Here is a 72,089-nt window from a genome sequence, read left to right on the forward strand (position 1 = left end):
CATTGTATAAACAGTTGTTTATTCATAGGAGGGTACAGTGATTTCTTCTTTGTCAGGTTCCAGTTGTTCTCCATCACCACTGAGTAAACAGTGTTGGGTACTTTATGCATTGACACATGGAGACATCTTCTAGATCACCAGATTCTCACATCATCCATGTACAGATTTCTCAGGTCACCTTGCTAAGCTTGGTCTCAGTGTGACCACATAAAATGTCTACACATCCTCATGGATCTGACATCTCGGATTGCCATGTAACATTCTTCATGTTGGTTACACATTAATAAGATCTAAGCTCATAAAATTATCTATATCTTACTCCTCATGAAATAAAACATTTCTGCATCATCTGATTGTCAAGGGGTTTAGCTCACCCATATACAGTGGGGAGCAACCCAAAAACAACAATGGTTTTCAGCTTTCCCATGGAACTATTTTCTCATTTTCTGATATACAGAAGCTTGAGAACAATTGCAAAATACTAGACTCTTGTTTTTATATTCATCTTAAGCCATGGTCTCACTCTAAACCAGGCTGACCATGCACTCACAGCAGTCCTCTAACCCCAGTGTTCCACGCACTGAGACTAAAGGCATGCACAACCATGGCTGGATGTGGTGTCAAAAGATAATGACATCATTGCTTCTCCTATTTCTGAGGCAAATGATGATCTCCATTTACTCTGTTCACACTGGGAATAGTGCTCTTAAGTATTAATGATCACCACAAAGATCACAGATTATTCATAGTGACTGTGATTTCCGCTGACCAAGGTAAAGATGCTTCCCTATTCTACAGGAAAGAATCCTGCAGAAGGAAAATAAGAAAGAGAAGGCCCCCACACAGCTGATTTTGCCTCTCAACTAATGAAGAAAACTGTGGCATCAGCATCCGGGGGTGACAATGATATCATGGAACTAAAATTTATTCTTTCATATTTGCTGAGAGCATCATTTCTATATATCATTAAAGTTGTGGTCATTGATGTCACTCATTATAAAGTAGTCAACTCATGAAGTTAACAGAGATCATAGAACTTCCATGTGAAAATGATATGAGTCTGTGATAAGCACCTTCACATATCAACATCCTAACTGGCACCTCATCTTTCCCAGGGTATTCTGTGCACATCCTCAGGTAAAGATTTTCTTGTACAAGGAAGGACACATTCGTCCCAATGTATCCAAGTGAAAGAGGTCTCCATTCCTTACATGTATGTGGGGAGTGTGATCTGCAATGAATTCTGTCCTGGGGTATGTCCAAAAATTGGTCCCACAAAAACCTCATAAAAACTGTTACTCTGCCCTGACAGAAAAATCCTGGTCAAGGATAGAAAGTGAGCAAACAGTCAATTGAACAAGGGATCAGTAGACTCCCTCTAATCAGCAAACATGGTATCAAGTGTTAGTGAGATAGTGTTAATTAGTGTTCATGGAATCAATTGTTAGTGAGTTAAGTGTTAGTATGGATATCCATATAACGATGATGATCAGCTTACCTTACAAATGTTGGAATCAATACAATCAGATCACAGGAAGAGCAAGGATCAGGCATGCATGATTTCAGCTCAACAACAACATGATCTTCCTTATACAAAAACACAAATTATCCAGAGCGTGTGAACTAAACAGGCACTCTAGAACCAAAGCTTAAAAGACTGCCAAACTCATACAGGTGATAGTGGAACAAGAGTCCCGGGGACAGTGTTCTCATTGTATGAACAGTTGTTTACTCACAGCAGGGTACAGTGATGTCTTCTTTGTCAGGTTCCAGTTGTTCTCCATCACCACTGAGTAAACAGTGTTGGGCACTTCATGCAATGACACATGGAGACACCTTCGAGATCAACAGGATCTCACACCATCCAAGTACAGATTTCTCAGGTCACCTTACTAAGCTTGGTCTCAGTGTGACCACATAAAATGGTTCCACATCCTCATGGATCTGACATCTCGGATTGCCATGTAACATTCTTCATGTTGGTTACACATTAATAAGATCTGAGCTCATAAAATTATCAATATCTCTCTCCTCTTGAAAGAAAACATTTCTGCATCATCTGATTGTCAAGGGGCTTATCTCACCCATATACAGTAGGGAACAGCCCAAAACAACAATGGTTTTCTGCTCTCCCATGGAATTATTTTCTCATTTTCTGATCTACAGAAGCTCGAGAACAATTGCAAATACGAGACTTTTGTATTTATATTCTTCTTAAGCCACGGTCTCACTCTAAACCAGGCTGACCATGCACTCACAGCAGTCCTCCAACCCCAGCCTTCCACACACTGAGACTAAAGGCATGCGTGACCATGGCTGGATGTGGTGTCAAAAGATACTGACATCATTGCTTCTCCTATTATTGAGGCAAATGATTATCTCCATTTACTCAGTTCACACTGGGAATAGTGCTCTTAAGTATTAATGATCACCACAAAGGTCACAAAGTATTCATATTAACTGTGATTTCTGCTGACCAAGGTAAAGATGCTTCACTATTCTACAGGAAAGAATCCTACAGAAGGAAAATAAGAAGTAGAAGATCCCCACACGGCTGAGTTTCCTTCTCAACTAAAGGAGAAAATAGTGGCTTTATTATCCAGGGATGACACTGATATCATAAAACCTAAATGTATTCTTTCATATTTGCTGAGAGCATCAATTCCTCCACATCATTAAAGTTGTGGTCAGTAATATCACTCATTATAAAGTACTCAACTCATGAAATTAACAGTGATCACAGAACATCAATATGAAAATGATATGAGTCTGTGATAAGCACCTTCACATATCAACACCCTAACTGGCACATCATCTTTCCCAGGTTATTTGGTGCTCATCCTTGGGTAAAGTATTTCTTGTATGTGCAAGGACACATTGGTCCCAATATATCCAAGTGAAAGAGGTCTCCATTCTTACAGATATGTGGGCAGTGTGATCTGAAATGAATTCTGTCCTGGGGTATTTCCAGAAATTGGTCCCACAAAAACTTAATAAAAAATGTTACTCTACCTTAAGAGAAAAATCCTAATCAAGGATAGAAGGTGAGCAAACATTCAATCAACCAGGGAGCAGTAGACTCCCTCTACTCAGCGAACATTTTATCAAGTGTTAGTGTTAATTAGTGTTTATGGAATTAATTGTTAGTGAGTTAGTGTTAGTACAAATATCCATATAAGGATGATTATTTGCTTACCTGTCAAATGTTGGAATCAATACTATCAGATCACAGGAAGCAAAAGGATCAGTCATGCATGATTTCAGCTTATCAACAGCATAATCCTCTTCATACAAAACCACAAATTATCCAGAGGGTGGGAACTAAACAGGCACTCTAGAACCACAGCTTACATGACTGCCAAACTCATATAGGTAATAGTGGCCTCAAGAGTCCAGTTGACAGTGACCTCATTGTATGAACTGTTGTTTACTCATAGCAGGGTAAAGTGATCTCCTCTTTGGCAGGTTCCAGTTGTTCTCTTATGCAATAACACATGGCGATATCTTCCAGATCACCAGGCCCTCACATCATCCATGTACAGATTTCTCAGGTCACCTTACTAAGCTTGGTCTCATTGTGACCTCAAAAAACTGCCTTCACATCCTCATGGATCTGACATTTCAGATTTCCATTTAACATTCTTCATCTTGGTTACACATTAATGAGATCTGAGCTCATAAAATTATCAATATGTGTCTCCTCTTGAAATAAAATATTTCTACATCATCTGATTGTCAAAGGGCTTAGCTCACCTATATACAGTGGGGAACAGCCCAAAAACAACACTGGTTTTCTGTTCTCCCATGGAATTTTTTTCTCATTTCCCGATCTACAGAAGCTCGAGAATAATTGCAAATACGAGACTCTTGTTTTTATATTCTTCTTAAGCCATGGTCTCACTCTAAACCACGCTGACCATGCACTCACAGCAGTCCTCCAACCCCACCCTTCCATGCACTGAGACTATGCATGCGCAACCATGGTTGGCTGTGGAGTCAAAAAATACTAGCATCATTGCTTCTCCTATTTCTGAGGCAAATGATTATCTCCATTTACTCTGTTCACACTTGGAATAGTGCTCTTAAATACAAATGATCACCACACAGGTCACAGATTATTCATTGTGACTGTGATTTCTGTTGACCAAGGTTAAGATGCTTCTCTATTCTACAGGAAAGAATCCTGTAGAAGGAAAATAAGAAGTAGAATGTCTCCACTCAGGTGATTTTGCCCCTCAACTAATGAAGGAAACTGATTTCAACATCCAGGGGTGGAACTGATATCCTGGAACCAAAATTTATTCTTTCATATTTGCTGAGAGCATCATTTCCTCCACATCATTAAAGTTGTGGTTAGTGATATCACTCATTTTAAACTAGTCAACTCATGAAATTAACAGTGATCATAGTTCATCCTTGTGAAAATGATATGAGACTGTGATACTCACCTTCACATCCTAACTGGCAACTCATATTTCCCAGAGTATTTAATGCACATCCTCGGGTAAAGATTTTCTTGTATGTACAAGGACACATTCGTCCCAATGTATCCAAGTGAAAGATGTCTCCGTTACTTACAGGTATATGGGGAGTGTGATCCACAATGAATTCTGTCCTGGGCTATGTCCAGAAATTGGTGCCACATAAACCTAAGCAATTCTGTTACTCTGCACTAAGAGAAAAATCCTTGTCAAGGATGGAAGGTGAGCAAACATTCAATTGAACCAGGGTGCCGGAGACTCCCTCTAATCAGCGAACATGATATCAAGTGTGAGTTAGTTAGTGTTAATTAGTGTTCGTGGAATCAAGTGTTAGTGAGTTAGTGTTAATACAAATATACATATAAGGATGAATATCAGCTTACCTGAGAAATGATGGAATCAACAAAATCAGATCACAGGAAGCCCTAGGATCAGGCATGCATGATTTCAGCTCATCAACAGCATGATCCTTCCTTATACAAAACCAGAAATTATCCACAGAGTGAAACTAAACAGGCCCTCTAGAACCACAGCTTAAATGAGGGCCAACTCACAAAGGTAATAGTGGCCCCAAGAGTCCAGCTGACAGTGATCTCATTGTATGAACTGTTGTTTAGTCATAGCAAGATAACAGTGATCTCTTCTTTGGCAGGTCCCAGTTGTTCTCCATCACCACTGAGTAAACACTGTTGGGCACTTCATGCAATGACACATGGAGACACCTTCAAGATCAACAGGATCTCACACCATCCAAGTACAGATTTCTCAGATCACATTATTAAGCTTGGTCTCAGTGTGACCACATAAAATGGTTCCACATCCTCATGGATGTAACATCTCAGATTCCCATGTAACATTCTTCACATTGGTTACACATTAATAAGATCTGAGCTCATAAAATTATCAATATCTCTCTCCTCTTGAAATAAAAAATTTCTGCATCATCTGACTGTCAATGGACTTAGCTCACCCATATACTGGGAGGAACAGCCCCAAAACAAAAATGGTTTTCTGCTCTCTCATGGAATTGTTTTCTTTTTCATATCACCAGAAGCTCGAGAACAATTGCAAAATACTAGACTCTTGTTTTTATATTCTTCTTAAGCCATGGTCTCACTCTAAACAAGGCTGACCATGCACTCACAGCAGTCCTCTAACCCCAGCCTTCCACGCACTGAGACTAAAGGCATGCGCGACCATGGCTGGCTGTGGTGTCAAAAAATACTGGCATCATTGTTTCTCCTATTTCTGAGGCAAATGATTATCTCCATTTACTCTGTTCACACTGGGAATAGTGTTCTTAAATATTAATGATCACCACACAAGTCACAGATTATTCATAGTGACTGTGATTTCTGCTGACCAAGATAAAGATGCTTCCCTATTCTACAGGAAAGAATCCTGAATCCTGCAGAAGGGAAATAAGAAGTAGAAGGCCCCCACACAGCTGATTTTGCCACTCAACTAATGAAGGAACTTTGGCTTCAGCATCTGGGGGTGACACTGGTATCTCAGAAAAAAAAATTTCTTGTTTCATATTTGCTGAGAGCATCATTTCCTCCACATCATTAACGTTGTGGTCAGTTATATCACTTATTATAATTAGCCAACTCGTAAAATTAACACTGATCATAGGTCATCCATTTAAAAAAGATATGAGTCTATGTTACGTACCTTCACAAACCAACATCATAACTGGCACCTCATCTTTCCCAGGGAAATTTGGTGCACATCCTCGTGTAACCATTTCCTTGTATATGCAAGGACACATTCATCCCAATGTATCCAAGTGAAAGATGTCTCCTTTCGTTACATGCATGTCCTGAGTGTGATCAGCAATGAATCTCTCCTGGGGTTTATCCAGAAATTGGGCCCACAACAACCTAATAAAAACTGTTACTCACCCTAAGAGAAAAATCCTGGTCAAGGATAAAAGGTGAGCACACATTCAGTTCAACAGGGAGCAGGAGACTCCCTCTAATCAGCGAACATGATATCAAGCGTGAGTGAGTTAGTGTTAAATAGTGCTCATGGTTTCAAGTGTTAGTCAGTTATTGTTCATAGAAAAAAACACGTAAGGATGATTGTCAGCTTACCTTAAAAATGATGGAATCAACAAAATCACATCACAGGAAGCATGAGGATCAGACATGCATGATTTCAGCTCATCAACAGCATGATCCTCCTCATACAAAAGCACAAATTATCCAGAGGGTGGGGACTAAATGGACACTCTAGAACCACAGCTTATATGAGTGCCAAACTCATACAGGCAATAGTGGCCCCAGGAGTCCAGTTGACAGTGATCTCCTTGTATGAACTGTTGTTTACACATAGCAGGGTAACTGTGATCTATTCTTTGGCAGGTTCCAGTTGTTCTCCATCACCACTGAGTAAACAGTGTTATGCACTTTATGCAATGACATGTGTAGAAATCTTCCAGATCACCAGGATCTCACATCATCATGTACAGATTTCTCAGGTCATCTTATTAAGCTTGGTCTCAGTGTGACCACATAAAATGACACTACATCCTCATGGATATGACATCTCAGGTTCCCATGAAAGAATCTTCACGCTGGTTACACATTAACAAGATCAGAGATCATAAAATTAACAATATCTCTCTCCTCATGAAAATATATTTGTGCATCATCTGTATTTCATGTAAAGGTGGGGTACAGACCCAAAACAACAATGGTTTTGTGCTCTACCATGGAATTATTGTCTCATTTTCATATCAATAGAAGATCGAGAACAATTGCAAAATACTAGACTCTTGTTTTTATATTCTCTCAAGCCATGGTCTCACTCTAAACAAGGCTGACCATGCACTCACAGCAGTCCTCCAAACCCAGTCTTCCATGTACTGAGACATGTGCAACCATGGCTGGCTGTGGTTTCAAAAATACTGGCATCATTGTCTCTCTTATCTGAGGCAAATGATTATCTCCATTTACTCTGTTCACACTGGGAATAGTGCTCTTAAATACTAATGATTACCACACAGGTCATAAATTATTCATAGTGACTGTGATTTCTGCTGACCAAGGTAAAAATGCTTCCCTATTCTACAGGAAAGAATCCTGTAGAAGGAAAGAAGTAGAAGGCCCCCACACAGCTGATTTTGCCTCTCAACTGCTGAAAGAACTTTGGCTTCAACATCCTGGGGTGACATTGATATCCTGGAATAAAATGTATTCTTTCATATTTGCTGAAAGCATAATTTCCTTCACATCATTAACATTGTGGTCAGTGATATCACTCATTATAAAGTAGTCAACTCATGAAATTAACACTGATCATAGATCATCCATGTAAAAAAGATACGAGTCTATGCGATGCACCTTCACAGACCCACATCATAATTGGCATCTCATCTTTCCCAGGGAAATTTAATGCACATCCTCATGTAACCATTTCCTTTTACGTACTAGGATACATTCATCCTAAATATCCAAATGAAAGATGTCTCTGTTCTGTACATGTATGTGGGGAGTGTTATCCACAATGAATTCTGTCCTGGGGTATGTCCAGAAATTGGAGCCACAAAACCTAATAAAAACTGTTACTCACCCTAAGAGAAAAATCCTGGTCAAGGATAAAGGGTGAGCACATATTCAGATCAACAGGGAGCAGGGGACTCCTTCTAATCAGCGAACACAATAACAAGTGTTAATGAGTTAGTGTTAATTAGTGTTCATGGAATCAAGTGTTAGTGAGTTAGTGTTAGAACAAATATCCATATAAGGATGATTATCAATTTACCTTACAAATGGTGGAATCAACAAAATCAGATCACAGCAAGCACAAGGATCAGGCATGCATGATTTCAGCTCATCAACAGCATGATCCTCCTCATACAAAAGTACAAATTAGCCAGAGCATGTGAACTAAACAGGCACTCTAGAAACCATAGCTTAAATAAGTACAAAACTCATACAAGTAACAATAGTCCCAAGAGTCCAGTTGACAGTGATCTCACTGTATGAAATGTTCTTTACTCATAGCAGGGTAACCATGATCTCTTCTTTGGCAGGTTTCAGTTGTTCTCCATCACCACTGAGTAAACAGTGTTGGGCACTTTATGCAATGACACATGGAGACATCTTCCAGATCACCAGGATCTCACATAATCCGTGTACAGAGTTCTCAGGTCACCTTAGTAAACTTGGTCTCTGTGTGACCATATAAAATGCCTCCACATCCTCATGTATCTGACATCTCATTTTCCCATGTAACATTCTTCTTGTTGGTTACACATTAATAAGATATGAGCTCATAAAATCATCAATATATCTCTCCTCGTGAAATAAAACATTTCTGCATCATCTGATTGTCACGGGCTTAGCTCACCCATATACAGTGGCGAACAGTCCCCAAACAACAATGGTTTTTTGATCTCCCATGGTATTATTTTCTCATTTTCATATCAACAGAAGCTCAAGAACAATTGCAAAATACTAGACTCTTGTTTTTATATTCTTCTTATGCCATGGTCTCACTGTTTGTTTACCAGGCTGACCATGCACTCACAGCAGTCCTTCAATCCCAGCCTTCCATGCACTAAGACTAAAGGCATGTGCGACCATGGCTGGCTATGGTGTCCAAAAATACAGGCAACATTGCTTCTCCTATTTCTGAGGCAAAGCACATTGTGGAATTATCTGAAGACAGTCATTTCATTGTTGTTATTCTGCTAATTATCGACTCAAAGACCAAAGTTTATGAGTTAAAATACAAAAGTACACCTTATTTAAAAGATTAACCTTGGGTACCAGCATAGATTGAGTTTATGAAAAACTACATTCAATTCCATATGTCACTTAGGGATGCCCTATGAATCCTAAGAGAGGCCATTCAACCTCTAGGCATGTTACCATCCTCCAAGGCAAGTGGCACCCCAGACACCACAGCTGGGCAGCAAAGGGAGGTTATATTAAACACAGACCCTGACCCAACCTCACTGAATTTCTCATATTACTGTACTATACTATCCTATATAGCCATATTATAGTCCTCAACATATTCTAACAAAAAAAATGATCACAAGTGGTGAGGAGTTATGAGTAGAAGAAAGAAAAAATTCTGAGATATCAAATAATTGAGAGTACTTCAGAGGACTATCAGGGTGACCCTTGACCTGAAGGACAAATGTAGTGAGTCAATGGAATAGGAGAATGGGAGTTCTGGGCAGAACCAGTCTTGAAGACCTGACACCAGAATCCATGGCTTCCAAAGAGTAAACACTCACTCCTCCCTGGCCAACTCAAGGGAGTGGGGTGAGTTGCACAGCAAGGACTGAGGTCCCTATGCTACAACCAGTGAGGTACTAGAAGGGGTCCAAGTGGGCAGTAGCAATGTGCATGAATCAGGGAATGGCATAATCCTATGTGTGCCTGTGCCTTTCTGTAGCTCAAATGTAGGTATCAAGAGATGCTTCCTGTGAATGTAGTGTGTGTGTGTGTGTGTGTGTGTGCGTGTGTGTGTGTGTGTGTGTGTACTCATGTTCACATGAGTGTGTGGTTGTGTATATGCAGGTGTATGTGTACATGCATGCACAATTTTGTGTTTGGCTGTCCTAATCTAGCATCTGCCCACCCTCACCAGGAACTGAGGATAACTACATTAAATGAAATAAGCCAGACTAAAGAGCAAATAACTCATGATTTCAGTCTTCTATGGAAATTGATATGCTCAACTCTTCTTACTTCCTCCATGCCATCCGTGCATATCTGGGACTGTCTCTGAAAAATGAAATAATGAAATTTGCATAAAAATGGGTGTAGTTGGAAAAAACCATTTTCAGTATGCTCACACAGGCATAGAAAGCCAAGCACAGCATGTGCTCTCTCATTTGTGGTTCCTAACTGGGATCAATTGGAGATGAGTACAATGTGGCATAGCAGGAATATTGGCATAAATCTAGATTGAGACTCAGAAAGAGAATAAAGTAACAAGAGGAAGAGATACATGACATGATAGGGGAGGGACAGAACTTCAGGGGTGGTGTCCATGTGTGGACAGCATGCTCACTGTCTGATGTCTCCAGTGATAGGTTGTAGAACATTTAAGAGGTGGACTGAACCTTAGTAGAGGGAAGTTAGGTAATTGTGGTGGCAGGGGTGCTCTTGAAGAACCATTTGTAATACAGGATGCTGGCCTCTTCGTGCCTGGCCACCATAAGCAATTTTGCTCCAACACAGGTTTCTTCCATGCTGTTCTGTGTGGCCACAAAACAACAGAACCAACATATTCTGGGCTGGGCTGTGATGTAGCTGTGTGGGAACAGTGCTGGCCTAACATGAATAAAGCTCTGGATTCTAGCCCTAGCGCTGCACAGACTGGGCCTAGCAGTGCATTGACAGAAGAGTTCTGTACCAAATATAATGTCTGTTCGATTAGATTTTGACTCAAGTAACAGACATGCCTCTGAGGTACATCTATGAGGGTGTTAACCAGTAAAGGAGGAAGACTTTCCCCAGAGTGGGCAGCCCTTACAATGGTAGACTATATATGAAGAGTGTCCAAGAGAGCAGAGGCCCCTGGATGGCTGTGCACTGACTCATGTGTATGCATCTACTCTGTTGCTACACTCTGTCATGGACCTCAGAACCCATGATCACCAGTCTTGCCATGTGAACTGAAGACCAGTGGCTCTCCAGGATTCTTCCAGGCCTCCAGTTCCACATTGGGACTGCTGAGGCCTTTGGGACTGAGCACCAACTGCATCTCCTACTCTCAAGCCTACAGATAGCATTGTTGGACTGGCAGCTCACATCCTGTCAGCTATTCCACTAAATCCCTTTTATAATACATAGTCTTTCCGTTGGTTCTTTTTCTCTAGAGAGACCTAACTAATACACGCACGTACCAATAATGATGGTAGTAAATTTAACCTCTCAGGTCCTATAACTCATGGGCACCTCCTCTATAACTTTTCTCTTCCTCCTCCTCCAAGTCTTCCATGCACAGATCTGCACACGACAGACTCCTCTGCCAACTTCCACAAGCATCCATTATGGGCAGAGTCTAGTCCATTGTTCATCATTCTGGATAACAGAAGAGGGCTAAGGATCTCCAGTCAGGTCAAAGAGCTGACTAACAAGAAAGCAGCCTCAGCAGGGTATGGTGGCACAGGCCTTTAATCCCGGCACACAGGAGGCAGAGGTAGGAGTTTGAGATCACCCTGAGACTACCTAGTGAATTCCAGGTCAGCCTAAGCTAGTGTGACAACCTCGAAAAACCAAATAAATAAAACAAAATAAAAAGAAAGAAAGCAGTGTCCTTCTTTGTGTAACAATCTGAGGAGACACATTTCGTTGTTGTAATTCTGCTAATTATCTATCCAAAGTCCAAAGTTTGTTACCTGCAATACAAAAGTTTAACTAATTAAAAAGATTAACCATAGGCTGGAGAGATGGCTTAGCAGTTTAGAGGCATGCCTATGAAGCCTAGGGACCCTGGTTCGATTCTCCAGGTCCCACATTAGCCAGATGCAAGACGGGGCACATGCATCTGGAGCTCATTTGCAGTGGCCAGAGATCCTGGCCCGCCCACTTTCTCTCTCTCTCTCTCCTCACACCCTCTCTGTCTCAAGTAAATTTAAAAAATAATAAAATCTTTAAAAAAATTAACCTTGGGTACAAGCATAGACTCAATTAATGAAAAATTACGTTAAATGCTGCCTGTCGCATATGGATGCCTTGGGAAGGCTAATGGAGGCCAGTCAACTTCTACACATGTTACCACCCTCCAAGGCAATTGGCACCCCAGACACCACAGCTGGGCAGCAAAAGGAGGTTATACTAGACACAGACCCTTATATTACTGTACTATAATATCCTATATATCCATATTATGGTCCTCAATATATTCTAACAAACATAGTGATTGCAAGTGTTAAGGAGTTATGAGGAGAGGAACATTTCTGAGATATCAAATAATGGAGAGTACTTCAGAGGACTATCATGGGAAGCCTTGACCTAAAAACAAATGTAGTGAGTCACTAGAGAAAGAGGATGGGGGTTCTGAGCAGAACTAGCCTTGAGGTTCTGAAAGCAGAAGTCATGGCTTCTAGAGAATAAGCATTAACTCTTCCCTGGCCAATCCAAGAGAGTGGAGTGAGAGATGCACAGCAAAGAATGAGGTCCCTATGGAACACCCAATGAGGACCTGCTCATGGTACCTAACACTTGTGATGTGCACAAATCAGTGAAGAGTGAGACCCATCTGTGCCTGTGGTTTTCTGTAGCTCAAATGTAGGGATCAAGAGATGCTTCCTGTGAATATAGTGTGTGTGTGTGTGTGTGTGTGTGTGTGTGTGTGTGTGTGTGTGTGTATGCACGCGCGCGTATACCCATGTTCACATGAGTGTGTGGTTGTGTATATGCAGGTGTATGTGCACATGTCTGTGTTTGGCTGTTTAGCATTTTCCACGTTCACCAGGAACTGGAGGTCATTACATTAAGTGAAATAAGCTAGACTTAAAATCAAACAGCTCATGATCTCACTCTTCTATGGAAATTGAAATGCTCAAGTCTTCTTCCTTCCTCCACACCATCAGTGCATATCTGGGATGGTCTCTCCAAAATGAAATAATGAAATTTGAAGAAAAATGGGTGTGTTTGGAAAAAATAATTTTCAGAACGCTCACACAGGTGAAGAAAGCCAAGCACAGCATGTGCTCTCATCTGTGGTTGCAAACTGGGATCATGTGGAGATGAGTGCAAATGTGGCATAACAGGAATATTGCATAAATCTAGAATGAGACAGAGGAAGAGAAGAAATAGGAGAGTAGTGGGAGAGTTACATGGCATGATAGGGGTGGACAGAAATTCAGAGGTGGTGGGGGGCATGTAAAGGGGTAGGGAGGCTGGGGATGGAATTGCACAATGGTAAGGCAACATGAATCAGTTCCACGGAAACCCTAACTCTGGCTAGCACTCTACAAGACATAGCCACCCAGAAAGGAGGAGGGGTCTCAGTCATAACAGAAGGTGGAAGAGCTTAACTTTAAAACCATGGACTCTTGACAGAAAATCCTCAGGCCCAAAATAGTGGTCATCTCCACAGTGTGCTATTGGACGAGGACACCCATGACACCCCCAAAACAAGGTAGACTATTGCCAAAGCACTTGATTAACTTTCTGATTTAAAGGAAAGTCCCTATTTCTGAAGACACCTCTGCCTACAGTCACAGGGCATCAGAATATCACACTGGATCTGAAAGAGAAACAAGCTCCCACCTGGCTAGTGTTCACAGTGCTGGAATTCCCTATGGGGGTACATCAAGAAAATGGTCACAAATAGCATGAAACGGGACGAGACCCTACAGACAGAAATCCAACAGTCTAAAGGATACATGTGTGCAATAGTAGCACTCAGCCTCTGAGGGTAAATATTTGTTCTCTGATTTGACATGAGGTTAGCTAAGTAGGACAGAAGTCATATCTGGTAATGGAAACTAAGTTAGAATCTCACAATCTCATGTCAAGAAACTCATGACTTCAGAGAAAAGCCCCCACTGTTCTCTGGAGAAGAGAATGGGCTTACACACCAAAACAAGTCCATAAAACTTGCATACCCCTTTTAACTCAAGCTGCTCCCACCCCTATTTGGAGAATCTGCTTTCTTTTACATATGATAAAGAAAATAGAGGAGAAAAAAAGACTCACTGAAAAGACAAGAAGTTTGCCAATGGCCCACCTTGAGACATATACAGAGTGATCAATCAAAATTCATTCAAACAGGACTGGAGAGATGGCTTAGCAAGTAAGGCATTTTCCTGCAAAGCCAAAGGATCGCAGTTTGAATCCCCAGGATCCAAAGCCAGAATCACAAGAGGGCACATGCATCTGGGGTTCGTTTGCAGTGGCTGAAGTCTCTGGCACCCCCATTATACCTCTCTCTCTCTCTCTCTCTCTCTCTCTCTCTCTCTCTCTCTCTCTCAAATAAATAAATAACATATATTAAAAACTTACCCAAACAGAAATCCAGAGTCTAGAGAGGACTCAACACTACATCAGACTGCCACAGATCTGCCATGGCACAGGGAACACTGTGGAAGAGAGTGCAGGAAGACTGTAAGAGGCACAGGTGGGTAGGAATACACTGAGTCATGGTCCCACTGCTGCCCCACAGGCACTGACTGAGGAATTCAGGACCCCACACTAATACCATAATCCCATTGAGGACAACCTCCAGGGTAACATGAGCTGGGGTGAGTGGAGAAAATAGTGTAACATATTATAATTTATATAAAATAAATAGAAAATTTAATTAGTTAATTTAAAAAAATCAACTTGTTCAAAACTCTTCTTTCTGACTGTGTCTTCCAGGAGAAGCCACAATAACTTGGGGAGTACTCTATGGCAAGAAATAGGAAAGATGGCTGAGCAGAAGCCAAAGTCATCAGGGCAGAAGGTGGGAAGTAAGCCCCTGAGGGATGGATAGCATGGACGATGTGGAGCCCTGTGTGGAATCTAGCTAGGAAGAGGGCTAGAAATCACTCTGGCCTTGGAGCCAGCCTACTGGGAGAAGGCTGCAGCAAGAACAGAGGTAGATGGAACAGACGGTCAAGTGTGGATGACTGTGACCATGGAGCTAGAGCAAACAGTGGGAGCTTTCTGGGACCATGTAGGAAACTCAGGGCTTGGGAGGATGCATGAGAACTGAGTGGGTTTAAGTGATGTAAAAAGAAAACTGAAATTTACAGTCTGGGTCTGAGAGATCAGAATATCAGTGGTGTGCGGTCAAGCACAGATGAGTGATGCTTGTGTCCAGAAGAGAGGAGTCCTGTGGAACAAAAGTGCAAGTGTAGACAGAGGAAGAAGTTGGTAGCAAGAGGTTTCCTCCCCACTTACATATGGTCTCAAATTCCTGGAAGAGAAAACAACCTATGGCAATGGAGTGAATTTTCCCTGGGGAGAGAAACAAAGAATACTCAAGCCAGATACCAAGCACAAAACTCTAAAGAAAGAATTCCACCCCACTGTTACAGTTGGTGAATCAATGAATGTAAGTGTGCTTCCCTACAGAAGCCAGGGAGATGGGCTACTTACAGGAGCTGAGGCAACTTACAGACAGCTATACCATTGAAATCTCTCTGTGTCTCTATTTCTGTTTCTCTCCCTTAGTAACTGTAAACTTCATAAAGATTCTAGGGGAAGAGGAGAATGTGAGCCTCTTTGCCTAGCAACTATTATGCCTCATGTGCCCCTCCCCCACCATACTGGAACTATAATGGGTCCTATCTTGTGCAATACATCAGGGTAATAACATCTGCTGAGTTATCAACCAAGTGGACATTGACCATCCCAGAGTCATGCATAGAGGACATTGTCCACAACACCCACGCGCTCAGAACATATTTCCACTCCTGATTCCCAAAGTGCTATACTAGGTGCTATGAGAAACATTTCTGCTCATGATGAAAAATTCAGTGATTCAAGAGGCTCAAAGATTTAAGCACAGACAAGTTCTGGTGGTGTTAGCCCAAAGGTCCTATCTGTTGGCTGCCAAAGGACAGATTGATTCAGACATGGCTCAGCTCTTTTGAGCTGAACTAGTCAACTCCATCAGGTAGCACTGTTTCTCAACTTCCATATGATCTTAAAGATTAACAAGACAAACAAATGCAAAATTATATTAGCCTTAGAGGATAACAATATGACCTAATATAAAATCATATCAATTTCTTTCTCATTGCTCTGACAAAGTACCCAACCAGAGCAGCTTATGGAAGGAAAGGGTTTATGTCACTCACAGTTTTGAAGGGAAGCTTCACCACAGTGGGGAAATCATGGCAGGAGCATCACTTCTGCCCACCTGCATGGAGGAAGTAGAGAATCAAAAACATACGCAAACAGGGCTGGACAAAACAGATCACCCATCTCTGTTGGAGGTCTGGGTTACATACATGTTCCCAAGGACAGAAGTGCCATACACAGATGCCAAAGAATTTCAGTCACCTCTAGGACACTTGAGTTTTGGAATAGCTGCATTTCCTCTTCCTTCTCCTCCTAGCCTTCTTCTTATTCCTCTTCTTCCTCTCCTCGTCCCTACTTTTCCTTTTCCTTTGGTTTTTCAATGTACAATCTCACTCTAGCCCAGGCTGACCTAGAATTCACTGTGAAGTCTCAGCCTGTGGCGTTTTATATGTATACCAAGGCCAGCTGTGGCACGCAACCACCTGTTCCAGTAAGAGATCAAGACTGAATGGAAACCACAAGACAGGGTTGAACTCTTATTCCTTTACAAGCTCAGCTGGATATCAGCTTTCCATTGTATCCTCACACCCATGAGTGACTTGTTCCCCAAAAATATGTATATACAAGTGGCTAGTCAACATGTGTCTATAACAAAATGGCCAAGACCAGGTAATCGTTAACAAGACAAAATCAGTTCTCACAATTCTGGAGGATAGAAGTCAGAGTTCTAGGCGCCACTAGATGCAGAGTCCACGTGCCGCATCTCCTTCCACTTTTAAGAGGCACCTGAAAGCCTGTGTCTTCCTCACTGAACAGGAAGCTGGAAAGCAAAGAGATGGGCAGTGTAGGACATTGCTCCTCCCCCATCTCTGCCCTTACAACCTCATCACTCCTGAACACTCCACACTTTATGAGGTCACATTGGCCTGTCCGTCTCACCGAGTGCAATTGGGGGACATTCAGATTGTATAGCAAGCAGGATAGGCTCATCCCGGCCATTTTCCTGAGTTGGATGACCTTACCCAACTGGGAACATACGCCAGTTGATTAATAACTGGACCTGCCTGTGTGTGTGTGTGTGTGTGTGTGTGTGTGTGTGTGTGTGTGTATGGTGTATTCTTGGAGCTTTATACCTGGGTTGGCATGGACATTAAGATATGGGCAGGCACTACTCTTAAAAGTTATTCTGGTTCCCATGGGTCCAGTTGCTAGTCCAGGTAAGATTTTCTAATGCCAAGTCCAGGCCTCTCAAGGTAGCAGCTACATTCAAATTCAGGCAAGTTCCCACCATGCCATGCCACATTGGGAGCATCTCCCTGCTTCTCCAGACATGATGCTCCTTAAACTCTGATAGTGATTTGCAGGTGTTGGAGAGTGGGGAGGTGTCTGTTGATTTGCAAATGTGAGTCTGATCCACTCTATGTAGAAAAAAGCCACAGTCCAGTGTCCACCTGCACAAGCATTCCTGGTGCCCCAAGGGTCTCTCTTCTTATGTAGAGAGGAAGCAGTAACTATTTAAGTGCCCAGAAGTTGCCTGGAAATTCCTAAAACTTGCACTTAATACTCATTTTTCATGGTAAAGTTATAAGTGAAGGGAATCAAAATGAATGTTTGTCATGAAAGTTAAGTAATGCTAGACTCTCCTCTCATCTGCCTGTTTCCAGTTTTTCTCACTGATCATTGATAAGGTCTGGGAGGACCATGCATATGATTCCCCTGGGTAAGGTGGCAGTCCACATTCTCTTCGGCATGTCACACCCAGGGAGCATGGCAGGCCTATAAATTCTATGGTTCTGTATTTGGAGAATATAAAGTGTAGGACTAGAGTTCCATCCACAGGTCCTGTGCCCTCACTCATCCTGTGTGCAGACAACAAAGGCTGTCATGTGGATGATATGGCCACCTCCTTGAAAATGACAATACAGCAATGCTGTTTTTCTATAGAGGTAGAAAGCCACATCGGGTATTCAGCAGTTCTGGGCTGAGCTTCAGAAAGAAGCATCTACACACTGAACAGCTCTCTGAAAGGAACAACAAAACCTGAATATTTTCTCCAAGAAGAAAATAGCATAGAAAGCATAGTGTTCTGGCAAGGGCAATTGTGGTTCAAACCTATAAATGGTCCTTCATGCCCACAATGCAAGCAGCACCCCAGGTCCTAGGCCAAATGTGTAAGAGCCTTGCCTGGCCCAGCCACTGTTAATCTGCTGCTTCCTGGTCCAGGGTGATGACCCTAAACTGGAATCTGGTTTGGGATCATGTTACACTTTGTGTTTCTTTTTTTTTTTTTAATTTTTTTTTGTTGTTCATTTTTATTTATTTATTTGAGAGCGACAGAAAGAGAGAAAGAGCCAGATAAGAGAGAGGGAATGGGCACGCCAGGGCCTCCAGCCACTGCAAATGAACTCCAGATGCGTTCGCCCCCTTGTGCATCTGGCTAACATGGGTCCTGGGGAATCGAGCCTCAAACAAGGGTCGTTAGGCTTCACAGGCAAGCGCTTAACCACTAAGCCATCTCTCCAGCCCACACTTTGTGTTTCTTACACTCACCCTCAGCACTTGGCATCCCTCACTCTTGTCTCCTATCATTTTCCTTAAGCAAGAATGCCATACTTGTTTCCTTTTTTCAAATTTGACCATTATTTCCAGCCAATGTTCATAAATTAATTAATTAATTAATTAAATAATAAACAAACAAACCCTCATTGAAATTTGCAGTTCCCTGAGGCTGGCAGTTTTGTTTCTTTGCCACTTGTATTTTGTTTTCTGTGGAAGGCCTGTTTGTTTCACTCTTCCATGATCTCGTTTCCTCGAGGTTCTGTGGAGACTCTATGTACTGCAGCACTACTTCTTGGTTTGCTCTCCTGGTTGTGGGACTCTTTGTTATTGGGGATATAACTCTCTCCCTGCCTGAATGGTTGTGTGGGAGTCTTTAGGGAACAGACATAATCCTTCGCCACTGGCTGCCTCTCTTATCCTGCTCTTACTTTTCAAATGTGGCAAAGCATCACTTTCTTTCAAAGTTGAAAACTTAATCAATTCCAACTTTTAAAAATACTAATTTTAGGTCTGGAGTGATGGCTTAGCAGTTAAGGCACTTGCCTATGAAGTCTAAGGACCCAGGCTCGATTCTCCAGGTCCCACGTAAGCCAGATGTACAAGGTGGTTCATACAAATGGAGTTCATTTGCAGTGGCTACAGCATCTCACATGTCCATTGTTATTCTCATCTCTCTCTCTCTCCTTCTCTAGTAAATAAATAAAGATAAATCTTTAAAAAGTAGTCAGGTTGAGGACTTCCGGCCAAGATGGTGACCGCCTAGCTGCACTCCAGATACCAGGGAGAAAAAGGCAAGAAATTAAGGGCTAATAGGGTCTTTTTGCCAGTGGGAGGGCACAGAGTGGGGAAAAACAGGGAAGCACACATCCCCGCGCCCCCCCCCCCCCCCCCCGCACGACCTGGCGCTCCCCAGCACGCGTGCTCCCGCCCCGGCGCTCCCTGCGCCCCCCCCCCCCTCCCCGGGCTAAGAAAGGCAAGAAATTAAGGGTTATCAGGGTCTTCTTGCCAGTGGCAGGGCACAGAGTGGAGAAAAACAGGGAAGCACGCATCCCCCCTCGAGTGAGTAGTCTACCCACACATACAGCCTCCGCACCCCACGCCCCACACCCCGTGCACTGCGCCCAGCGCCACGCGGGTTGGCCAGCCACGCTGTGCTCGGTTCCCACGCCTGCGGGGGCCACCTCTGCCTTGATTAAGCTGCTGCCAGAACCCCTGCTGCTGTGCTCCCATGCTTGCCTGCTGGCCAGCCTCTGCTGCTACCCATCCCCCACCCCCCTGAGGCGGGAGAGCTCAGACAGTTTGCAGGTCCCAGTATTCCCAGCCAGAGTTTGGGCAGGTTCAGAGCTGGCTGCCTCAGTCTGCTTCCAAACTAGAAGGCAGGCAGCTTTGGTGCATTACTGGGTGAGAATTCAGGCAACTTTGGTGCCCCTGTCAGGCTCTAGATAGGCAGCTTTGGAAAGAGAGAGCAAAAACACAGGCTACTTGTAACTGCCCCAAACTACCTTGGATTCTCATTAAGCTAGTTCCCAGGCTGCTCCACCCACCTACCTGCTCATACACTGACATGGGTAGACCACAGAACAAAAGAAATAACATGAAAAATAAAATGCAAGAAAATCCAGACAGATCACCCAGTCCAACAAGGATTACATCTAACCAAAACATAGAATAGTGTTTAGGATCAGAACATTAAGTGGAAGCTATGAACAATGCAATCCTGACGAACCTACTGCTAGAACTGGCAGGAAAGCCACAAAGGACAGATAATCGTGTGGATGCTACCATCACTAAGCTAGAGCAATATGATAAGACACTGGAAGGAATTCAAAGAGAGCTAAGAGAGTTGAGGGAAAGTGAAAAAAAAGAGGACCTTAAAAATCAGCTGGCCACACCAAATGAAAACATAAAGAAATGCAAGGATGATTTCCAAGAATCATCAAGAAAATAAGAAAATGAGGCGAAAAGGGAGCTGGACAGAGCGATGGAAGTGATACATAGGAAAGTAGTAGAAAATTCAAACTTAAATGAACAAGTCAAAAACTCGCTAGAGGCCCTCAAAAATAGAGTCAGAGAAGTGGAAGATAGAAACTCTGATCTGGAAAACAGGATGGAAGAAACAGTTCGAGAGTCCAAATATTTCAGTAAATTCAAAAGTTCCTGTGAACAGAACATGAGAGAATTGTGGGATACACGTAAATGTCCTAATATCAGAATCATTGGAATACCAGAAGGAGAAGAATTTCAGACCAAAGGCATGGAGAACTTATTTAACACAATAATTGAAGAAAACTTCCCCCATCTCTTAAAAGAAAGGCCAATCAAGATAAAAGAAGCAAACAGAACTCCTAACCGACTAGACCCAAGGAGAAACTCACCAAGACATATTATCATTAAGACTCTAAGCATTGACACCAAGGAAAAAATCCTAAAAGCAGCTAGGGAAAAATAGCACATCACTTTCAAAGGAAACCCCATCAGAATTACTTCAGACTTCTCAATGGAAACCCTGAAAGCTAGAAGGGCCTGGAATGAAACTCTCCACACTCTAAGAAACTATGTCTTCCAACCCAAACTACTCTACCCGGCAAAAGTCTCCCTTATAATAGATGGTGAAAGGAAAACTTTCCATGACAAAACTCAGCTTTACAATTATATGAACACAAAACCAAACCTACAGAAAGTATTCCAGGAAATTCTCCACAGAGAAGAAACAAATAACCAACCACAAATGCCTACAAGAAGCAGATCACAGCAACCAAACCCAGAGTATACAGAGAAAATGCTAAAATCCATGGAAATGCCAACACACCTCTACCACCACAACATGGCAGGGATCAAATCAAATCTCACAGTCATAACCCTAAATATTAATGGCCTTAATTCACCCATCAAGAGACACAACCTCACAGGGTGTATCAAAAAATTAGACCCCTCAATCTGCTGCCTTCAAGAAACCTACCTTACCACTAAAGACAGAAACCTCCTCAGGGTGAAAGGGTGGAAAACAATATTCCAAGCAAATGGAAATAAGAAACAAGCAGGTGTAGCTATATTAATATCAGATAAAATTGACTTCAAACAAAAAACAATCAAAAAAGACAAAGAAGGCTACTTCCTACTTATAAAGGGAACAATCCATCAAGAGGATATTACAATCATAAATCTGTATGCACCAAACACAGGGGCACCACAGTTCATAAAACAAAACCTACTTGACAATAAAACAGAAATAACCACCAACACCATCATAGCTGGGGACTTTAACACACCATTATCAGTAGCAGACAGATCATCCAAACAGAAGCTCAACAAGGAAGTAAGAGAGCTCAACAAAACCATAGAGCATTTAGACCTAACAGACATCTACAGAACTTTCCACCCCAAATCCACAGACTACACATTCTTCTCAGCGGCCCATGGAACATTCCCTAAAATAGACCATATACTGGGTCACAAAGACTGCCTCCACATATTTAGGAAAATCGACATAATTCCCTGTATGATATCATATCATAATGCTATATTCCTAGAAATCAACAACCAAAAAACCAACAAGAACCCCAACAGCAACTGGAAACTGAATAGCACACTCTTAAAGAATAAATGGATAGTGGATGAAATAAAAAAGGAAATTGCAAAATTCCTGGAATTGAATGACAATGAGAATACATCATACCAAAACTTATGGGACACAATGAAGGCAGTCCTCAGGGGAAAATTCATAGCACTCAATGCCTTCATAAAAAAGACAGAAAGATCCCAAATCAGTAGCCTAACCATCCACCTAAAGGCATTGGAAAAACAAGAAAAATCCAACCCAAAGAGCTCCAGAAGGAAAGAAATAATTAAAATCAGAGCAGAAATTAATGAATTGGAAACCAAGGAATAATTAAGGCAATTGACAAAACAAAGAGCTGGTTCTATGAAAAAATAAACAACATTGACAAACCTCTGGCCAATTTGATCAAGCAAAAAAAGGAGAGACTCCAAATTAACAAAATTCAAAATGAAAAAAGAGAGATCACAACAGACATAAGTGAAATCGGCAGAATCATCAGGACTTATTTCAAAAACCTCTACTCCACAAAACTGAAAAATATGGAGGAGATGGATAAACTCCTGGATGCATATCATCTACCAAAGCTAAACTCAGAGCAGATTAATCACCTCAATGAACCCATCACACTCAAGGAGATTGAAAAAGTAATAAAAAAAAAACCTCCCAAAAAAGAAGAGTCCAAGACCAGATGGATTCCCAGCCGAATTTTATCAAACCTTCATGGAAGAACTCAAACCAATCTTTCTAAAACTGTGCCATACCATTGAAGAACAGGGAAAGCTACCCAACTCCTTCTATAAAGCTAGTATCACCCTAATCCCAAAACCAGGCAGAGATGCCACAAGAAAAGAAAACTACCGGCCTATTTCCCTAATGAACATAGATGCAAAGATCCTCAACAAAATACTCGCAAACCAAATCCAACAACACATCAAAAGCATTATCCACCTTGACCAAGTAGGATTTATCCCAGGAACACAAGGGTGGTTCAACATATGAAAATTTGTCAATGTAATTCACCACATAAACAAGCTTAAACATAAAAACCACATGATCATTTCGATAGATGCAGAAAAGGCCTTTGACAAGATACAACATCACTTCATGATCAAAACATTGGAGAGAATCGGCATGGCCAGTCCACATCTTAACATAATAAAGGCAATATACAAAGATCCAAAGGCCCAAATAATACTTAATGGAGAGAGACTGGAGGAATTCACATTAAGATCAGGAACAAGACAGGGATGTCCTCTCTCACCTCTGCTTTTCAATATAGTTCTGGAAGTCCTAGCCCAAGCAATAAGACAGAAGGAAATAAAAGGGATACAATTTGGAAAGGAAGAAATTAAGTTAGCTCTATTCGCTGATGACATGATTGTATATGTAAGAGACCCGAGACACTCCATCCCAAAACTCCTGAAGGTGATTAACTCCTATAGCAAAGTAGCAGGATACAAAATCAATGCACAAAAATCGGTAGCATTTCTGTATGCAAATGACAAAGACACAGAAAAAGAAATAAAGGACATAGTCCCATTTTCAATAGCAACAAAAAAATAAAATACCTTGGAATACCGTTAACCAAGGAAGTAAAAGATCTATACAATGAAAATATAAAAACTCTCAAAAAAGAAATTGAGGAAGACTTGAGAAGATGGAAAGACCTCCCATGCTCCTGGATAGGCAGAATTAATATTGTGAAGATGACAATTCTACCAAAGGCAATATATAGATTTAACGCAATTCCAATTAAAATCCCTACAGTGTTCTTCACAGCAATAGAAAAAATGACCTCAAATTTCATATGGAAAGGCAGAAGGTCTCGCATATCCAAACATATCCTCAGCAAAAGAAATACCTCTGGTGGCATCACCATACCTGATCTAAAGCTATACTACAAAGCCATAGTAATAAAAACAGCATGGTACTGGCATAAAAACAGGAGTATAGACCAATGGAATAGACTTGAGGACCCGGATTTTGGGTCCAGCAACTATAGCTACTTGATATTGGACAAAGGCCCAAATAATACAGTCTCGAAAAAAGATAGCATCTTCAACAAATGGTGCTGGACAAACTGGATAACGACATGCAGGAAACTAAAACTTGATCCACACATTTCACCATGCACTACACTCAAATCCAAATGGATCAAAGACCTCAACATAAGACCAGAAACTCAAATACTACTGGAAGAAAATTTAGGAAGTACTTTCCATGATATAGGAATGGAAAAAGACTTCCTGAACAAAACCCCAGTGGCTCAAGTTCTTAAACAGTCACTCAACCAATGGGATCATATGAAACTGAAGAGTTTCTTTGCAGACAAGCATATAATAAGCAAAGCCAATAGAATACCCACAGAATGGGAGAAAATATTTGCAGGATATCCAACTGATAGAGGCCTTATTTCTAGAATTTACAAAGAACTCAAAAGTCTAAACAATAAGAAGACAAATACCCCACTCACAAATTGGGGTGCAGAGTTGAACAGGCAATTCATAGAGGAAGAAATACAAATGGCAAACACACACTTAAGAAAATGTTCATCATCCCTAAACATCAGAGAAATGCAAATTAAAACAACTATGAGATTCCACCTTACCCCAATAAGGATAGCCAACATCAAAAAGTCAAATGAAAATAAATGCTGGCGAGGATGTGAAGAAGCAGGGACACTCATTCACTGTTGGTGGGAATGCAGGATGGTACAACCACTCTGGAAAGCAATATGGAGACTCCTAAAAAAGCTGACTATAGAAATACCAATAGACCCAGTTATACCCTTACTGGGCATCTACCCTAAAACCTGCAAACCAAAGGCCCGAGAGATTTGCTCAACCATGTTTGTAGCAGTTCAATTCATAATAGCTAAAAGCTGGAATCAACCCAGATGTCCATCATTAGAAGAATGGATAACAAAGATGTGGTATATCTACACAATGGAATTCTATACAGCAGTAAGAAAAAACGACACAAAGAAAGTTGAGGAAAAATGGTTGAACCTGGAACAGATCATTCTCAGTGAACTTACCCAATCACAGAAAAAAAAATCAACACATAGTCTCACTACTCTACAACACCTAACCTGAATCTACCCAAGATACCTTACATACTCAGCAAGCACCTCATGGACTAGACAATAGGATGGAAGGGAGGGCGGGGAGGGCATCGAAGGGTGGAAAACAGTAATCTGGACCCAAACGGCATTGGTACCATAAAATTCTACTTCCTAAAAGTCAGACCAAACGGCTGAACCTTCACTAGACCTTTACAGGAAACACCTGAACCACAAGACACTGGAGAGGGTAGGATCAAGACTAACCTAAATCTTCTACATCTTCCCTCGCTCCCTCCCCCCTCTCCCCTCTATCTCTCTCCTCTCTAACTCTTGTATATTAGTTATGTTTTTCCTCAATTTATTATGGGCACTGGCCTGTAACCCCCACTTCCAGCTTGGGGCTACCATCCAAAATGAGCTTTTGATCAGAGAAACCTACAAGTTTTCCCAAAAAAATGATAGACTTCTGTCAGAGTACTTGATGACCCACCAAAGGCCAGTGGTAAGACCCTATTGCTGAAGACTCCATATGCAGCTGATACGCAAAATCGAACGGCATGGCTGGAAGCCAGGAGAGAGTAAGTCCCCAGACAGTCAGCGTGTCTAGTGCCAGAAGGCGCTACATGGGCAACTGGGGGAAACGACCAATATCTGTCCAAGCAACTCATTGTCTAATCTAATTAGCAACAAATAACCTGACGTGATGCCCACACAAGTGCAATAGTGGCACACAGCCATGGTGAGGAACCAACTGCTCTTGATTTGGCTAACTGATCTACTCAGTGGTACTAGACCCATAGCTGGAGCTGGGAAACAAGTCAGAACCATACCCAAACACAAGCCCACGCTACAATATCAAGCTATCATCAATTATGGGGAACAAGAGGGCCTACACCTATCAATCTGTCTATCAAAAAAGTAAGTGTTATTTCAATTTTCTGGGTGCTAACTTACTCTCCATTGGAGAATCTGCTTCTCTTTTTCAGATAGATGCAGATCCTAAGGAGAGAGCTGCCCCAACATACCTCAAAAGTGGCCCAACTGAAACTAAGGACAATTGGTGAAACAAGCAAGGGTGATGTTTTCCTGTGAACCGGATACCAGCACAAGGGGAAGGAGACCAACGCAGAGAAAAATCAACTCCTACCAAATCAGAGAGCCAGAGCCTCAGATGCCCCCAACACCTCAGCACTGAAGCAGACCAAAAATGAAGCCAACATGGCTCAGGGAAATTTTGCAGAACAGGGGGCAGAAAGAATGTCAGAGTCACATGTTGGGTCATGATTTGCAGAGACATTTAGCATACCAATAACTGGGGACTAACTCCACAATGCACAACCCATTTACATCAACAAGGAGGGTCTAATGGGAGGGGGTAGATCCTAGATGAGCCTAAACAATGGTACCAAACTGCCTGTATTTGATGAAAAGAAAACTAATAAATCAAATTTTTTAAAAAAAGTAGTCAGGTTGATTATCATTTTTTAAATAGAGTCTCAAGCCCAGTATATCCTCAAACTATACTCATGTAGCAGAGGATGACCAAGAACTTCTGTTCTCATGTTTTCTACTCCCGAGTGCTGGTATTATGGGTATGAACATTAACACCAGGGACTATAAGCATTGTGAATGTAAGCACCCTAGAAACTGTGCTACATTCCTACATATATACATACATAAACCACTGCCTTAAAAGGAAAATTTATAAAGCTGTAAATTTCTGCAATACAAAAACAGAAAGAGCTCAGATGTCTGAATAATACACCTAAAGTTCTGGAGAAAACAGAATAAGCCAAAATGATTCCCAGATTGAAAGAAATCATCAAGTTTGGAACAGAAATTAATGATACAGAAATAAAAATAATTAAAAGAATCAATAAAACAAAGAGTTGGTTTATAGAAGATAAACAACACTGGCAAACCCTTAGCCAAATTAATCAACAGAAAGAGAGAGAAGACCCTAACCAACAAGATGAGTTAAAAAAGGAGAAATTACAACAGATAATAATAAAGTTGAGAAGAATTCTACCAGACCCAAAATAAAAACAACTAGTGCTTCTCCAATTGTTTTTATGGAATTTTATTGTTGTAATTAGTAGTTTGCCAGTTTCTTTATTCATTTATTTATTTACTGAAGAGAGAGAGAGAATGGGAGCTAGATAGAAGGGCATACCAGGGTCTGCAACCCTGACAAATGAACTCCACTCACGTGTGTCATCTTGTACTTTGGCTTTCATGGGTCCTGGGAATTGAACCTGGGTCTTTAGCTTTTACAATCAAACTAAGCCATCTATCCAACCCAGTGTTTGGATTTTTTGATGTAGGGTCTTGCCCTAGCCCAAGATGGTCTGGAGTTCACTATGTAGTCTCAAGGGGGCTTTGAACTCATGGAGATACGCCTACCTTTGCCTCCCTACTGATGGGATTAAAGACATACAACACCATACTCAGCTTCCAACTGTTGTGTACAGTCGAAAGCAAAGGAATATGTCTATAAAAGAAGCATTACTCTGAGATTAAAGAAGACAGAGGCAAAACCAAAAAGTAAGTAGAATATAGACCAGACTCCCTGATTAACAGAAGAACAAGTAATCTCAAAGAAATACTTTCAAACTTAAATCAAGAACATACAAAAGAAGACCATGTACTGTGACCAAGGGGGCTTCAGACCACAAATGCAAGGATGATTCAACACAATTGAGTCAATAAATATAGTATATCACGTAAGTAGACTCAAAGACAGAAGTCACGTGATCATCTCAGTTGATGGAGGAAATGCTCTTGAGAAAACCTAACATCCCTTTAGTGATAATAATTCTGAAGAAACAAGGGATGGAAGGAGCATGTCTCAGCTTAATAAAAGTTATAAATGACAACCCTACAGCCTACATCATTCTGACTGAAGAAAATGTGATATTTGCCACTAAAATTAGGAAGAGGAGAAGGGTGTCCATTCGTTCCATTCCCATTCAAAATAGTGTCTGCAGACTTAGCAAGAGCAATAAACAAGAGATGAAAATTTAAAAAGATATAAATCAAAGAGGATGAATTTAAAGTTCGCTTATTTGTAGATGATATGATTCTATACTTAGGCGCCCTACAGAATCCACCAGAGAACTCATAGACACATTCAGAGAAAAGGCAGGATGAAAAAGTAATGTTCAAAGATCAGTGCCTTTCTTATATACCAATGAAAACACATGTGGAGAAGGAAAATGGGTAAAAAATCCCATCCATAAACGCCTCATAAAAATATGTTAGCATCTCATGGACTAGACAATAGGATGGGCAGGGAGGGAGGGAAGGGCAACAGAGGGGATGGGAAACACAAATATAGACCCAAATGGCAATGGTACCATAAAATTATACTTCCTAGAACCCAACATGGCTCAGGGAAATTTTGCGGAAGAGGGGGCGGAAAGAATGTCAGAGTCACATGTTGGGTCATGATATGCAGAGACATTTATCATACCAATAACTGTGGGCTAACTCCATAATGCACGACCCATTTACATCAACAAGGAGGGTCCATTAGGAGGGGGTAGATCATGGATGAGCCTAAACAATGGTAACAAACTTCCTGTATTTGCTGAAAAGAAAACTAATAAATTAAATTTTTTTTAAAAAATTCTACTTCCTAAAAGGCAGACCGAATGGCTGAACCTTCACCAAGCCCTTAGAGGGAACACCTGAACCACAAGGCACTGGAGAGGGTATGATGAAGACTGACCTTAATCTTCTACAGCTTCTCTATCTCTCAATCTCTTTCTCTCTCTCTCTTCTCTCTAACTTCTGTATATTAGTTATCTTTTTCTTCCTTTTCGTAGTGGGCACTGACCTGTAACTCCCAGTACCAGCATGTGGCTATCATCCACAATGAGCTTTTGATCAGAGAGACCTACAAAGTTTCCTAAAAGAATGCAGATTTCTGTCAGAGTACTTGATGACCCACCAAAGGTTAGTGATGAGACCCTACTGCTGAAGACACCTTATGTGGTAGACACGTAAAATGGAACAGCATCGCTGGAAGCTGGAAGACAGTCAGTCCCCAGACAGTCAGTGCGTCTAGTGCCAGAAGGTGCCTCATGGGCGACTGGGGGGAAATGACCAATATCTGTCCAAGCAACTCATGGTCTAACCTACTTAGCAGCAAATAACCTGTCGTGATGCTCACACAAGTGCAATAGTGGCACACAGCCATGGTGGGGAACCAACTGCTCTTGCTTCGGCTACTGATCTCCCCTCTCGTATGGGACCCATAGCTGGATCTGGGAAACAAGTCAGAACCATATCCAAACATAAGCCCACTCTCCATTATCAAGCTACCATCAATCCTGGGCTACAAGAGGGCCTACACCTATTAAATTCTCTATTTAAAAAGTAAGGATTATCTCTTTTGTCCTGGCGGTAAACTACTCTCTGTTGGAGAATCTGCTTCTCTTTTTCAGATAGATGTAGATCCTAAGGAGACAGCCACCCCATCATACCTCAAAAAGGATCCAGCTGATTCTAAGAAAAATTGGAGAAACAAGCAAGGGTGCTGTTTTCCTGGTGAACTGAGTACCAGCACAAGTTGAAGGAGATCAACATAGAAAAAAATCAACTCCTACCAAATGAGAGAGCCAGAGAACCAGAGGCCCCCAACACTTCATCATGGAAGCAGACCAAAAATGAACCCAACATGGCTCAGGGAAATTTTGCTGAAGAAGGGGCAGAAAGAATGTCAGAGCCACGTTTTAGGTCATGATATGCAAAGACATTTATCCTACCCATAACTGTGGGCTAACTCCACAATGCATGACCCATATATACCTCAACAAGGAGGGGCCAAGGGGAAGGGGTAGGTCATGGATGAGCCTAATAATGGTACCAAACTGACTGTATTTGCTGAATACAAAATGAATTAATAAAAATATATGTTATAATTGGGCTGGAGAGATGGCTTAGCAGTTAAGAGACATGCCTGTGAAACCTAAGGACCCAGGTTCGACTCTCCTGGTCCCATATCAGCTAGTTGAACATGGTGGCACATGCATCTGAAGTTCATTTGCAGTGGCTAGAGGCCCTGGTATACCCATTCTCTCTCTCCCTCTCCCTCTCCCTCTGTCAGTCTCTAATAAATAAATAAATAAATAAATAAATAAATAAATAAATAAATAAATAAATAAAATCATATATATATATATGTGTGTGTATATATATATATATATATATAAAATAAACCTTAAAAATCAATAGTTGCCCTGCACTCCTTCCATCCCAGTGCTGCCCACAGTGTATAAACACAGGTGCTGGGCACCCACACAATGGGGTTACCAGCTGCTCAGACCATGGAGGACCACCCATTGCATCCATAGATGAGGAGCCACAGAGAAGGTGGCATGAGCCTGTCCACCAGGAGACCACACTCTCACACTTTCCCGCAAGGACACAAGTATGATTTCTTGGAGGAAAAGCTTACCTGAAGGGTCTAGAACCCTGGTGTCCATGCAGCAAGTGGCTACAATACATCAGAGTCAGGTGAGTCTGATTAAGGTGTTCTTAAAGTGTAAAATACAGGACTCTACAAATGGAAATCATCTTGTCAATAATTTTTCATTTATTATACATTGACAGAGATCTACAAATGTAAATCATTTTTAAAAACCAGTTCTAGGGAGGAGAGATGGCTTATTGGTTAAGGCACATGCATGTGAAGCCTAGGAAACCAGGTTTGATTCCCTAGGACCCACATAATCCTGAGGAGAAGGCAGCACATGTACCTGGAGTTCCTTTGCAGTGGTAGTTTTTTCTGCCATATGAATAAATAAATAACATAAAAGTCAAGGTCTGGAGAGATGGCTTAGCAGTTAAGCGCTTGCCTGTGAAGCCTAAGGACCCCGGTTCGAGGCTCGGTTCCCCAGGTCCCACGTTAGCCAGATGCACAAGGGGGCACATGCGTCTGGAGTTCGTTTGCAGAGGCTGGAAGCCCTGGCGCGCCCATTCTCTCTCTCTCCCTCTATCTGTCTTTCTCTCTGTGTCTGTCGCTCTTAAATAAATAAATAATTTTTTTAAAAAAGCATATTATTTCAATAAATATTCTAAACTTCTGCATCATAAAACAATATTTCTGGCATTTTCATACTTATAGAAAATATAGGTCAATGGTGTTTGTGACAGAGAAAAAAATTGTAGATATAATTTTTATTTTAGAATTTATGAAACATTTCATTTTACTGACTTTCATACCAAAGGTCTCAAACTCAAATTTCTTCTTCTTCTTCTTCTTCTTCTTATTATTATTATTATTATTATTATTTATGTACACAGCATGTATAAAACCATGTTATCTGCCTCTTTTTATTTCTTGCTCACTTAAATAAATGAGAAATAATTTTTAAAAATAAATGCATATATATTTGTCCAAGACCTGTACTTTTAATATTTAATTACTCCTCTCCACAAACATGGATTGTCTCTGCATTTATTCAAACCTGACTTACATCACTAAAAAAAGCATTATATATTTCTTGAGATCTGGTGTAGACCATTTTTTATCTAAAATGTATTTTGAGAGCTTTCATATTTCATTCTCATGTAATACTTCTTAGTATAATATATGAAAATATTGCTTTCAGGCATTTTTAAATACTCTAATTCTGTTGCATGTTTTAAAAAAGTCTTCAGGGATTTTTTTTTTTTAGTATTTATGTATTTATTAGAGAAAAAAAGAAGCAGATAAGGAAAGGAGAGAGAAGTGGTGGGCCAGGGCCTCCAGACACTGCAAACAAACTCCAGATGTTCACACCACCTTGTCCATCTGACTTACATGAGTTCTGGGGAATCAAACATAGGTCTTTTAGCTTCACAAGAAAGCATCTTAACAACTAAGCCATATCTATAGCTCAGGTTTTATAAGTATAAAACTCATCACCATCAAAATAGAAGATCAAGGAATGGCTTAGTGATTAAGGCACTTGCCTGAGAAGCCTAAGAACCCATACTGGGCTCTCCAGATCTCCCATGTAGCCAGATGCACAAAGGTGAGGCAAAACACTTGCCCAGTAGGTGGTGAATCAGAGTACAGCTGCAGCAGCCTATTCTCTCCCTCCTTCCATCTCTCTCTTCCTCCCCCCCTCTAACAAAATAACAATAAATTAGAACACGAAGGGATGGAAGAAATGGCTCAGCAATTAGAGCCACTTTATTGCAAAGTCTGTCACCCAGGGTTCAATTCCTCAGCCATCGGCATAAAGCTGTATGGGCATCTGTATGGATGGGAAGCGGCAAGAGAAAACAAATACACAATTTTAAGAAGTAGAAAGTCATATTTCCTAAATTCTGATGTTTACTTGACTAGATAAAATTTCATAAAGTCAGGGACTTTTGTGAACATCATGAAGAAAATATCCCAAACTTAGTTCTCAGTAAACATACAGTAAGTTCTTGAAATACTCAGCATAATAATATGAGATAGACATGGAGAGTTACATGCTAAGCTATAGAGTTAGATAGATGACGGATCAATGGATAATGATAGAACCTATAGACACATATAAGACAGACAAGCCTCCAAAAGCAAAATTTGTCACCTTGAGCACTATCCAAAGGACATACTGTCATCTCTGAAGCATTTTCAACAGTTACATTTTAAAACTCTGAACAGTCCTTTAAATATTAATCATAGGAATTACACAATTCGACCATTCCATTGCCAGCACAATTTCACCAGAGAAGGGACAGTACAGACTTGAAGCCCTATGTTCACAACCAAGTTCGCAGCAGGATGACTGACAGAAGCCAAGAGGGCAGTCCACCACGGCACACCACACTGAGCAAAGCTGCAGGCCTCATGGCCTGGTAGAGAGGAAGAGGAGGGGGATGGAGGAAAAGGCAAGAAGGAAGAAGAGAAAGAGGAGGACAAGAAAGAAGAAGAAAGAAGGGAAAGACAGAAGGTGGAAGGAGAAGAGAAAGAAGAGGAAGAGAAGAGGAAGAGAAAAGATGGGAAAGAAGGACACCAGGTCCCATGGTCCCCTTTAATGTCACTTCACCATAAACCAAGGAGATCCACAAACCAGGTACCACCTCCTGTGATTCCCAACTCCTCCTAACATCTCCACTCTGGGAGGCAAACCTTTAGCGCATGGGCTTTGGAGACATAGGAGTGGGACCTCCAGTAGCATGGATCTCTCTGCCAATCTTTTCCTCTCTAGCTGTTTGCACTGAGGAAGGCACGTGCAGTCCCTGCTTTCTGGATGCTCCATCTTGCCATCTGGAAGAATATACTCTGAAGAGCTATTTCAGGACAGGATAGTGCCCACACACCTATGATCCTCTTGTGCCAGGGTCATGCTCAGCATTACACACTCCATCAGCCTTGGGGATCAAGTGGCTGTCACACAGAGTAAAGGCTCTCTGGTTATCTTCAGTGGGCATGTGCAGTAAGAGGAAACATATATCGTTGTCCCACAGGCAAACCTTTGTGTGTCCTTAGTGGCCCCAGCATACCTGTACTGACTGAGCAAGTAAGACCTGGTTGCAGGCTGCTATTAGCCACTGAAGGGCCACCCCACACAGCAAAGCCAGTGACTAGCAAAGAAGAGAGGTAAGGTGGGGCAGTCTTGCATGGGGAGTCCTGAAACACTGACACAATGTCCACTAGGGCGCTGCGACAAGTGAGTACCCTGGGTCACCACGCAGAAAGCCAACACCCCCTCCCCGGCACACATATACACACACCCTACATGGACAACAAACACGTGACTTAAGGACGTATGCCAGAGACTTTCAAGCCGGTACAGAACTACTGGCAAGAGATGAGTCATGAAGGGTCAGAAGCAACTCAAACGTTTTCAGTTACACTTGATGTCAAGACAACTGAGTCATCCAGAAAACGTCAGTAAGTATCCTCTCCTTCCTTGATCCTTCCCTCTTCCCTCCTTCTTCACTCTTCCCTCCTTCCTTCCCTTCTTCTCCCTCTTACTTCCTCTTCCCCTCTTATCTCCTTCCTCCTACCCTCCCTCCTTTCTTCCTTCGTCTTCCTTTTTCTCTCCTTCTTCCATTCTTCTTTCCTATTCCCGTATTTCCTCCGTCTTCCTGCCTTCCTCCTTCCTTCCTGTTCCATTCTTTCCTTCCTTTTTGCCTTCCTTCCTTCCTCTTCCCACCATCCCTTATTCATTTCTTCCTACCTCCTTTCTTCTTTCCTTCCTCCTTCTGTTTGGTTCACCTGGGAAGCCACTATCCCAGTGCAGGAACCAGGGCTCCCAGAGGCAGGAGCACTTGGAGGTTGCGCAGTGTGTGGCAGGAATGGTGACGTCACTTCCGGCACATTTACCCCAGAGCCTGTGCAACAAAGACAGACCTGGGGCTCAGCTGGATCCCTCGGTGGGTCTGCTCGTGTCTGGATTCCACACACCGTGCAGGACTCTGACGGGTTCAGCACAGGAGCTGATTGAGGACAGAGAACTGGTGTGGTGAGCAGCATTTGTAATGGAGGGAGCCTCAATTTCAGTGACTGCCTTGAAGGACCAGAGACAGAAGACTAGGGAGATCGTGATTGGTCAGCATCAGTGACGTCACGCTTGGCTCCGCCAGTTAACAGAGGCGTGTTGGGGGCGGGTCTCCCGTGACTGTTGAGCTGCCGCTGGGCGATTTGCTGGGGGAAGTCTCGGGTCTGTCAGGCTCCTGCAAGGCCGCAGCGTGTGAACCCCAGCCTGGGAAGGCCTTGTCTTCTTCTGCAGCCCCTGGGCCCCAAGGCATCCCTACAGATAGACCTTAAACTGCAGAAACCTGAACACGGGGTACAAAACAGAATAATAAAACAATCTCTCACCCCAAGATGCCAAGCGGTAACGGGTAGAATGACCACCATATGCTGTCAGGACATTTTTATTATTGGTGTCTTTCTGTGTATATAGTGTGTGCACACAAGTGTGCATATGTGTGCACCCTATGCACACATATACGGAGGCCAGAAAAGAGTCTCAGGTGTTCTCTATCGTTTTTCCACCTTAGCCTGTCACAGATCCTCCCATCAATCCTTGAGTTTTCTGGTTAATATTAATCTGGCTGACCAGAGAGCCCCAGGAATTCTGTCTCTGCACCCTCAGTACTGGGGTAACAGGCGATGCCCAGCTTCTTACCTTGGTGCTGGCATGGAACTTGGCTTTTTCAAGACGGGCACTCTTACCCGGAGCCTCTCCACAGTCTCCTTTCTGACTTGTTCTCTGACTGAAACAGAGAATGAAAGAAACAGGTAGAGGACACCTCACGCCACCGCCAAGTCCTCATTCCAGGGTTTTGTTAACTGGAGCAGCACTCCAAGGCAGATAAGGGGGAAGCGCTCTGCTCGGGGGGAGCACTGGCCTAGCCTGCACAAGGCCCTGGGTTCTGATCCAGTACCAAAGAGAAAGTAGCCAATCCTTCTGTTTGTTAGTCTAGAAGCTCTAATGTTTGTCCTTAAATCCAGACATCCAGGAACAACCTTCAGATTCCAAATATAGCTTCATGAGATGGAAATCCTATTAACACCCCTTGGCCACTCGAAAATTTGTCAAGTTGACCTTAGGATTATTTTTGAAATTAAGGAAAAACACTCTGCCCTCTCCCATCTGTCTAAAGAAGGCATGTCAATAAATTCCTTTTAATGAAGGTGAACCTGTGTCTAAAAAGAGGGCATGGCTTTTAACCACTGAGCCACCTGCCCAGCACACAGGCTGGGGTCTTCGTCCAAGGACAGTATTAAGAAAAAACACCAGGGCTGGGATATGGCTCAGCGGTTAATGTGTTTGCCAACAATACCTAACCACCCAGGTGGACTCTTTAGTACCCAGGAAATCAGATGCACAAAGTAGTACATGCATCGGTAGTCTGTTTCAGTGGCTAGAGTTTCCTCACACACCCATTCATTCCATTCTCACATTCTGTCCCAGCACCCACTTGCATACAAATAAAATTGAACAAGAAAGAACACCATTCAGGGCTTTAGAAAACATCCTGAGACCAGTGGAACCACCAGAAGCATTCCACGTGACTGTCACCCTAGTCCTGGGCTAGTATGTCACCTATGCTGTGTGGCAACAGCAACTTTCTCAGTCACAGGATGCAACCCAAACAGAATCCAGGCAGCAGCATCCAAACTCATTTTTCTCATACATTAAACTAAAAATGCATTGACCTGGCTGGATAGATGACTTAGCAGTTAAGGTACTTGCCTGTGAAGCCTAAGAATGCATATGCAAATCTCCAGGTGCCCAGTAGCCACACCACAGTGAAGCAAGCCTGCAATGTCACACATGCACACAAGGGGGCGGACACATCTACAGTTTGTTCACAATGGCTGAAAGGCCCTGACACATCCATTTTCTCTCTCTCTCTCTCTCTCTCTCTCTCTCTCTCTCTCTCTCTCTCATTTTATATATATATATTTATATTTATATATATAATCTCCCTAATTAAAAGCAATTTTTAAAATGTCCCAGCTAGGTTTTGTCTGTAGCCTGCAGTTAGCTCTCACTGACTGGACAAACATGTGGCCAGGCCTTCTGGTCTTGGTCACCAATAAAAGCTTGGTCTCTCTGGGTTTCCTCTCTTTCCCTTGTTTCCTGCAAGCTGTCTCATTGCAGTGCTCAGGCTTCATGTCCATGCTGTAGTCACACCTGCCAGTACCTGTTGCCCCAGAGGGCATGAAGTGGAGAAAGGCATTCTCCTTCAAGGATGTTCTCTTAGGGAGCCTCCAGGAACTGGGGACCATTGCAAAAATGGCTTATCCTAAAAAGGCCATCACTGTTTCATAATGTATCAGCACTCTTTCTATGCTGTTATAATTGTAGGATCTTTTATTTATTTAAGAGAGTTCCTTTTTTAAATTTTATGTATGTATTTGCATTGTGCCTGTGGCAGGAGCAGGAAGGAAGTGCACCAGGGTCACTTGCAGTTGCAAACAAACTCCAGTCACTTTTCATGGGATTTACATGGGTGCTGGAGAATAGAATCCAGAATAACAGGGTTTGCAATCAAGTGTCTTAAACTGGGAGTCATCTCCTGGGCCCTGAGTCAGATCTTATTACAGATATTTTAATACAAGCTTAAGTATGAGGTTCAGGAGAAAGAGGAAGTACTCAGAAAGAGAAGGATAGCAACCCCAGGAGTATGTGCTCTGCTGAGAGAGAGTTGCCAATTGTGAGCAATTAAATCATCACAGATAAGGCTTAACGGGTAGTTAGCAAATATCACCTGATACTGAAAATAAGTCTCATGTTGCAAGAGACCCTTCACACCACCCCCAAACCCATCATCCTTTAAGAAGGGTACTTCAGAAATGGTCTTCATCATGTATTTACATTTGTGTATTTTTACTTACTTTTAGTTTTATCACCAAAGTATGCATCTCCAGACAAAACCCATTGTCTCTGCCTATTTTGGGACTTTGTGCACAAGAAATTAAGGAGAGTTTGTTGTTAGTAAAACATGTCAATATTTATGTCGCTACCCGTGGTCTACTGTGTGGTTCCAGCCTGTTCTGTTGTAGGGTTCAGTTGTTATAAGATTTGTTGACTAAGTTTGTAGACAATGAGCATGTCCTTTCCCATGGTGCATCTGATACTAATCACGGGCACACCCAAGCATGCATATGGATACACAGCTACATAGATGATTCTCCCTAAAAGTTCACTCAGAGAACATGGTTTGCCTTATTGCATATGCATCGCAATCTGGTTGAGAATGGTGCTCCCCCAACTTCTGATCCCACATGTATTTTATAGAATATTTAATAGAAACAGAGCCAGGATTAACGGACAGTTCCCAAAGGTTTAGAGTTGCAGGGAGAATCATTCCATGGTTTGAAGTGGGGTGTGCACATCTCCCTACATGTGGGGTTCCCAAGCTGCCTACAGATAGTGAGGTGCACTGTTAGGAAAGGGGTGTGTTTTCTGGACCCAGTATGCCATCTCCTCCATGTGCTTGTGAGCCTCACAGTTGCTTCCAATGACATCAAGAGTGCCCCGCATAGGCCTTGCAGGTTGCTGGTTCATCTGTGTGTTGTCATCAGAACATGGATGGGGGCTTACTGTGTATTCCAAGATGCCAGTAGATACAGGAGGTGTGGCATTGGCACAGCCCTACCAGCCCAGGTGCTGCTTCAGTTGCCTCACCACCATGCCAACTATTCCCTCTTGGGTGGGGAGGGACCTCATATGAGAGCATCATTGCTGAACAGGGTTTAAACCTGGCCTTAAGCCCGCTGCAGGGAGAGGGAAGAGATGTGAAGAAGGTTCCTGGGAATGGAAGTCTTCACAAACCTCCACCTATGCCTAGAAGGTTGTCCATTTAAATATCTTGCAGATCCCCCATGTGTCCCATGCCCAGATTCATGGTCAAGAACAGAAATGAATCCAAAGGCTCCATAGTTTCCCCGGGGTTTATGCCCATCACCCTGAGCCACATTGTTGTCATAGACACCAGAGGCCCCCCTTTCCTCCAGAGCACCTCACTTTCACTCTAGTCCATCCCCTCAGCATTTCCTTAATGGCAGCTCTACTGCTTGGGGCCTGAGGGGACATCTGAGACTTTCTACCACATCAAGCTCTGAGCACTGCATGGAGGCCAATTGCTGGTTGCTTCCTGAGAGCATCTGCTGACTGCTGTGGCCAGAGGACCACTCTCCAGCTCAGATATGTTCATGTGTATGTCCTCTCTCCTCCCAGGAACAGGGCCAGGCACTACAATGGCTCCTGCGAGCTCTGCCTGCTGCATAAGGGGAAAGTGCTGCACTAAGTCATTGACAAGGACAAGACCAGGAAGAGGTCCATCCTCAAGGGAAGAAGTTCAACACTCTGGCATGGGGGCTTCCTCTCCCCCTTGTTGGCACAGTACAGGGCCACTGCACTGTATGCCATGAACAGTAATGGCAAAATGGAGGCAGGAGGATCCCTGGAGCTTGCTGCTTGCTATTCTGGCTCAAACTCTAGGTTCTGATGGAAACCATATTTCAAAAAAATTAAACAGAGGGACATTGACTAAGACACTTTTCATTGACCTCTAGCCTCTATACACATGCCCACATACATGCATACACACTCCCCATACACGTGTGCACACACAAATGTCATGATCTGGCCTGCCCAGGGATTTCTCTCTGAAGCCCCTGTGGAAGAGACCATCTGGAAACAGGACTAAGTGGCTTCAGGTCAGCTTAAACTCTCACTGGCAGGCTGCAACTCTGCCACTGTCTCTCCATTTTTTTTCCCCTTCCTAACAATGCATTCTTCTTTCTCTTCCAGCTGGTGAAGCACTATTCTTGCAAGCCAGAATGTTTGGTGAGAGTCCTTACTGTACCATGCCAAAAGACTGGCACACAGATGTGTGCGTTCTGTGAAGGGTCTGGTTTATGTATATTGTTCACAGTCAAACTTGTGTCTGTACAAAACTCAGGGAGCATGAGTTCTTGTTATACAGTGTGTTTAAGTGTGATGTCATCTCACTCCAGTTCTGCATTTTGTAAGCTAAGACAGCCATCATTTTCACTTTGAAAACTAATGGGTTGTGGCTGGAGTAGATGGCTCAGTGGGTAAAAGCACTTCCCATGCAAGCATGAGGGTCTGAGATGATGTGAGTCCATCTGAGTTCTATCCCCATCAGTTATGTTTTAAAAAGTCTGTGCGACCATGCATGACTCTAACCTCTGTCTGTCCTGTGGTGGACAGAGATCAGAGAATCACTGGCGCTCACTCACCAGTCAGCCAGTCCGACAGAAACCACAGCGCCAGGTGCAGGGAGAGACTCCATCTCAGGTCAATGGAGCAGAAGAGCAACAGGGGAAGGCAGCCTACAATCTCCTCTGGCCTCCACATGTGTGAACACAGGGTGCACATATCTGCACACGTGCATGTGCAAACCTTGTGTATACTACTCCACAAACACATACTATACCAAATTACACACCCAGAGAGAGAGAGAGAGAGAGAGAGAGAGAGAGAGAGAGAGAGAGAGAGAAATAACTGATGAACGTTATTGCCTGAGTGAAAAGGCCGGTGAGATGGATGCAGACAGTTGGTCACGCCCCCAGTGTCCTCCAGTCACACTCACTGATCTGCGGGGCAGGAAAGCAGGTTCCCATCTCGCTGACACTGCGCAGGCTGGCCTTGCTCTCTAACCAGGAAACATTGCTCTTGCAGGTCACCCGCGGAGTCTAAGCGCCAGTTCCGTGGTAAGTGTCACTAGAAGCAGCTGTGCCTGAGCACCCATGGAAGCACACACACGATCTGTTACAAGCGCTTACCTCACATAGTCTGGGGACCAGAAGCAAGTCCAGTGTCCTTGGGAGGACTGCCGGGAAGGGAGGATCCATAGCAGGCGGGGCTCAAGGCAGCCGAGGCTGTGGTCCCATGCAGACCCAGTGAGCTTCCCTTTAGCCCTCTCTTCCTTCAGAAAGCAGAATCTCTCCTCTAAAGACTTCAGAGGACGAGCCAGGCCCGGGCTGAACAATGTTCCTAAAATCATCACTGTCTTAGAGGTTGGAAATGTGCCTGCTGATTTCCCTACCAACAGCCCAGCGTGGATCCAAGATTATGGCTGGATTCAGTAGCTGGTGTTCAGCTAGCCAGCTGATGTAAAGAAGGAAATATAGGGCCTGGGTGCTGGTCAGACACTTGTGAGGACCTGAGACTGGATCTGCAGCATCCATCTAAATGCTGGGCATGGCAACATGTTCACTCAGGAGGTGGAGACAGGAGGATCCCTGGGCAAGCTGGCTACCAAGACTCATAGAGTCAGTGAGCCCTGAGTTCAGTGCAAGCCCCTGTCTCAGTAAATAAGGTGGAGTGTGACTAATGAAAGCATCTAACTTTGACCCTGGTCTTCATATGCATGCACACACATGTATGTGCATGTGCACTTCTCCACACTTGTGTCCACATACATATGAACACACATAAACATGCATGCAAAAAAGCCAACACCAACAAAAATGCATGTATGTATGATCATAAATTTATACCAGCAACCAGATAAATCCGATAAGCTTTGCTTTTGAAACCACTGGGTTATCTCCATCTTTCCTAACAATTGAAAGACAGATGTGCGCTCCTGTGTTTCTACTTACAAGATGCCATGAATTTAAACAAAGAGTAAATGCAGTGGGGATCATTGAAATCCTACCTCTTACAACAGTGGCATTGTTGATGTGCCTATCTCTTTAAGCACATGGTCATAACCTTATCCCCTGAGCCATCAAGCCAGGCCCAGACCATGTCCTTCTATTATGGAAAATGTGTGGAGCTTGAACTTCTGCCTTACAGGCTTGAATGTGGTTTCTCAGCTGCGTGCTTCAAAACACTGAGATTGTTTCCCACGATTTCTTACTAACACCCATTGTGCATGTTCTAGTCTAACATTTTGGCTAGCCTTTTCAGAATGATGTTCCCTTTTGATCAGAAAGAGCCAGATTTAGGCTCTGCAGTGAGATGAGAGAGTCAGTGTGTGGATCTCATGTTAACACTCATGCAGACCTAACGTTGCCCCCATCCTGGTAGCAGGCATGCCCTATTCTCACGTCTCTTAGTCTCCCAGTCTTCAGTCCTCCCACATACAGCTGAATGATTGTAGGTGTGTCCCAGAACCCACTGGCTTCTTCCAACTGCAGTTCTAAGGAGTGTTGTGCCACTATTACTGCGGTCTGACTTGGAACATCTTCTGGGAAGCTGGCACAAAGTCAAAGTCTAGAAGAGTGGCAGGAAGAACATGGTGCTGGAGGCTGGAAACGTTCAAAGTTCTAGTTGCTACACAACGTGTCATTTGTTCTCTTTGGGTCACAGCAAATTCCCACTCCCTAAATCATGGGTGCTTCAAATGTATTTGTCAGTTCTGAGAAGATGGCTCAGTCAGTGAAATGCTTGCCACATTATCATACAAACCAGCAGGTAGATCCCCAGAACCCACCTAAATGCTCAGTGGGTGTGGCTGCCCACCTTAAATCTGGAGATGGACACAGAATACCTGGAGCAAACTGGGCACTATAGTGGTATAAGTGGTCCCTGGATTCAGTGAGAGGACCTGTCTCCCACAAGGTGCAGAGCAGTCAAGGAAGACACCCAACACCAACTCCTCGACCCTCCTCCTCACACACACATATCAAATGAATCATTATTTGCAGTTAAGTCTGACCAGATGAGAGATCAGGCATCATAATATAAAACCAAACACATTGATTCGTTATGGTTATGGAGTGGTTAAGCCTTAAAAGAGCCCACTGCTGGTTTACAAAGTAGAAAGCTTCTGTCTCTGGTGCCATCTTGTGGTATCTAGCAGCTGTGATCTCTGCTGTGAGTATTGACAAGAGAGGAATGAAGCTGCCAACATGTTTACAGCTCAGTGCACAAGGTGGGATAGCTTTAAGCAGGTACATCTGATGTCCAAACTGAGGGAGAAATGGCACGTGCTCGGGATGCCTGCCAGCGGTGCTTCTGTGTGCAGTGAACATTTTAGTAAGATTTAATATTAAGCAACGAGGATATATATCTCAGTGCTTTCCTGACTATAGTGTAAATCAAACCGCTGACACGTTACCATCAGTATTCAATTGAAAAGATTTAAAAATTGTTTTTAACTTAGATTTTAGTTACAGTAGAGAACTTAGCAGAGGGAAATGGAAAATCTAAGTCACCTGACTTGAGCAAGAACAGCTCCCCTGAGCAAGGTAACAAAAGTATAAATCACAAGTACAGCCCAAGCACACCTGACATGTCTGAAATCACATGTACAGGTTCGAGAGGGGTAGACTGTCATGTGGGTGTTCCAGCTCTTATTTCCCATCATTGGTGCAAAGATCTGTGACAACTCATTTTAAATCAAGTGGAGGATTTAAATTAAATTAATAAATTAAAATTTATTGACAATGTGCATACATATGTATGCAGATCATGATCCATTCCCAACACGCTCCTTTGGACCCATCCACTGTCTCCTCTCCATGAACACTTATCACCAAGTCCCTCTTCTGTTTTGATGCATCATTGTTTTGGGTTCATATTATACAGAACTTGTGTAGGTAGCCACAGCCGCTATGACATCATGAATGCAAAGGTGACATTGTGTCTGGAAGATAGTATTCAAAGCACTCCTCCCCTTCCGGTGGCTCTTGAATAATTTTGGCAGCATACCACTGTCATTTCTCCTCAGCATGTTGGTGAATTCTGAGTCTCTGAATTAGTCACTGTCATGAGGAAAGAGAAACTTCTGTAACCAAAAGTGAGCACAGCATAGCATTACTATAGAGGCACAAACATGATTATCTAGAGGGCAGTTCGGTGGGAATAATTTATCCATTTAGCAGAACAACAGAGTAGTTTCCCCATTAGAACGTATGCTGTCTGTAGTCTTAGGCATTTATTAGGGTTTCAGTACCAGGCATGAATTCCCTCTTATGGAGCAGGCTTCAAATACAACAGTCTAGTTGGTTTCCCTAAAACAAATGTGGCACCTTGTACCAGTGGGCACATTTTGCCTGTCTGGCCAGCTATGTAACCTTCAGGGTCCATGTCTGGTTAAAACCATTGATAACTTTTCTTCCATGACAAGCTATATAGATCATTCCAGAATTCTGACAGCTGTTGAATAGAGAGGAAGCTTCCAGATCAGCTCCAGCTTGATTTTTCAGTGTCTGGTCGCCCAAGGATGTGCTCTCAGCAGTAAGGTCTTACTATCTAGTTCTGATGGTCAACTAAGAGCATTGTAATGTTTTGGTGGTATCAGGGATTTCTCTGACCAACAACACAGTGGAAAGCATCCCACTCTGACACTGATATTTTCTTGTAACAATCTATGGGTTTGGCCACAGCATTATTAACCCCTACAGAGTACATCTACTGAAATTCTCTATATGGCTTGTTCATAACATCTTTAATATGATTAACTCTTCTACAACCATCTGTTCTCATCCATCCCCTATCCTGGTCCTACTTAGGGTACTTTGCCCCCATTATTCTGCCCCTCTTCTTCCATATCTACTGTATCCTTCCCCTAAGCCATCCCCTCTCCTCCCTCTGATGACCCCTGTGTAGCTTGTTTGCTTCGACTACTGAATTTCACTTGAACGCACATGCAAATCCAAACATAAGAAGCTAAGATCCACACATGAAAGAGAACATGTAGCCTTTGACTTTGGGGGCCTAGGTTACCTGCCTTAGTGTAATCTTTTCCAGATCCATCATTTCCCTGCAAATTACATTTCTCATTATAGCTAAATAGAACTCCTTTCTGTATATGCACCACATCTTCATTATCCATTCTTCAGTTGATGACGATTTGGCTGATTCCATTTCCTAGCTTTTGGGAATAGAGCAGCAATAGACATGAGTTTTTTGTATCTCTATAGTAACGTGTGCAGTACTTAAGGCGTATGCCCAGGAATGGCACAACTGGGTCATGGGGTAAATTTGCTTTTAGATGTTTCTAGAACTCCCCACCCCTCCACACACACACACTGATTTAGACAATGTTTGTAACAGTTTACATTGCCACCAACAGTGGAGAAGGGTCTTCCTTCCACACACCTTCCCCAGCATTTATTACAGTTGATTTCTTAATGATAGCCATTCTGACTAAAGTCAGATGTAATCTCAAAGTACTTTTCATTTGCATTTCTCTAACAGCTATATCTAATAACTAAAAGTGTTAACATTTTCTGAAGTATTTATTGGCCATTTGTATTTCTTCTTTTGAGAACACTATTCAGCTGTATAGTGCATTTTTAATCAGGTTGCTTGATTTCTTATTATTGAGTATAGTGAGTCCTTTGTATATCCTAGATACTACTCCTCTGTCAGGTGTGTAACTGGCAAAGATTTCCTCCCAATCTGTAGAACGCCCATTTGCCTTATTAAGAGAGGCCTTTGGAGCCAGGTGTGGTGGCACATGCCTTTAATCCCAGCACTCAGGACCAGAGGTAAGAGGATTGCCCTGAGTTCGAGGCCACCCTGAGACAACATAGTAAATTCCAGATCAGCCTGGGATAGAGGGAGAAATTACCTTGAAAAACCAGGAAAAAAAAGCGTCCTTTGAGTTGAGAGACGGATTAGCAGTTAAGGCACTCACCTTCAAAGCCAAAGGACTCAGGTTCAACTACCCAGGCCCATGTAAGCAAGATGAACTAGGTGGCACATAAGTCTAGAGTTCATTTGCAGTAGCTCAAGGCCCTGACATGCCCATTCTCTCTATCTAGCCCTTTCTCTCTCTCTCTTTCTCAAATAAATAAAAATAGTTGTAAAAAACAGTGTCCTTTGCAGTATAAAGGATCTTTATTTCATGAGTTCCACTGGTTTAGTTGCCTCCTTCCTGAGTTCTATGCAGAAAGTCCTTGCCTATGCCTATATGTTGAACTGTCTTCCCTGCTTTTTCTTCTCGCAGTTCTGGAGTTTCTGGTCTAATGTTAAGGTCCTTTTGTTTTTTATTCTTGTGCATGGAGAGAAGTAAGGATCCAGTTTTATTCTTTTACATATAGATAGCCAATTTTCCCAGATACATTTGTTACAGAGGCAATCTTTTCTCCAGTTGGTATTTTTAGGGTTTTTTTTTTTTTTTTTTGCTTTGTTTTGTCAAAAATCAAATGGCTAATGCTGTTTTACTTTAAATCTTGGTCATCTATTCTTTTCCATTGATCTTTGCGTCTGTTTTTGAGCCAGTGCCATGATGGTTTTGTTACTCTCTGGCTCTGTAACTTACCTTAAAATAATGTCTGCTGGTGCTGCCAGCCTTATTGTTATTCAGGATTGCTTTGGCTATTCGAGGATTTTTGGGTTTCCAATGAATTTTAGGATTTTTGTCAAATTCAGTGAAGAATGCCATTGAAATTTTATTTCATAAAATATATAGATTGCTTGTGGTAAGATAGTTATGTTTACAATATTGATTTGTCAGTCCAAGGACATTGGATGTGTTTTCGTTTCCTAGTGTTCTCTTCAATTTCTTTTGAATATGTTAAAGTTGTTATTGTAGATGTCATTCACTGTCTTGGATAGGTTTTGCCAAGGCATTTTTTTGAGGCAATTGTAAATGGGAGTTTTCCTGCTTCCATCCATAACTTTTTCTTAACTTTTTCATAACAATTTCTGCATGTAAATTTTGTATCCTGCTACATTGCGGAAAGCATTTATGGGCTCTAACAGTTTTCTGGTGGAGTCTTTATGGTTTCTTATGTACAGAGTCATATCATCTGCAATTAGCAAATTTGACTTCTTCCTTTCCAAGCTATATAACTTTCCTTCATAATTCTTGTTTTCTTATTTTAGTTAAGACTTCCAGTACTATATTGATACAATGGCAAAAGTAGATACCCTTGTCTTATTCCTGGTTTTAGTGGAAATGCTTCAAGTTTTTTTTTTTTCCATTTAGTAAGGTGTTGGCTGGAGGTTTGTTGTATATAACCTTCACTGTGTTGAGAAATGTTTCTTCTATTTCTAGTTTCTTCAGGACTTTTATCATGAAGGCATGCTAGATTTTGTTTAATTTTTCTGCATCTATTAACATAATCATGTGAATTTTGTCTGAGTATATTTATATGGTCTATTACATCTACTGATTTGTGTATGTGGAACCATCCCTGCATCTCTGGAATAAACTTCACTTGATAAGTATGAATTACTCTTTTGACATGTTCCTCTTTTTGCTTGCCAGCATTTTGTTGAGAAATTTTCATGTTCATGAAAGAGATTGGTCAGTAGTTTTCTTTTGGGTTTGCCTTTATCTGTTTTGGTATGAAGCTACTACTGGCTTCATAAATGGAGTTCAGTATTGTTCCTATTTCCTATTTGATTGAATGGTTTTGAGAACCATTGGTGTTCTTATGTGATGGCCTTGTAGAATTAACGAGTGAATCTATATGTGTATGGATGTTTTTTAGTTTAGTTTTTGTTTAATAACTATTTGGAAATGGATCTTTTTAAATGACTGTTCTCATCATCCCTTAATTTTGGTAGGTCTAGAAATTCATCCACTTGTTTCTCTTTGGTGGACTATATGTTTTTAAGGTATGTTCTTGTTATCATCTTAATTTCATTGGTATATGTTGTAGTGGTGCCATTTTTATCTCTAATGTGTTTAATTTGGGTATTCATTCTCTTTTCATTAGTTTCACTAAAGACTTTTCAATCCCACTTAGCCTGTCAAGAACCAAATTTTATTTTATTAATCCTTTGTATTTTTTATTTGTTCTGTGTATTTCTACCACAATCTTCACTATTTTTTTTTCATGTATAGGTTTACAGTTTAACTCGTTATTCTTTTCTAAGCCCTTAAGGTATAACACTGATTATTCATTTGGGACCAGTCTGATTTCTTAATATAGGCAATTAATCTTATAAATATGACTCTTGGGACTGTCTTTATTATATCCCATAGATTTTGTTATGTTGTTTATATTACCATATAATTCTACAAAATTTTACTTCCTCATTAGGTTTCTTCAATAACCCACTCATTATTCAGGAGTATGTTGTTTAATTTCCTTGAGTTTCTGTATCTCCTGTAGTAGTCTTGCTTACAACTGATTTGTAGTGTTTTTTCATAGTGATCAGATACAGTACCAGAATTGTTTCAGTTTTCCAGTAATGTAATAAGATTTGCTTTATTACCTACTATGTTATCTATTTTAGTATATTTAATATGCTGCTAGGAAGACTATGTATTCTGTATCATTAATATAGAATATTGTGTAGATGTTTTTAGGTCCATTTCTTCTATGATGTCATTTAATCAAGCTGCTTCTCTGTTTATTTTATTTTATTTTATTTTTTTGCCAGGATGACCTATTGGTGAGAGTTGGGTATTAAAGTTGCCTACCACTGTTACACTTAGGTAAATCTGTGACATTACACCTAATAAAGTGGTTTTTTTTTTTTATAAAACTGTGTGCACCCATGTTTCATGCATTTACATTTAGAATTATATTGTCTTGTTGAATTGTTTCCTCAATCAGTATTAAGTGCTGTCCTTGATCCCTATTGACTAAAATTTGTTTGAAGTCTGTTCTGTCAACTATTAGAATAGTCACACATGCTTCTTTCCTAGGAATATTTCTTGAAATACCATTTCCATTCTTTTTTAATTTTTATTAACATTTTTGATGATTATAAAGAAATATCTCATGGCAATACCCTCCCTCCCACCCCCCCACACACACACATGCTAATGCAGTATCTGTCAATAATTGAAAGGTGAGTTCTGAAAGGTGACAAACAAAAGGATCTTTCTGTTTCATCCACTCAGCAAGTTTGTTACTTTTGGTTGGGACATCAAGATCATTGATATTCAGAGTTATTATTGAAATGTTATACTTAATTCTTGTCATTCTTCTCGATTTTGTAGCAATCACTGTTTTTCAATTACTCTTTCATTGACTATTATTCAAGCATGGTTTGTTGTTTCCTGTGATCTCATATATGTGGTTTTCCTTCTCTTCAGTCCTAAGTAATCCTTCAAGAATTGTCTATAGCATGAGTTTAGTGGTCATATATTCTTTTAGTCTGCTTCACTAATTGCTGATGAGAAAACAAGTAAGGCTGGTATGAAGTATGCTAGGATTTTGTCACTTAGAAGTATGATCAGTGTATGTTGATTTGTTGTCACGACTGGTATTAATTCTGAAAAAGATGGAGGCGGCACAAGTACCTGGAGAGGAAACTCGGGTTACTATTAGGTTCTACAGTCTTTAAAGTTTTTTATGACTATGGAAGTTTTTAATTATAGAGAAAATATGGAGAGAGAATATGGAAAAGAGTTTGGAAAGAGAGGGAAAGTTTACAATATAATTGGAAAGATTAGTAGAGAGACTCCAATAGTAGGCTTGGTGGAGAAAAATCCAAGACATACCTAAAATTCAACTGAGAATTATACAAATAAAACAAGCATGGGATATGTATACATAAACGGAGATTTAAATGGGCGGGGGTCGATGAGATGGATTAGCTATAAGGCATTTGTCTGCAAAGCCCAAGGCCCCAGGTTTGATTCCCTAGTCCCACATAGTCAGCTGCACAAAATGGTGTATTCATCTGGAGTTCATTTTCAGGGCTAGAGGCCCTGGTGAGCCCATTCTCTCTTTCTCTCTCCCTCTCTCTCTCTCTTTCTCTCTCTCTCTCCCTCCTTGCAAATAAACAACAACAACAAAAAAAAAAAAAAAACATTTTTAAAAAGCCTTAAACTGGGTGTGGTGGTTCATGCCCTTAACCTCATATCTCAGGAAGCTGAGGCTAGAGACTCACTTTGAGCTTAAGGCCACCCTGGGATACAGCTAGTCCTGCATCAAGAAGTCACTTAAGAAAAGTCACTAAAAATTAAGAAATATCAAAAATAACAAAATTAACCCCAACAAAATTCATTTAAAAATGGCAAAATTTACTATACCTCTGTCAGCACTATCAAGTCTTTATCCCTGCCTTAGTGGGCTGGGTTTTGAATTCTTCCACTCCATAAGTTTTGGTTTTTGTTTTTAGCCTGCTCTGATATGGACGGCCCAATTACCATTTCTCTGAAAGCCTATATACTTGGCTGTGGGGTATTGATTTCCTCTGTATACAATAGTCCAGTTACTTTTGAGGTCAGTTTCTCTCTCACTTACATGGAGTTGGGAAGTTAGTTCCCTCTTTGAGGCACTGTTGGCTCAGCTCATGTGGTCAGATCAGTCAGCCCTTTGATTTGATACTAATCTGGATGCTGGGTGAGGAGGGGTGGCTGTGATCTCTTGGTATTTTGCAATGTCCAGTGGAGTTCCCAGTGAGAGGAGTTTTGGGGATGCTGGATGTAGGGGTTCTAGAGCTGCTTAGCTGGTCCCTGTTGTCTTCTCTATCATGTTGTTTCAATTATGCAGCACCATTATGATTGGTAAGAATTTCTTCCCAGAAATGTTTTATGTTCTTGCTGGCTCAAGCAGCACAGGGCAGGGTGAGGAGAAGTACTTCCCAGCCACCCTGGTGGGAGCTGCAATCCTTCCTGGTTGCCTGACTGCTGGTAGCTCCCCTCTGCTTCACTGAAGATATCTCAACTGTCTTAATAAGTTGCTCACCCACCTTGAGGTCTTAAGAATAAAAGTATATTATGGTACTCTGTCTTGACTCTTTTCACTCTAGGTTTCTTCAGAGAGATCTATACTCGGCCGTTTGTACTGGAAGTCCCGAGTGAATTTACATTTCATATTTCCTACGTATAAAAGCTAACATTTTTGGGACCTCAGACATGGCTTAGCAGTTAAGGCATTTGCCTGTGAACCCTAAAGACCGATGCTCAACTGTTCTACAGATCGCATGTAAGCCAGATGCACAAAGGTGATGCCAGAGCAAGACTGCAACATGCTCACTAGTTGCCACAAGTATCTGAAGTTTGACTGTAGTGGCTGAGACCCAGGCATGCCAAATCTCTCTCTCTCTCTCTCTCTGTCACTCTCTCACATATTCTCTCTCTCTCTAAGAAAAAGAACAACTTAGGCTGGGAGTGGTGGCACATGCCTTTAATCCCAGCATTCAGGAGGCAGAGGTAGGAGGATCACCATAAGTTCAAGGCTACCATGAAACTACATAGTGAATTTCCGGTAAGACTGGGCTACAGTGAGACCTTACTTTAAAAAAAAAAAAAAAACTTTTTCATCCATTCATGATCTACCCATCATTCATCCATCAATTTTCCCATCCATTTATCTATCATTACTCCAACCACACATATCATTACTCCAATACACACACACACACACACACACACATATACATATCATTCATCATCTCACCTTCAAATCCATCCACCCCTGATTTCTGCAGGGAACCTTCTCCCCTGCCCTAGATTCCCATGAGACTCCATGCTCTGGGACCTTGAGCAAGGAATGAAGGGAGGTGTGGCCTTCTGATGAAGGACATAAAGCTCTTGTGACTTAGAGAAAATTTCTATTATAGTAGTTCATCTTCATTCTTCTTAATGTATTTGAACTTCCAGGAACAGGGTCAGCCTCAGTGTGTTGGAACAAGACTTCTCCCCTCACTTGACAGAACACTCCCACTGTGTGTGTGTGTGTGTGTGTGTGTGTGTGTGTTTGTGCTGGGCATTCATCTATGAGCATTCACGTGTGTGTGCACAGGTGAATATGGACATGTACATGCATGTGGAGGCCTGAGCTCAACACTGAGTGTCTTCCTTAGTTGCTGTCCACTTGATTTGTTCTGTGACACAGGCTCTCTCACTGGACCTGGAATTCAGCAATGCAGCTAGACCAGCTAGCCAGCACATCCTAGAAATCACGGGTCTCTGCCTCCCTGGCACAGGGATGGCAGGACCATGCCAGCAAACTGCCCCACGTGGTTTTAAGTAGGTATTTGGGATCCAAGTTCAGCTCCCAGTGCTTGCATGGCAGGTTCTGTGCCCACTGAGTTATTTCCACAGCTTGAGCACACGCTCTCTTTAAAGAAACAGCACAAGCAAACGTTCTCCTAGGGAAACAGCTACATCTGCTGTCTGGTTAACCGCCAAGTGCCATGAGCTACTGCTTCTGCAGGAGTCAGTTGCAGTCCACTGATGATGTTCATCAATGGTGGTGTCTCATTTCTCATTAAGTCTACTGCTCACATAGAGAGATTTCTTTGGCATGAGACAGGTGCAGCTGGTTGAGCTCACCACACCTGCTGTGTGGTCTGCACTTAGTCGTTGCTTCAGTCTGTACACAAGGAAGGAGCTGTGTTCCTCCATCTCCATTTCACAGGTAGAAAATGGAGTTGAAGGATTGGTTTCCTAACCTGGCCCAGGATGGAACAAGGGTTCAAGCAGAATCTGGATGCCTCTGAGCCAGGATTACCTGATCCTTTTTACCACTCTTCTCTCAACCCAAAGCATGCCATGAGAAAGAATCTCATTGAGCAAGGGGGTCTGCTGCTAATCAGAATGTTGTTTGGGAAGGACTGGAGAGATGGTTCAGCATTTAAGGTGTCTGCCTGCAGAGCGTAAAACCTGAGTTTGATTCCACAGTACCCATGTAAAGCCAGACAAACAAAGTGGCACATTCATGTGGAGTTCGTTCGCAGTGGCTAGAGGCCCTGGAGTGCCTACACACACTCTCTCTCTCTCTCTCTCTCTGTCTCTCTCTCTCTCTCTCTTTCTTTCCCCCTCACTTATAAATAAATAATTAAGTATTTTTAAAGAAAAAAATGGAAGACAGGAGTTGATTAGGTGATAGCTCAGTTTATAACCTGCTTGTCATGAAAGCATGAGGACCTGACTGGTTCTGCAGCATTCAGGTGACAATGTCAGGCAAGGTGGCACATGCTTGTGATCCTAACATGAGGGGCAAAGACAGGAGGATCCCTGGGCTGGCTGGCTAGCAAGTCTAGTTCAGAAAGAGACAAAATAACATGGATAACAGCTGAAGCAGACACCAAATATCAGTCTCTTGTTAACATGCATGTATGTACACACACACACTACAGAACCATACATGTAGAAACACACATAGAAACAAGACATATGCACACATACATTTGTAACCACACACATGCACATGCAAAACCAAGAAGGCATGAGTGGATCCATCATTTATGTGCTTTAGGAGCATGGTGGATGTCCTGAAGCAGCCCATTATCCCACCTCCCTTCACCTGTGATACTCTGGTTTGCAGGCACATCAAAGATAAGAACATCATAGAACTGGTCCATCAGGTTTCCATGGGAATGAAGTATTTGGAAGAGTGTAATGTAGTGCACAGAGATCTGGCTGCTAGAGTCATGTTGCTGGTCACTCAGCACTATGCCAAGATCAGTGACCTTGGTATTTCCAAAGTGCTCCATGCTGATGAAAACTACTACAAGGCAAGAGTGGTTCGGCTTATGCTCAGCAGTAGGATGAAAACAATGAAAGGTAATGCATGTTCTCTGTATTATGGGAGAAATCTCACCAATCACCCTGTGAAAGGTTTCTACTAAACAATGATTCTGGTGGCTAAGGAACGAAAGCCAGAAGCACTCTAATGTCACAGCTTGAGATTTGTCCAGACTGGCATCTTCCCAACAGTGTTCCATGGAGTAGAGCGCCCTCTGTTGATTCACTCTGGAAGAAGAGTGGAATTCTTTTGCTACATGCCTTGGGAAGTAGAAATTGAACAGGATTATTCTTGTGGTTTTCTTTTGCCTCTTTCATGTGATTTGACTGTGAATATTGGAGGAGGGTTTTGCTAATGGATTTTCTAAAATCTGAATAATTTGTAGGCCTTCTACTGCACAGAATATGCAGTACCGTATTGTGGAGCCACATGGTACTGATCCCTTGATGTGGACCTATTTTAAAACAAACTTTCACATATATGCATCTATAATGTGCAAGAAAACTAAGCCAAGAACTCTTAAAATTCACCATTCATAACTAACTCCAAATCCTGAGTGCCATGCCTTCCCATTAAGCATGTGAGAATTATTTTACAGACTTCATTAGTATCCATGGGGATGGAACTATACATGAATAAAATTTTGGAAAAAAAAATCAAGGTGCTTTTGTTAGTAAATCTGGAAAACTTTTTGACACAGAAATGCAGAATTAATAATGCTCTTCCAATAAGGAAAAAGTGATAATCAGGCTGGTACTTGTCTGGATTCCCTAAAAAAAATAATAATTTCAGAATTATCAGACCAGTTGCTGACATGTCTGTTTCCCTCGGTGCTTACCTTCTCCACTCAAAAAAAAAAAAAAGATAATGACTGAAAGCAAGGGAAAGAGCTAGCCTCCCTTCACCTCAATGCAGTGTGGATGGTGTGTACAGGGTATATGTTCACATGAATGCAGGATGGTATGGGAAACACATCAGTGCAGGCTGTCCCACTGGAAGTATAAGAGGATTATTTTCCAGTTAGGAGGAGAAGGCACTAAGGGAAAGTTTGTAGCTCTGCAGGTCCATAATTCTTAGAAATGGATGATATATCCTAAAGAGCTAAGTAGTAATTGGCAGGAAGGAACAGGAATGGCCATGGGCAGGGGACTGTGGGTTTGCATGTGAGTTCCACGTGCCTGCTAAGGTCAGAAAAGGCCTTCTATGTGGCAATCCCCACCTACTCACATGTCTCTATGATACCTCCCATAGTCTGGTAAGAGCTAGGACACCCGTGATCTGCAGGCAGGGGCGGACAGCATGAAGCATGAACTCCCGTGGTAGCAGCTCAGCTTCATCCTGCATGGTTCTTAAAGCCCTAGCAGGGGCAGGACAGGCACAGGCTGTCCTGGTCCCAGGTACCTCATACAGGCTACCTCACATAGTAGTTATCCCATGGTGCCTAGCTGCCCGCAAATTGATGGCAACCTTCCTGCCTCGGCCTCTTGAGTGCTGGGATTACAGGTGTGAGCCACCATGCCTGACCATCTTACTCATATCTGAGCACACAGCTTAATACCCTCAAGAACATTCCTACTGTGGTTGAACAAGCATGTTCTATCTTGAAAACTTGAAGCTGATTCCACTGGAGAGCTGACCCTCCCAGTCACCTACCCACTCCACCTTCCCCGCCATAAACACCATGGAGAGGTCTCTCCTGTAAGAGTATTTGCACAGTGCTTGTCCTTGGATGCCTGGCCAATTCTGTAGACACAGTGACCACAGGTTTATCTCATATTGCAATGCATTTCTTTTCCACAGGTTAATAAAGTTCCATTGTCCCCATGGCTCTTTTGTGTCCAGTTCTGTTCTGTGGATTGTCTCTGGCTGTCACCACACCTGTGCTCAGGCCCTAACTATTCATAGACCACCTCCATCCATTTGCTTTGAGTTCAGGTGAAGACTCATGGAAAGTGGCCCGTGAAGTAGTATGCACCTGGGTGCATCATTTACTACAAGTTCTCCAGAAGAGTGACATCTGGAGCTTTGGAGTGCTGATGTGGGAAGTGTTTTCCTATGGACAGAAGCCATATCAAGTGAGTCATCTTTGACCACGTCTTCATTTCTTTGCTATGCCACCTTCAGAACACTTCAAGCAGTCTGGGGTTATTGTCTCAAGAACCAGAAACCATGAAATCTAGGGTCTTCAGACAGGGACACGTTAACATGACTTCGGCTTACACCAAACTGGACAATGATAGTTGATGCGAACTGAACACTGCACTTGTTCTGTGTGCTATAAATAGAGGAGTGTGTAAGGTATGGCCCCAACCATGCTTCTTTGCAGTTATAATATAAACTATGTCACTGACACTATCAAGTTTACAGATGCTACATTTTAATATTTTTAATCAAGTTATATGAAACCAAAAGTGTGCAGATCTTAGGGTGCTGTTAAGTGAGCTTCACACATGAAGCAATCCCCAGATGAAATATGAGAACAGAAACCTACAAGCCCCTGATTTTCTCTGCACACCCACTTCTTGGGAATAGGAAAACCACCTAACTCCCATAGTCTCATGTGATGCTCTTGTGGCTTCCTAACTGATGTCACTTAACTCCTCAGTCTTCATCATTCTGTCTTAGAAGTGAGTTTCTTTTGTTAACCATCATCGATTGAATAACAGTGTACATTTTCATGTCTCAAAGGATGAAATGGAGTGAGGTTCCCATCATGTTGGAGAAAGGAGAGCGGATGGGGTGCCCTGCAGGGTGCCCGAGAGAGATGTACGAGCTGATGAGCCTGTGCTGGTCATATGAGTGAGTACCTCATGCTTTCTGCCATTTCCTGGAAGGCTCCAGAGGCAGGTGGCATGGCTGGATATTAAAAGGAAGCATAGGGTGGAAGAGTTGTCTCACAGTGAATAAAGATACTTTTTTACAAAACCTGATAGCCTGGGTTCAATTCCTTGGCACCCATGTAAAACAAGATATACAGAGTGGCACATCCATTTGGATTTCATTTGCAGTGGCAAGAGTAAAAAGTAAAAGAAGCATAAATTAGGGTTGATGCAATGGCCCAGTCAGTAAAGTCCTTGTCTTGCAAGCATGAGGATATGAGTTCAGTCCCCAGCACCCACATAAAATAACGGGTGTGGTGGTACATACCTGTAAGCCCAGTGCTAGGGAGACAGAGACGGGAAGATCCCTGGAACTCATTGCTCAGTCAGTGTAGCCTAATTGTTGAGCACTAGGCAAATGTGAGATGCTGTGTCAAAGGAAGTAGACAGTGTCCCTGAAGATAACACCTGAGGCTGTCTTCTGACCTCACATGCACACATACATGTGCACACCCACACCCATACAAACACACATGCATAAGAACATAAACTTTCTTATTGTGCATCAGTGAAACACCACCTTCTAATTAAATGAGGAGGTAAGACAGACAAAGGCTACTTCAGATCCAACCCCATCACATAGGTCAAAGATACTGATGTGTGCATTGTACTCTGATTTTTTAGCTGAGGGAACTTCATAGAGTGTACTTATAAAACTTGGAAGGAATTCAGAGTCACCAGGCAGTGGGATTTTATGGGACCACTGTGTGATTTAGGGAATCACAGAATCCCTGGTGTCATGTTTTCTGCCCTCGATGTGCTTACACAATGTCAGCTACTTTGTCGAAGAGCAGTCCTGATTCTACAAAACGAAAAGACCATGTGAGGAGTGCCTGCTGACCACAGGCAGCTCTTGGACCAGAGGTCCTCGACAGTGGCTTAGGGTCCCCACAGTCCACAGAGGCTGCCAAGTATGCAGAACCAAAAACTCCACCCCATTCTTGAGTGTGATGTCTCCCCTTCCCTTAGGAAATATCCTAATGTCACCTTAGAGTGTGAACAGCACCTGGAGGCACTGGGCATTCTCTGTAGAACAGTCAGCATGAATCAGAGTTACTGCCCAGGCCCCAGGCCCCTAGAGCCTCTCGCAATCTTGAAGTAGTTGCTGTAAATGCTGAACCGACTGGTGAGGTACTTGTAACTGTTGAATCCGTCAAATGTGCCTCATGTTGGTAGCACAGGAACTCGCACTTTGCTGAAATCAGAAGGGCACAGCGCCTGCACTGGGGTAATGATTCTGAACCCTTGTGCAAAACTCCTCCCTCTTCAAGGACACGAATCCTGTGGAGGTCTTATAAAATGCAGGTTTGGACTCTGTCCTCAGAGGATCAGAAGTTCTCACAGCTTCTGGCTACCCAGGTGCTGGGGTGCAGAGACCAGTGCTCACCACAAGGGGGCAGAGCCACCTGAGAGCATTTTCTTTCCTTTTTACTTTCTCCTTTTTATTATTTTTTTTTCATTTATTTTTTCATTGACAACTTCCATAATTGTAGACAATAACCCATGGTAGTTGCCTCCCTCCCCCCACTTTCACCTTTGATCCTCAACTCTCCATCATATCCCCTCTGTCTCCAAGTCTCTTTTATTTTGATGTCATCATCTTTTCTTTCTGTTATAATGGTCTTGTGTAGGTGGTGTCAGGAGCTGCAAAGTCATGGATATCCAGACCATTTTGTGTGTGGGGAAGCATGTTGTAAGGACTCCTATGCTTCTTTTGGCTCTTACATTCTGCCACCTCTTCCACAATGGACCATGAGCCTTGGCCTTGGAAGATGTGATAAAGATATTTCAGTTCTGGGCACTCCTCTGTCACTTCTTCTCAATACTATGGTGTCTTTAGAGTCATCCCGAGGCTATTGCCATCTGAAAAGAGAAAAAAGGAGAGTAGCACTAATATATGGGTATGAAGATTAAGAGAAGTGCTTACTGGGCAATTTGGTGAGCATAGTATACACACATTTAGATAGACACCAGCAGTTATTACACCCCTAGGGCTCATGACTACCTCTGTTGTAGGTTTTCAGTATCAGGGATGTATTCCCTCCCATAAAACTAGCCTCTAGTCCAATTAGAGAGCAGTTGGTTTCCCCCATAACAGACATGCCAATATTATATCCGTTGGTTCATTTGGCCTGGCTGGCCAAATTAAGGCTTGCAGTGTCCACTGTTGCGTATCTTCACTGGTGATTTCTCTCTCTCCCATTGAACTGCATGAAGCATACATATCTTTTTCCAGCTTTCTGTCAACTAGTCTATGTGGAGAAGTTTTTTAGCTCAGCTCCAGCAGAATTTCTCAGTGACCTTGCAGCCTAAGTATGTGGAGTGTTCAGCAATAGGGTGTTCCCATCTATTCCTGGTGGGAAACCAAGAGCCTCAGCAATGGCCTGTAATGTTTTGGGGGTATCAGTTACCTCCCTGGCCAACAATTCACTGGAAAGTATCCCATCCATGGCACTGAAAATTTTCTAGTGTTCACCACAAGGGGGTAGAGTCACCTGAGAGCATTTTCACAAGCTCTTAACAAACACTAACTAGTCTCTTCCTCCTCCAGGGTGGAGAAGAGGCTCAGGATTTATAGCTGTGGAACTGCAGATGCACAATTACTACTATATGTGGTCAACTGACAGTGTGGGGGTGTGTCCATGGCCACATCGGATCAGATGAGCAGTCACAGCAAGTACCTTTAGATGAACTGTCTTTTGATGATTCTGTCTGCTTGTGTCCCTGAGGATGGCTTCCCACTGGGGAACAGGTGAGCGGCCTGCTAAGCAAAACCTGTGCCAAGACCCTCCTTAGAGCAAGCCCAGCTCCAGAAGACAGACTGCAGGACTACAGGCCTGGGACTCATCTGTTGTTTTTATTTTATTTTATTTTTACAATACCTGTGTGATTTATCGTGACAGATCACATAGGATTTTATTCCAGATTTATTATGTTGCTCTGGAACAAAGCCTGTGGAGTGTGCACAGGTCTGAATCAGGACCTGGTGATAGAAGACACCCATTCAGCATCCAAGAATTCAGCTAGTAGGTGACTCTTTACATGCAGGGAGGGCATGAATGAAAGCAGGCTGGAGGAACCAGCAAGCAAGCTTGATGCCTGGACACAGCAACTCTGTCCAGATGAAAAAGTGCTATGGAACTTAAATAAAAGAGAAGTAAAAATTCTCATCCAGTGAGTTTCCAAGCATTAAGAAGTTCATGAAAGTAACAGCAAGACTGCTATCTGTGCCTCTGGACAGGAGAAACATGTGAATGACCAAGATGGCTACTTCAGGGATGCTTACAATCCATGGAATCACCTCGCTGGCTGCTTGTCTTGAAGGTGGTTTGCAGAGGGTCTGTGAATAAACTGTGTGGATGTTGCCAGGTGAGGTGGGCTTCCATCATCTCCTAGGGGAGGTTGATTTCCATCATCTCCTAGTGGAAGTGGACTTCCATCATCTTCTAGAGGAAGTGAACATCTATCATCTCCTAGGGGAGGTGAACTTCCATCAACTCTTAAAGGAGGTGGGCTTCCATCATCTCCTAGGGGATGTTGACTTCATCATCTCCTAGTGGAAGTGGACTTCCATCATCTCCTAAGGTACACAGACTTTCAGCATCTCTCAAGACAGATGGACTTCTATCACCTGATATGAGAGGCAGGCTTATTATCCCTGTGATTGTGGTGAACAGATTTAGTCAGTCATGATCCATGTTTTCTCTCCTTTGCAAAGTTGTGCAGGCAGCATTTGTCTCCTACTAATTTCATAATGGCATGTGTCCATTTTCTGTTGCTATTACTGAACACATAGACAAGGTACATTGCCAAGAAAAGAAATGTATCTTTTATAGTTCTGGAGGCTGGAAAGTCTAATACTGATGCCCTGGCACTTGGCAAAGGCATAATAAGTGTATTGTGTGGTGAGGTGGGGCAGATGTGCCAGTTTGGCTCTTTCTGCTTCTCAAAATGCCCCAGATCACATTAGCCCCACCTTCATGGTTACATCACATCTCGATGCCTTCCAAAATGTCCCACCTCTAAAATCTATGACAATGAATTTGGAAACTAAATCTCAGACACATGAACTCTGCCTCAGAGAACAGAGGCCTTTTTCTCTTGTATCCTGACTGACCACAGGAAGCCAACATCCCTGTTCACTTGAGTCACAGGGAGCACAGGTCAATAAAATAAAGAGTGTTCCTAAAATGGGTAGACAACAATGCAAAAAATCCAACAAAAGTCAGAAAACTGAGAGATCTCCACCAAGAATATATAGTCCTACAAAGGAAGCCTCCAATAAAATCATAGAGAAATCAACAGAAATTCATTCCCAAAATGAAAACACAACAACCAATGAGACATTGATCAAAAATATCACTGAACTGCAAGCAAACCAACAATCATATCAATGAAATTGAACTGAACCATAAGAACCACATGATCATCTCAGTAGATGCAGAGAAGGCCTTTGACAAAATACAACACTACTTTATGATAAAAACACAGGAAAGAATAGGCATGGAGGGTTTATATCTCTACATAATAAAGGCTGCATATAAAGCTCTGAAAGCCCAAACAATACTTAATGGGGAAAAAACTCAAGGAGTTCCCACTGAGATTGGGAACAAGACAGGGCTGCTCACTCTCACCACTGCTCTTCAACATAGTACCAGAAGTACTAGCCCAAGGAATAAGACAGGAGAAAGAAATAAAAGGGATTCAAATTGGAACAGAAGAAGTCAAGTTGGCCCTATTTGCAGATGACATGATCCCATATATAAATAACCTGAAAGTCTCCATCTCAAAACTTCTAAAGGTAATAAATTCCTTCAGCAAAGTGGTAGGATACAAAATTAATGCACAAAAATCAGTAGCTTTTCTATATGCAAAGGGAAAATATATACAGAAAGAAATCAGTGAGGCTGTCCCATTTTCAACAGCAACAAAAATAATTAAATACCGGGCTGGAGAGATGGCTTAGTGGTTAAGCGCTTGCCTGTGAAGCCTAAGGACCCCGGTTGGCGGCTCGGTTCCCCAGGTCCTACGTTAGCCAGATGCACAAGAGGGCACACACGTCTGGAGTTCGTTTGCAGAGGCTGGAAGCCCTGGCACGCCCATTCTCACTCTCTCCCTCTATCTGTCTTTCTCTCTGTGTCTGTCGCTCTCAAATAAATAAATAAAAAATTTAAAAAAATAATAATAATAATTAAATACCTTGGAATAACACTAACCAAGAATCTGAAAGACCTATATAATGAACACATAAAAATATTCAAAAAGGAAATAAGAGGAGGACTTGAGAAGATTGTGAAAATGGCAATTCTACCATAAGCAATATACAGATTTAATGCAATACCAATAAAAATAAAAATACCACATCAATCTTCACAGAGACTGAAAAAATAATCTCAAAATTCATATGGGATGTAAACAGGCCTCAGATATTCAAACACATCCTCAGGAAGAAAAAAAAAACACCTCTGGAAGTATCACCATACCTGATCTAAAGCTATATTACAAAGCCAGGGTAGAAAAAAAGGAGCACAGTATTGGAATAAAAACAGAAACATAGACCAATGAAACAGAATTGCAGACCTAGACCTTAGGTCAAGTAACTACAGTTGCTTGATCTTTGACAAAGGTGCCAATAATGTAGACTGGTGAAAAGACAGCATCTTCAACAAATGGTGTTGGACAAATTGGATGACCATATGTAGAAAAAATGAAATTAGACCCACTCATTTCATCATACACAAAAATCAAGTTCAAATGGATTGAAGACCTTAATATAAGACCTGAAACTCTTCAGCTATTGGAAGGAAAAATAGGAGGCACTCTCCACAATATAGGACTGGGAAAAGACTTCTTGAACAAAACCCCAGTAGCTCAGGAAATTAAACAAGCACTCAACCAATGCGATATCATGAAGCTAAAAAGCTTTTGCACAGACAAACATACCATAAGCAGAGCCAATAGATTACTCACTGAATGGGAGAAAATCTTTGCCAGCTATACCACTAATAAAAGCCTAATATCTAGAATCTGAAAAGAATTCAAAAACTAAACAATAAAAAATCAAACAACCCATTCCAAAAGTGGGGCAGAGAACTAAATAGGGAGTTCTCAGAGGAATAATTACAAATAGCTAACACACACTTAAGAAAATATTCAACATGCCTAACCATTAGGGAAATGCAAACTAAAACAACTATGTGATTGCAATTTAGCCAAGGAAGGATCACAAACATTAAAAAATCAAATGAAAAAAAAAATGTTGGTGAGGCTGTAGAGAAATAGGAACACTCATTCAATGTTGGTGGAAATGTATGCTGGTACAACCACTATGGAAATCAATATGGAGACTCCTGAAAAGAATAAATGTAGAATTTTCAACAAACCCTGTTATTCCCTTACTGAGAATTTATCTTATAAGCTCTACATCTCAGTTCAGAGATAGATGCTCAACCATGTTTATGGATACTCAATTCATAATAGCTAAAAACTGAAATCAACCCAGGTACACATCACTGGATGAATGGATAACCAAGATGGGGTATATCTATACAATGGAATTCTACTCAGCAGTAAGAAAAAAATGACACAATGAAATTTGTAGCAAAATGGTTGAACTTAGAACAGATCATTCTAAGTGAACTCACACAATCACCAAAAGACAACTGTCACATGGTCTCACTCACCTGTGGTTCCTAACCTGGATCAGCCCAAGTTGCCGACATAACTAAATAGCATCCTGAGGCTTGGACAATAGAGAGGGTAGGGCTTTCTCCTTGGGGAAAGGAGAAAGGCGGTGGGGCACACAAAACTGAACCCAAATTGAACTGGTACCATAGAACCCTACATCCTGAAAGTTAGATTAAAAGGTGGAACCCTCAAGAGGACCTTAGGGGGAGCACCTGAATCAAAGAGCCCTGGAGAGGGTAAGACAAAAACCTAATTTTAAATTTCTCCTGTTTCTCTTTCTTCTCTGTCTTTTTCCTTTTTCTTTTCTCTTGGCACTGGCCTATAATTCCCTATACCAGGATGTGATTTACATACACAATGAGCCAATCAGAGACCTAATATAGCTCCCAAAACAAACAAGAAAGACTTCTGTCAGACAACTTGATTACCCACCAGAGGCTAATGTTAAGATATGACTGCTGAAGACACCATATGCTGTCTTTACAGAACAGGGAGAGACCTGGTTGGTATCTGGAAAAGAGCCAGTCCTCAGACAGTAAGCCTGTCTACTTCTGGAAGGCACTACATGAGCTACTGTGGATGGCCAACATATGTCCAAGCAACTCAAAGTCTTAGTGACTCAGAAGCAAATAACTTGACATGATGCTCACACAAGTGCAATAGAGGCACACAGCCATGGTGGGTAACCAGATGCTCTTGGATTGGCTAACAGATGTGCTCAGGGCAAAGAAACCTTATCTGGAACTGGGAAACAAATCACAATCATATCCAGATAATGATTCTGCTTTCCACTGTTCAAGCTCCCACTAATCTTGGCCTATAAGAGGATCTATGCCCTTTAAATTCTCTCTAAAATAATAATGGTTATCCCATTGAACCAATGCTGACTTCACTCTCCACTAGATAATCTGCTTCTGTTTTTCAGATGGGAGCTGGACCTCAGGAGATAAACAACCCAGTGTACTCCAACCTGGCCCCAGCTGAAACCACAGAGGAACTGGGGGAATGAGCTAGAGTGTTGCTTTCTTTAGCAAATCTGATATCAGCACAAGGGTGAAGGGGATAGACACTAAGTACACTCAATACCTACCAATCCAGAGATCTAGAGGCTCCTAAGTGCCCATCATTGAGATAGACTTAAAATGCTCCCAGCATGGCTCGGGGGATTTTGAGGAAGGGGGTGGGGCGAAAAGATTGTTAGAGCCACAAGTTGGGGCATCGCCTCACCCCCTTAACTGACTACTGCCCCCATAATACATGACCCACAATCCCCATAGGGTTGATCTGCATCACAATGAGGAAGACCTCTTTAGAAAAGGGGCAGGAAGGAGGGAAAGGATGGTACCAACATGTGTTGGTTACATACTAAATATGTCTGTATCTAAATAAAAATTTAAAATCTACAAAAGGAAAAAATCTAGAAAACAAAATATTGAAGAAAGTGGGAAGATCTCAAGACTATTTTTTGTTGTTTTTAACTAAAATTATTAACATATACAAGGTAACAGGATTCATTTCCATACAGACTACTAGAACAGGGCAAAAAATCCTGCCTAAAGACTACACAAATCTTTATCCACTCATTGCTCCAAATCCTTTTTTATATTAATCATTTAACATTAACCATTGAAAAGATAATATGTTAGTAAAGATTGAGAAAAGAACTATAGGGATCACAGGGCTTTGAAAACAGATACCTGAATGTGATCTGCCAGGAGAGAAAGATCAAATCAATGCAAACTGTTGTGGGCCTAGGGGAAAAGAACTTGAGAAATCATAAGCAACTACAGAGAAGAGGTGGGCACCCAGGTCTGCTTTAGGGCTCACTGCAGAGGGCATGTGTGTCCTAAGTTCTCCATGTAATTTACCTGTAGGGAGTCCTTGAGAGCTTTAAAACACAGACTGAGATGAACTCAAGTAGTTTCCTTTGATTTTATCACATACTAAAATTTTGAGGTAGATCAATATAATTTTTCAAATGATTACTTCCAGAAAACCAAAAAAGAATCCCATTTGGAAGCCTAAAAATATAATATGAACATAAGCACACAAAGACAGAAGGGTGGGGGCAAATGAATTTGAGAGGCTAAACTTGATTTGAACATTTTCACTATAGTTTCAGGACACAAATCAGTTCCTGCTCTATAAAGCAGTTTACAGAGGGTCTGATACACACGACTGTATTCACTATACTGCCTCTGGTGGCCAGTGAGATAACAAAAAAATCATATCAAATTTAAGCTTGAAACACAGTCATTTTGGGGTGGGAGTGTAGCTCACTACTAGAGCACTGGGTTAACACACACAGCAGCCTGGATGTGCACGCCAACAGTCCAAAGCAGAACAATGCACAAGGGTTAGTGTTTTGTGCAAAAATGAAAGGAATGCGCATACATGGAAGTAGATGCAGCAGGAGTGCAGGGACACAGGTTCACCGACTGCTTGTTTCCACGGCTGTCTTCTGTTTTGAAATTACCCTGCAACAAACTAACTACACAGCAGCTGGTCCCTGGAGCAGGTGGTCCAAATGGAAAGTAGATTGGGCTTCAGCGTTGGGAAATGAGTCCTAAAGATGTGAATCTCTTCCCTCCACAACAATATAGCAATGAATCTCTTCTGCCTCCAGGATTAACTCTTAAATGGGGGTCAAGGCCATGTAGGCTAATAAAATCCAGAAAGAGAAGTCTTTAAGAACGTAGTTTATCTCAGCAATCAGTCACAAAAAAAAAAAAAAAAAAAAAAAAATTCACTGATCCAGAACCTCGTTACAAAAAAGTGGCTTTCAGGCCAGAGGATGGCTTAGCAGTTAAGGCCTAATGCAAAGCCTAAGGACGAAGGTTCGACTCCCCAGTTCCCACATAAGCCAAATGTACAAGGTGACACATGCATCTGGAGTTCATTTGCAGTGGCTAGAGACCCTAGCATGCCCATTCTCTCTCTATACCTGCCTCTCTCTCTCTCTCTCTCTCTCTCTCTCTCTCTCTCTCTCTCTCTCTCTCTCCAATAAATAAATAAAATATAAATATAAAAAAGTGGTTTTTCTTGTTGTCTAGGACTATGTCCAAAACACAATTCCCTACCAATGATTAGTCTAGACTCAGTGGACCAGCTCAAGAAGAGGCCAGCAAACCCAAGAAGGGGCTCTGAATTCTACTAAAGCAGGTGGTATGACATCTCTTTTGGTTTTGTCTTTGGGACCTTTCCTAGCTGAGTACCTGAAATTAAAGTTAGCTGACTAATTACCCTCTGGGATTTGTGGGAACAGATTTCCATCTGCTTTCTTCATAAAATAATTTAACAGCAAAGAGTTAAATAAAGACAGGTGCTCCCTCTCATAAACACAATTTAAACACTGAAGTAAAAAACACAGAAACATTCTGGAATAGAAATGAGAGCAAAAGGGCTGGAGACATGGCTCCATGGTTAAAGTGCTTGCCTGCAAAACCTAACCACACTAGTTCAATTTTCTAGTACCCACATCAAGCCAGATGCAAAAAGTAGCACAAACATCTGGAGTTCATTCTTATTCATTCATGTTGTCTCTCTCTCTGCCAGGCAGGGTGGTGCACACCTTTTATGCCAGCACTCAAGAGGCAAACATAAGAGAACTGCTGTGAATTTCAGTCCAGTCTGAGACTACATAGTGAATTCCAGGTCAGCCTGGGCTAGAGTGAGACCCTACCTTGAAACACCAAAAAAAAGGGGGAGGAATAAGAATTGAGAGGAGAAGACAAACAGCTCGCTTGCTCTATGTTCTCCTAGAAGATGTGTAAAGTGGGACGCTAGTTTCAGGAGTCACCACACGAACAATGAGTGCCACTTCAGAAGCAGAGTAGCACACACAGTAATTATGGCCATTAGACGTACTGGTGTAATCTGAGCTTCATTAGGTGAAGTGTTTGTTTTCACATAGTATCTGAAAATTTTGTTTGGACTGACCTGAGTCCTGTACACACAAGGAGATCAGTGATCTTTCATTATTCCAGAAAGAGAAAAGTGCTATTTGATCTCTGAGCCAATGTGCTTTGCCTCACTCCCTGGCTCATAGCTGCCCATCAAGGCTTCTTTCCCTTATGGAGCAGGCACGGCCTAGCGTTAGCTCTTGCAGAGGACAGGGGGGAAGAGAGCTGCAAGGTCACAGCTCTGGCAGAAGGGCACTGCTGCTGCACCTCTGTTCCTGCACTCCTTGACTGTGGTCCACCAGGCAGACAAGGACAGTGGCCCCCAGCACTATAGCAACGAGGCAGCAAGACTCGGGCTGTTGCATGACCAAGATAACACAGTCACTGGCAGCTGGAGCCTTCACAATACAACCAGTATGCATGACAGAAAAGCCTTGTCACACGACTAGACATCCCGCACAGATATCCTCAGGATTGGGGCTCACTGTTGAACAAGCCACACCTCCACCTACCAGTGCATTTCCTACCATAGTCCCATACCACGAATGGAAACTCGAGGTCCACACACTCAGCTTTATTGAGCATGTTTTCCATGTGGTTTTGATATCAAACTGAATCCCAGCTCTAGAAATGAGTCTAGAAAAAGAACACATCTTAATAAATGTGCCATAAAATCCTCTAGGTCCACAGGTCCCCACGCCATATTTCTTTAAAGATGCTAAGGCTGCTGCCTTTATTGAAGAAAAAAGTTTTAACAATTTACCATAAGTGGTCAAAGCTGATGTTTTCTATTCTTGAACCTGAACAGTTCTTTCTCTGGCTCTCTTACTCATTTAACTGACAATTCTAACTGGTTGGAAGTAAATGTAGATGTAACACCTCATACGTTTGAATTCATGGGAAGTTACAGTACCCTGACTCTGACGAACTGGTGAACTCAAGGCCTTTGTATGTTGTTCATTAGTGGATCTGAGACTTTCCTGAAATAGGTCTGCTAGCCCACAATCCTAGCAGGACATGGAGAAAATTTCCTCACTATTCTCTATTATTCAAGTCTGAATTCCTGGGTGCTTTGATGCCCCCTCCCACTAAGCCCTCTAGACACGTGTGCCTCCCACTATAATCCCAAGTTTATGAAAGGGCACTGGGAAACACTTCTCCCTTTCTGACAATCCACTTGTGTCTTTTATGTCCATTTAGTTCAGAAAGCTATGCCATATCACACTTCAGTACTATGTGCTACTTACCTTAACCCGAGGGTTATCCAGTAATCCAAGAAAATTAAAGCAGGCAAAGTTTACACATTCTTTCCCATTTACCACAATATTGTGGCTTGGAGGGCTAGGGAAAAGAGACAAAAAGTGGTTAGCTTGGGCACCCACACAGGGCCCATGCTAGCTTATTACCCAAGAGTGGTTGGCTTCAGCACTGAACTGTGGCCGGTGCTCACATACTACCAATGACCAGTTGGTTTAGGCACCCACCCATGGACCGTGCTAGTTTATTACCAGAGTGGCTGTCTTCAGTACTTACCTGTAGCATGTGTCAGCATATTACATTGGTGACCGGCTTAGCACAATTGTGCTGTTTGTTATTCTACACTGTTTGCTCTTCCATCTTCTCTCTTATTCATTTCTTTAAAATTTTTATTCATTTATTTGAGGGGGTGGCGGACAAGGGAGAGTACTGTGTGGGAGAGAATGGGTGCACCAAGGCCTCTTTCTCCTGCAAACAAATCCCAGGTCATGTACCACTTAGTGCCTCTGGCCCTACATGGGGAAATCTAACCGAAGCCCTATTTCTTTGGTTTTTAACCACTAGAAAATGGTAAATTAAAAACTAAATATTTTTCCATTGGTCTCCTCTTTAAGAAGCTCACCTATACTACTTAAATACAATATAATTCTGAAATAAAAAAAAAATCACACACTGATCTTAGCAGAAGAAAAAATGGTATCAGATGAAGTCTAACATCCATGTACAAAATAAAACTCTTACAACGTAAGATCAGAAGGGAATGTTTGGACAACAGCAACATGAGAGTGTGACAAACACTAGCAATGGGAAACTGGCTATAACACCTATAATCCTGCCCCCAACAATGCACCACCTCCAGCAGGCACTAATTCCCAAATCTCCATCAGTTGGGAACCCAGCATCCAGAACACCTTAGTTTATGGAGGACACTTGAATCAAACCACCATATTCTGCCCCTGACCCTCATAAACTGATAACCATACATGATGTAAAATGCAATGCATTCATCCAACTTTAAAAGTCCCCATTGTTTTAATCAATTCCAATGATGTTCATGCATTCCTTAGTCAAAGATCTTTTAACCGAGCCATAATACCAAAAAATAACCTCAAAACCCATAATGGCACAGAATAAACACATTGCAAATGATGGCATTAGGCAAAGCAAAGAAATATTCAAGCAATACATGATTTAAAACAATCAGGGCAAACAACAAACTCTGCAGCTTAAAGTCCAACAACTCTAGCCAATGACAAATCTCCAAGTCTAATAATTCTAACCAGCAACAAGTCTCTGGCATTCAAATTCCACCCCTCCAGCTAGGCTACTCACAATCCTGGAAAACTTCATTGGGTCTGGTAGCTCCTTTAGCAGTCATCTCATGGTCCTGGAATCACCACTGGGTCTCCACTGCAACCCATGGTTCATCCTCATGGCCCCATGGGGTCTCTATGCAGGGAACCAGCAAACATGCTTAAAACTGCCGCTGGTCATTTCCAAAGCACAAGACCATGTTACAAACTCAATGACCCTCTCTTTCCCATATTTCTTATACTCCGCAATACCAGGTAGGGTGCCAATTTATTAACCCGGGGGGGGGGGAGCATAAAGCAGACTTTGAAGAACAGGACACTCCTTGAGCACTCAGGCCCCTTCCAAAGAGTCCACATTCTTCCTGTTTCCCCATTGCAGGTCAGCTAGCCCAGTCTCAAAGGTTGTAATCTCTCAATTGCAGATGAATGGGCAGCAGTTCAACCAAAGATTTTTCTTTCTGTGCCATATCCCTCTGCTCACACCAGTTCATTTCTACACAAAGCAACCCTGCATACCTTTTTAGGACATAGGCATAACAGCAATCTTCCCATACAAACTGCTAGCCAAGTCCAGGCAAAGCTCTTTTTTGCCCTCATAAGCCAAACCTCACAGTCCATAGTTCTTACTGCATTCAGGTCTTTCAACTCTGACCAGAGTAGTCCATCAAGCTATTTATACAGCACTTCAAGGCATCTCTTAGGCCAAGGTTTCAAATCCTTCCACATCCCTCTTAAAAATCAGCTCAAAAGGCCAAAGCCACACAGGTGTCTAGCAGCAACCCCACTCCTGGTACCACTATACAGTTACAGTCTGGTTCACATTGCTGGTAGAAATCACACAACCAAGAGCAGATTCTGGGGAAAAAAAGAGGTTTATTTTGGCTCATAGGCTCAAAGGGAAGCTCCATGATGGCAGGGGAAAACAAAGGCATGAGCAGAGAGGGTGGACATCACCCCCTGGCCAACAAAAGGTGGACAATAGCAATAGGAGAGTGTGCCAAACACTGGCATGGGGAAACTGGATATAACACCCATAAGCCCACCCCCAACAATGCACCACCACTAGCAGGTATTAATTCCCAAATATCCATCAGCTGGGAACCCAACATTCAGAACACCTAAGTTTATGGAGGACACCTGAATCAAACCACCACACTTGGCAAAGGAGACAAGGTGCCCAACAAGCTACTACATTACACATGTTTTTTTTTTTTTTCTTGCAGGGATTAAGTTAAATAACTATATACACATAAAGGTGAATTCCAATAAAGAACTTAAGACAGTTTAGAAGAAATAAATACAGAATAAATAAATGTAAGAAATGGACACAAGAAAAAATATGGAAGAATATCTTTGCAGCCTTGGATAAAAAATGAAGTACTGATACTTGGTACAACATGCCTGAGCTCTGAAAAGCACTATGCTAAGTAAATACACTGAACACAAAAGGCCACATAGGGGGCTGGAGAGATTGCTTAATGATTAAGGAATTTGCCTGCAAAAACTAAAGACTCAGGTTCCACTCCCCAATACCCACAAAAAGCCTGATGCACAAGGTGACACATGTGTCTGGAATAAATTTGCAGTGGCTGGAGGCCCTGACATGCCCATACCCACTCCCCTTTCTCTCTTTCCTCAAGTAAATAAATAAAATATTAAAAAGGGTCACTTAGTGTATGACTTCCTTATAAAAATATCCAGAACAGGCAGTCAATACAGAAAGCAGACTGATGGCTATCAGAACCCATGAGCTAGAGAGAGAAAAATGAAGGGACCTGGGGCTTTATTTTTTTCTTCCTTACTTTTCAAGGAAGGGTCACTGTAGCCCAGGCTGATCTCCAGCTTCCTTTCTATTCTCAGGCTGGCCTCAAACTTATGGTGATACTCCTAACGCAACCTCCAGAGTGCTGGGATTGAAGGCATGAGCCACCATAGGTGGCTTGGGATAAGTAAAGAAAAATTCACTTTTATGTCAGCTCAGTATTGAAACTAAAAAGGTATTGCATAAGCAGAATTAAAATAACATTATTTATCAATATTAACAAAAACATCCTTCGAAAGATGGGAACAGAGCTCAGTGGACAAGACTTACCTTGCATGGTAGCTAAGGTCCAAGGGTCCCACTCCCAGCACCATGAAAACAAACAATCTCTGTTTGTCTTTGTCTCTCCCTCTCCCTAGTCCTCTCTCTTCTAGCACTTTACCACTGACCTACAACTTGACCTCTTTTGGTAAGTTTTTATTTTAAGACAGAGACTCACAAAGATGCCCATACTAGTCATGAATTCATTCAATAGCACAGGTAGGTTTTGAATTTGTGATCCTCCTGCCTCCACCTCCAGAGTAGCAGAGATTATAGGCCACTAGGCCTGGATTCTTATAATGTAAGCTTTCCAAACAATTTACATAATGCTCAACTATAATGAAAACATTATGATGTTGAAATAAGGAATGCTAAGGATCACCAGATCAACAAAAACAGCCAAGAAAATTAGTGCCATGTAAGTGTGAAATCAAAACTGTTTTATACTGTAGAACAGACACCTTCCACAGGTCCATCTCAGGAGTCTGAGTATATGGAAGAAAACTAAGAGAGAGAGAGAGAGAACAACCAATACATAAGATAAACAAAGTAATTCCCAAGTCAACATACAGAAGACTCCAGGACCACTCAGTGCTGCAGTGAATATAACAAGCAGTCAGGACTGGAGCAGGACAGAGTTCTAAGAAGGAAAAATAAGCTTCAGTACCCAAATTAAAACCTTTAAAAGATATGCAGATCACACTTAGAATAAAATTTTAAGGCAGGTATTTACTTCAGTTAAAAAAGAAATATTGGGGGCTAAAGAGATGGCTT

Source organism: Jaculus jaculus, chromosome 12 (assembly GCF_020740685.1).
Source record: "Jaculus jaculus isolate mJacJac1 chromosome 12, mJacJac1.mat.Y.cur, whole genome shotgun sequence".
NCBI classification, from domain to species: Eukaryota; Metazoa; Chordata; class Mammalia; order Rodentia; family Dipodidae; genus Jaculus; species Jaculus jaculus.